The sequence below is a fragment of the Miscanthus floridulus genome, chromosome 9, assembly GCF_019320115.1.
Source record: "Miscanthus floridulus cultivar M001 chromosome 9, ASM1932011v1, whole genome shotgun sequence".
NCBI lineage: Eukaryota > Viridiplantae > Streptophyta > Magnoliopsida > Poales > Poaceae > Miscanthus > Miscanthus floridulus.
Genome location: NC_089588.1, coordinates 123574576 through 123646664, shown reverse-complemented (window position 1 = coordinate 123646664; position 72089 = coordinate 123574576). Strand labels below are relative to the sequence as shown.

At 44.5% G+C, this 72089-nt stretch overlaps 3 protein-coding genes across 3 annotated transcripts; 1 reads left to right on the top strand and 2 right to left on the bottom strand.

Annotated features, from left to right (window-relative positions):
- The first annotated feature begins 282 nt into the window (after positions 1 to 282).
- LOC136484219 (probable LRR receptor-like serine/threonine-protein kinase At3g47570) lies at positions 283 to 3932 on the top strand. Its single transcript, XM_066481442.1, has 2 exons — positions 283 to 3302; positions 3407 to 3932. The coding sequence occupies exons 1-2, from the start codon at positions 323 to 325 to the stop codon at positions 3817 to 3819; spliced, it is 3393 nt and encodes a 1130-aa protein (XP_066337539.1). The 5' UTR covers positions 283 to 322; the 3' UTR covers positions 3820 to 3932.
- A 40231-nt stretch (positions 3933 to 44163) lies between these two features.
- Positions 44164 to 45090, bottom strand: LOC136480820 (uncharacterized). The gene has a single exon (XM_066478266.1). The coding sequence runs from the start codon at positions 45088 to 45090 to the stop codon at positions 44164 to 44166; it is 927 nt and encodes a 308-aa protein (XP_066334363.1).
- Positions 44997 to 66375, bottom strand: LOC136484218 (uncharacterized). Its single transcript, XM_066481440.1, has 5 exons — positions 66150 to 66375; positions 62909 to 64014; positions 59775 to 60359; positions 59047 to 59685; positions 44997 to 46573 (listed from the first exon to the last, which is right to left on the bottom strand). The coding sequence occupies exons 2-5, from the start codon at positions 64001 to 64003 to the stop codon at positions 45143 to 45145; spliced, it is 3750 nt and encodes a 1249-aa protein (XP_066337537.1). The 5' UTR covers positions 64004 to 64014; positions 66150 to 66375; the 3' UTR covers positions 44997 to 45142.
- Positions 66376 to 72089: the final 5714 nt, after the last annotated feature.

Sequence of the window (72089 nt, the reverse complement as noted above, 5' to 3'; positions counted from 1 at the left end):
ACCCAGCAAAACAGTGACAAGCAGACAAGCCTTCCTTCCTCCGTTCCTTCCCATATACGCTGCGTTATCAAGACATCATCATCGCACACAAGCACCATTCTTATTCATTTTCCCCTTATTATCAAACAAGTCTAGACATTATAAACCACACGTACATGTGCCCCTTCAGATCATGACTTTGTGAGCCAGCTAGCTGTGCCATGTGGCCAAGGCAAGGAGACCCAAGTTTACGGTCATTTAGAGAATAGACTGCTGCACTTCGAATAAACTGCCCATAAATAAGCAGTACCACACGCTCACAACAGTTGTATGCCTTACAAAGATGAGACAACTGAACAGACTCGCTCGAATGGCCATTGCATGCAACTGTATCGTGCAAATATTACATCTACTTCCCATCTTGGTGTTAGCCCTACAACCCCCATCAGCTGCTTCTTCTTCTTTTGCCAGTCCAGCTCCATCTCTGACGCTCAACCAAAGTGACACAGACCTTGCAGCACTGCTGGTTTTCAAAAACCAGCTCTCCGATCCTCAAGGGATCCTTGCAAGCAGCTGGACAACCAACATCTCCTTCTGTCGCTGGATCGGCGTCTCATGCAGCCACCGGCGGGAGCGTGTCACGGCGCTTTCGTTGCCGGATGTGGCCCTCCAAGGAGAGCTCAGCCCACAGCTCGGTAACCTCAGTTTCCTGTCCCTGCTCAACCTCACAAACACAGGCCTTGCTGGTGAAATACCAGCCGGTCTTGGTAGGCTACACCGGCTTAGAGATCTCATCCTCACCCAAAACCACCTGTCCGGTCCCATTCCTTCTACCATAGGAAACCTCACAAGTCTTGAGTTTCTTGATCTAAGTAGCAACAGCCTCTCGTACCAGATCCCACCTGATTTACTATTGAACATGCCGAGCCTTCAGAAAATTTATCTGGCACAGAATGAGTTGAGTGGCCACATACCAACATATTTCTTCAATAACACGCCAAGTCTAAGAACCATTTTCTTAGCAAATAATAGTTTATCTGGTCCAATACCACATGGTGTTAGCTCCCTCAACATGCTTCGGTACTTAAACTTGGGAAATAACCAGCTCTCTGGTACAGTACCCCCAACCATCTTCAACATGTCAAAGCTGCAAGTCATGGTACTGATGTATAACAATCTAACTGGACCTCTTCCCAACAACAATCAAACTTTTAGCCTTCCATTGATATGGTATTTTACCCTCTATCAGAATAAATTTGTAGGTAAAATCCCATCTGGGCTAGCAAGGTGCCAATACCTACAATTTATAAATTTGTCTTGCAATCTTTTGGATGATGTTGTGCCAACATGGTTAGCTCAGTTGACACGCCTCACCTTTCTTGGTTTGGGCAAAAATCAGCTTAGTGGTTCTGTCCCTTCCGTTCTTAGCAACCTCACCAGTCTTACCACACTAGACCTCTCTTTTTGCAACCTGACAGGACAGATTCCAAACGAAGTAGGCAGCATTCGAGAACTCTCGAGTTTCTATCTCAGTTCAAATTTGCTAACTGGTCCAGTCCCAACTTCTCTCGGAAATTTATCGAAACTATCCTTCCTGGCATTGACTAACAATTCATTGTCTGGCTCAGTACCAGCCACACTTGGGAGCATCCTAACTCTGAAGAAGCTTTATCTTCAATGGAATAATTTAAATGGAAATCTTTGTTTCATGGCGTCCCTTTCCAACTGTATGCAACTCCAGACCCTTTACCTACATTATAATTCTTTCACTGGACAAATTCCTCATCTTGTGGGAAACTTGTCTGTGCAATTACTTCAGTTCGATGCCAGATACAACAAGCTAACAGGTGGCCTTCCTTCATCACTGTCAAACCTAAGCAGTCTTGAATGGTTTATTGTACGCAACAACCAGCTCACTGGAGAAATCCCAGAATCAATCGCAACGTTACAAAATCTCGGTTACCTGGATGTCTCGTACAATGATATATCAGGCCCTATCCCGAAAGAAATTGGTAGCCTCGGGAAGTTACTACGCATTTACTTGGAAGGAAATAGATTAATTGGTCCTATACCTGATAGCATTGGCAATATTAGCATGCTAGAAGTCATCTGCTTTAAGAATAACCTCTTAAATTCAACTATACCAGCTAGTTTGTTCCACCTTGATAAAATTTTCAGCCTAGACCTTTCTTACAATTCCTTTTCTGGTCCAGTACCAACAGATGTTGGTATGTTAAAACAAGCATATGCATTTGACCTCTCCTCCAACTCTTTTGTTGGCAGCATCCCAGAATCATTCGGCAAACAAAGCATGCTATCTTACTTAAATCTATCACACAACTCATTCGAGGACTCAATTCCAGAGTCATTTCAAGAGCTCACTAGCCTAGAGTGGTTGGATCTCTCCTGCAACAATCTATCCGGTACAATTCCAATGTTCCTAGCCAATTTTACCTACTTGAAATCCTTGAATCTCTCCTTTAACAATATAGAAGGCAGGATACCAGATGGAGGTGTTTTCTCAAACATCTCATTGCAATGTTTGATTGGAAATGCTGGCCTATGTGGTGCACCCCATCTGGGATTTTCACCTTGTCATGAGAAACCTCACTCAAATGAAAAACACCTCCTAAGATTTCTACTCCCCACTATCACCATAGCATTTGGTTGTAGCATTCTTTTTGTTTACCGAACCATCCGAAAGGTACTTATGAAAAAAAAAGATGTTGAAAATTCTGTCATTGATCCTGCCAATGTTATGTGCTATGAGTCCCTGTCATACCATGAGCTTCTTCGCGCCACTGATAACTTCAACGAGAAGAACTTGTTGGGGACTGGGAGCTTTGGAAAAGTTTATAAGGGCCAGCTAAGTACTGGTATGGAGTTGGCAGTAAAAGTTCTAGATATGCAGAACGAGAAGGCCATTAGAAGCTTTGATGCTGAGTGCTGTGCGCTTCGCATGGCTCGGCACCGGAACCTCATAAAGATACTAAACACTTGCTCCAACCTGGACTTCAAGGCACTAGTTCTTCAGTACATGCCCAATGGTAGCTTGGAGATGCTCTTACACACTGATGGAAGAAAACAATTGGGGTTCCTCAAGAGGCTGGAGATCATGTTAGAAGTGTCGATGGGAATGGAGTATCTGCACCATGAGCATCACGAGGTGATCTTGCACTGCGACTTAAAGCCTAGCAATGTGCTATTCGATGACGACATGACGGCTCATGTAGCAGACTTTGGAATTGCAAAGTTGCTATTATGTCATGACGCCTCCATGATCACAGCAAGCATGCTTGGAACACTTGGGTATATGGCCCCAGGTACGACCACACATACCCCGCTGTGACATTGATTTGCATAGTTGTTTATATTAGCAATGCTAACTTCTCTTGCTTGAATTATTTGTGTTGGTTCTCTTGAGCAGAGTATGGATTGCATGGAAGGGCATCGCACAAGAGTGATGTTTTCAGCTATGGAATCATGCTTCTTGAGGTCTTCACTGGAAAAAGACCCACAGATGCTATGTTCGTTGCAGATCTGAGCATTAGGCAGTGGGTTCATCAAGCTTTTCCAACTCAGCTTACCTCGGTTCTGGACGACCAGTTACTGCAAGGTCCTTCCTCTGCCTGCAATCTGAATGACTTGCTTGCATCGATATTTGAGTTGGGTTTGATCTGCTCAAGTGACTCACCTGTCCAAAGGATGCCAATGAGAGACGTCACGGTGGCACTCAAGAAGATCAAAGAGGACTATATGCTAAATCACCGTCAGCAGCCACATGCAGATTGCGGCCCTGTCACTGCCCATAATTATCCTTTTATTGATCATTTCTGTTAATTACTTTATAAGAAGGATAGTATAATCTATCATCATTTTCTCTTGTACTACTTATTTGTTTCGTTAGCCAGTGCCTGAGATGATTTCTGAACATGCACGCCCAATTTGGAAAAGTTTGTGTACAGCATCAATTTAAGGTTCCATGAGTGGAGTTATTGCATAATTTTACTATTATTAATTAGAGGCTCCAATGAAGACTCCATGTTAATTCTCACAGGGGATGTGCTAGGAAAAAATAAAAATATTCAAAATTCTCACAATAATTAGAAACATTTAGCTTTTAATTCGATAGACTATAATCATGATCACCAATAATATACTGGTACACAGAACATTTGTACTGGCAGTTAGTGAAAAATCGCGAACTTCACAGGGCTATTCTAGAGAACCGCCACTAAATCTATTTACACTGGCTGTTTTCTTAAGAAAACTGCCACTATAAATGATTTTAAAAATTTACAAATCGCGCTAAAACAATTAGCAAATTTTTTTTAAATCCATGCATATGCATGACCTAGGGATCAAACTCAGCACCACAAGCCTTGCGTGTTACGTCCCTTACCACTACACCCTAAAGTCACTTATGACTAAACTGCAAAAATATTCACTTAGTATTCACTCCAGCAGATTTTGAAATGTAGATTTAAAGCCCTAAATGGATTCCAATGAAATAACTTTCAGCCAGAAAGTTTTAGATCACGTCATGATCTACAACTTTGCTTTTGACCATTTTCCCATCCGAGGTCATTTGAGAAAATCTAAAACATATGAATTTTAAAATTATTAATCTTAAAACATGATTTCTGCACCCTAAATGATTTCAAATGAAAAAGTTTTCAACTATAAAGTTGTAGATCTTTTCGAATCCTATAACTTTTGTTTAGATTATTTCTCCATCCAAGGTCATTTGAAAAACTAAAAAAAAATTAATTCCAAATTATTTGTAGTGGCGCTAAGTTATGAAAACCGCTAGTATAAATGCATTTTTACTAGTTGTTTTCTTAAGGCTACCGGTAGAAATCATGCATTTCTACTGGCGGTAAACTTAAAAAATAGCGAGTAAAATGAATTTACACTGGTCGTTCATAGCGTGGACCCACAGTTTCATTTCTAGTGGCGCCTACATATTATGAACCGCCAGTAAAAAAAATAGCAACCATCAGTGAAAATCAATTGTGTAGTAGTGATAGCCATTGAGTTTATTTTCCACAACTACTATTATGATGAAACCATTTAAATTTGCACGAAAACAACCCACCTTCCATATTATGAACTAGAATTCCAAACAACCCCTAAATTTATCTAAATTAATAACCTATGTCATTATAAAATATAATTTGAAATAACCCTTTTTTGGATAGATTACCCACCTCTGCTCTTATGAAGATAACACAAAGTTACCCCTAAGAGCATCTCTAGTAGCTCGCCAATACAACTCCTCCAATATGGTGGCGTAATATCATTTTCTATATTATTGGGAGAGATAACTCAGTAAATCACTAATAACCGCCCTAAATATGTGGGATTTGGCTGCCAGACTGTAGTCTTAGTTTTCTCTCCCAGTCACCTTGCACGATCAGATATCAGTTGCCCACTTCCCAGCACCACAGCCCGCCTCCCTGAAGGTCACCAGGAGCCACTGCCCACCCCATGGGGCCCAGTGTGTCGTCCCCTTCCTCTGTTCCTCCGACATGTGCCCTTTGTCCTGGTCCCTAAGGGTGAGACTCAGACGACTACTGGGCTCATGTCCTTCGACATTGAGTATGGGGCACACCAAGGACGCCAGGAACAATGCCACACTCTCCACGACATGCACCTCCTTGGTGCAATGGTGCTGACAGGACCTCCAACATGCCTATCCTTAGCACCCTGGGCACACGCTGGCTCTCTGTGTGGCCGCGCACCCTGGGCACACGCTGGCTCTCTGTGTGGCCGCGCACCCTGGGCCTGTCCTTAGCGTGCACGTTCCTCGCATCCCCTTCTATGTACCCATGGCATGGTCGCGGGCCTCGCCGACGAGGACACACAAGACCTCATCCTCATCAACCTCCTGTAGCCGGCCCACGACGAGGACACACAAGACCTCATCCTCATCAACCTCCTGTAGCCGCTCCTTGATGAAATCCTCCACTACGCCTTCCTCGACCGCCCCTACCTCATCATATGAAACTTCCCGAAGCCTATTCGGTGGTGGATGCAATGCACTACCAGACCAGAGCTTTTTCCCGTGGGTTTTTATTTTTCCTATCGGTTTGGTCAAAACTGTCAGGAACTTCAACATATTCCTGTCGGTTGCTTAAAAACCGACAGGATTGAGATTAAATAGTCCTGTCGGCTCTTGAAAACCCACAGGAAATATCGTCAGGAACATCCCCTAACTCTTGACGTCCTGGCCCAACCGATAGGAGTCCTCCCCGCATACCTCGTACGAACAAACTTGACGCACACGTTTGCTCCCTATGCGCGGCCCAGCGAAAAAATTGAGGACGCGCCCTTTTTTCCACGCCACAGTACATGGGTCCAGCAATAGGACATAAAATAAAACACGCCATTGCCAAACCCTAGCTACATCCGCCCGCCCCCATCTCCTTCACCCACCGCCACCGAGCTGCTATCACTATCAGCCCGTCTCCGCTTCGAGCGTCTCCCCACCGCCGTAGGAGCTCGCCGCCACCAGCACCATCACCGCACCCCGGGGCCTCCTCGACGCCCCGCGTTACCGTCCCCAGGGGCCTCCTCGACGCCAAGCCGCCGCCACCCCGATGGTCCGCACTGCCCGCCCCGCCCCGAGGGGCTCCGCGTCGTCCGCGCCGCCCCCAACCTCATGGAACTGCCGCCGTCGCCGCTCAGGTGTACCCTCTCTCTCTCTCCCAACCTCCCTCTCAGATCTGCTGTCTCTTTCCTTTCCTGATGGGATCTATGTTCACAATTGCATAAAACCGATGAGATCTATGTTTTGGTTCAGATTTAGAACTAGCCACTACCGGATTCAGCTTCTTTGCCGAGTGCCTCAGGCACTCGGCAAAGACTTTGCTGAGTGTTACACTCGGCAAAGGGCGCTCGGTAAACAGTTTATCGGCAAAGACCACTTTGCCGAGTGCACTTTATCGGGCACTCGACAAAGCCTTTGCCGAGTGCTAATCTGACACTCGGCAAAGAAAAGTCGCCATGACGGTGAGTGCCACCATGACGGTGGCTTTGCCTAGTGTCAAGGTCAAGCACTTGGCAAACGTCGCCGTTTTGCCGAGCGCCATTGGCTCAGACACTCGGTAAAGTTGGGCACTGTGCCGAGTGCCACCGGCAAGACACTCGGCAAAGGTAGCCTATTTGCCGAGTGTCCTGTCAAGACACTCGGCAAACAGGCGACCTTTGCTGAGTGCCTGGCCCGTGGCACTCGGCAAATCTGTGATGTTTGTCGAGTGCAATGGCCTTTGCACTTGGCAAAGCATGTTCCCAGGTAGTCACTTTGCCGAGTGTCATGGCCATTGCACTCGGCAAAGTGACTGAAAACAACCTTTTTTATTTGTTTTTTACATCCCATCCAAACGAACAGAAGATATATATAACAAACATCACCAACATCACATATATATCATCAACAGCACATATATATCACCAACACCACATATATATCACAAACGTCACATATATATCACAAACGTCACATGTCTCACAATATATCACAAATAAGTTCACAAGTAATCCAAGTGCTCCATCATCTACAACCACAATTGCAAATAGAAGTACCATTAACAACCACAAGTATCATCAACAAGATGGCCAATGACACTGATTTGGTGAAGGATTCACTGAAGCATGAGGATCGTTCGATGCCGCCGATTGATTCTGCACAAAAGAGAAGAGATTGCACATGTAGAATACGTATATTACTAGCAGCGTAGAATGCGTATTCGAAAATCTATTCGAAAACCAAAACGAATCATCAATTGAAAATAGAAACAAAAAAAAGAAAAAAAAGGAAATCTTTAGTCCTGGTTCGTAATACCAACTGGGACTAAAGGGCCACCCCACGTGGCCAGGCCGGGAGGCCACTTTAGTCCCGGTTGGTCTTACCAACCGGGACCACCTTTAGTCTCAGGCGAGAAGCTGGGACTAAAGGAGGGGCCCTTTAGTCCCGAATTCGTGCTCCTGGTTGGGAAACCGGGACTGAAGGGGTTTCCCAACCGAGAGTAAAGCTCGTTTTTGTACTAGTTACATTCCTAGAATATTCCTGCATTGATATGAGCTGCTAGGGGCAATTAGGGTCTTCTCTTTCGATGCCGTCTCTGCTTCTTGGGCCTTAGTCGCAGGCCCAGGGGGCCCATCTCCAGCCTAGGACCGCGGCGTCGTGCAAATCCTCCTTCGATCGGCGGAGACCACCTGGCTTCTGCCCGAGTCGTCTCTGGCTCCGCCCTTGTCTCTCGAGCCTCCGCCTTGGACCGCGCCTGGGAGCCATTGCTAGCGTTCCGAGGCCTTCACCGCATCCGCGATCAGATGCGAAGACTCCATCCGGCCATCCGGGGCCCCTGCACATTGCCACAAAAGCAAACCATCGCCGTTAGTCGTTGTAGTTTGCTACAAGGCTGGCACCGGCTTCCGGCGACGCCGTTGAAATGCTGCCGGCGCGCGGCAGATGACCATGGGCTTGTTGCTTGAACTGTATATGTATGTTTAGACAGAGGCAAGGTTCCCACCTGCCGGCTGCTATAAATAATTAAATCCCAAAAAAAACCAATAAATAAGCTAGTTATAATTTGCCATCCTGTTTTGGCTCAGTGAGTATATATGTCCATAGTGAGTATGTTATACTACGACCTAGCTTCTACTCTGCTCGTTCTCAACCCTGCCGCCACAGGAGCCTGACGCCGGAGGTCTGGTGGAGGGTGAGGATTGGGGCGGTGGGGATTTTGCCACGCCCAGTGCCCCACGGCCGCTTCCCTCTCGCGTCCTCACCGGGAGAGGATGCCCGCTCGTGGCTTGTGGCCGTGCTCACCCCGCGGCTGCCTGTGTCCGTGCCTCCATCTCTGGTTTTGGTCGCGTTGGTCGCAAGTCTGATGAAGGCTGCGGAGATCGGCGCCGGGTGGCCGTTGGAGCGGATATGCCAGCATCATTGATGGATTTGGCATTGCCCCGCCCGAATCTGGCTCCCGCACGCCGGGAGATTAATGATCTAGCGGTGTGCTACGCGGGGTAATCTAGAGGATGTGCCCGACTGTGGCGCTCGAACACAGGTGCGTTGGCGGCGGCGGCTGGTGTGGCGGTGGACAATGGCGGCTTAAGCGTTGAGGGCCGGTCCTTTGCTGGGAGAAGGTGGATCCAGTGGAGGTGATTCCGTAGGCAGTTGTGTCCTAGGGTGGTGGCGGCCCAAGAGTCCAAAGACCTCATCGGTGGCGCTGGCGACAACCCTCGGCGAGGAGGAGACGGATTAGGTGGAGGTTGATACCGTCGGCAGTGGTGGCCCTAGGGATTGCGGAGGCCTAGGAGTCTGGGTGGAAGAGGATATGCTCGACGGCAGCGACAGAGAACTCTCATAGAGACAACGGCCATGATCTCAGTGACGGCGGCTCTCCTATGGACAACGGAGGTCTTGGCAAGTTGGCACAGAAACGATATGTACCATGGAATCCGGCGAAGCAGTTTCAGCCGTCAAAATAATTAATGGTATCTAATAAACACTGGCATCTCTGCATTCATACTCTTTCTAACCAAAACAGTGGAAAACATGGACGATTGTCAGCACTTGTTTTATATTACGGCCCACTAGAAGAACGAGGCCAATGCAGGGTCCTGTGTTGTTTTATATATATTAGGGCCCACTACAAGAACGAGGCCATGCAGGGTCCTGTTTGGGCTGAAAATACGTGCACAGCAATATGTCAAATCATCACTTTTTATTTTGTTTGCAGCCAAACTTGACCCTCTCAAAAAAGTAGAAGCCGCTGGTAAATGACATTCCAACCGTAAGGGGTTAAGGTATCGATTTACTTGCAAGAGAAGGTTATGATGGTATCTAAGTAAAGGTGAGATCCGGTTCCTCTGATTTACTTTTGTGCGTCCCTATAATTATCTTGGAAGCATGATATTGTTGTGCTGCTGAGAGATTTGGAAGCACCGCCACGACGTGGTATTCCGAGGACTCCAGCCAGACCACGGCAGGCTAGTTGCGGCGTGCACAGAGGCTATGGGCCTGCCGTATTCCGAAGAAGTCGAGCGCTTCACTCAGGAGTTGGCAGAGGATCTTACCCATGTAATCCCTCCCCATCTATTGACGCACACGATTGCTCCCTGCGCGCGGCCCAGCGAAAAATTGAGGACGCGCCCTTTTTCCATGCTACAGTACTATGTGTCCAGCAACGGGACATAAAATAAAACACGCCATTGCCAAACCCGAGCTACATCCGCCCACCCCCATCTCCTTCGCCCGCCGCCACCGAGCTGCTATCAATATCAGCCCGTCTCCGCTTCGAGCGTCTCCCCACCACCGTAGGAGCTCGCCGCCACCGGCACCATCACCGCACCTAGGGGCCTCCTCGACGCCCGCGCCCCCGCCCCCAGGGGCCTCCCCGACGCCAAGCCGCCACCGCCCCGACGGGCTCCCCGTCGTCCGCACTGCCCCCGCCCCGCCCCGAGGGGCTCCCCGTCGTCCGCGCCACCATTTAAATTTGCACAAAAAACAACCCACCTTCCATATTATGAACTAGAATTCCAAACAACCCCTAAATTTATCTAAATTAATAACCGATGTCATTATAAAATATAATTTGAAATAACCCTTTTTTGGATAGATTACCCACCTCTGCTCTTATGAAGATAACACAAAGTTACCCCTAAGAGCATCTGTAGTAGCTCGCCAATACAACTCCTCCAATATGGTGGCGCAATATCATTTTCTATATTATTGGGAGAGATAACTCAGTAAATCACTAATAACCGCCCTAAATATGTGGGATTTGGCTGCCAGACTGTAGTCTTAGTTTTCTCTCCCAGTCACCTTGCACGATCAGATATCGGTTGCCCACTTCCCAGCACCACAGCCCGCCTCCCTGAAGGTCACCAGGAGCCACTGCCCACCTCCATGGGGCCCAGTGTGTCGTCCCCTTCCTCGTGTTCCTCCGACATGTGCCCTTTGCCCTGGTCCCTAAGGGTGAGCCAGACTCAGACGACTACTGGGCTCATGTACTTCGACATTGAGTATGGGGCACACCAAGGACGCCGGGCACAATGCCACGCTCTCCACGACATGCACCTCCTTGGTGCAATGGTGCCGACAGGACCTCCAACATGCCTGTCCTTAGCACCCTGGGCACACGCTGGCTCTCTGTGTGGCCGCGCACCTAGCGTGCGTGTTCCTCGCGTCCCCTTCTATGTACCCGTGGCATGGTCAAAGCGTAACTGTCAGGAAACACCGTTAGGAATTGTTTCCTGACGGCTAACTGTCAGGAAAAATTAACCTTTCCTGTCGAGCTGTTCTTGTCAACCTCCTGACGGCCAGCCGTCAGGAATCATATTCCTGATGGTTTTTCGTCTTTTCCTGACGGTTTTTAGCCGTCCGGAAAAATCTTGGGTCAGGTAGTGATGGAGGAAGGGAGTCGTGAGGGGAAGCAAGTGTTGTGCTTCTAATAGAACTAGAAGTCCTAATAGTGCACCTCTATTAAGGACTATTACAAGTAGGACTTTATCACTTGTATACAATTTTTTCTTGAGTGATCCACCCAAAGGGTCATTCGTTTGTGCCATGTTCCTTCTCTATCAAAGGAATTGTGACCATCTCGTTTTTATTCGTTAAAAAAATACTGATGTCCCGTGCAATCTCCATCAGATCCACCCAAAGGGCCATTTGGTGCTGGTTTTTTATGTGGACAACCTTTTTCTGACTCTCTAAAGAGCACGAGCCAAATCCTTCGATTTAAAGGAGAGTCTCGCCGAGCAAGATCTGGTCCAGTTCTATCAACGTCATTTGGAGTATCCATCTGAGGAACCCACAAATCTGAAGAACTACAGCAGTAGCGAGTCCAGGGCCTGTCAGGTAAACAAATGATGTACTACACCCGTGAGAACCCACAGGCCACAACATCTCGTGGGTGGGAATTCAATCTTTTACATGTGCCTCTCTCGCAAGTACGTCCTGAAATGGACTCACTACAACATGCGCCATCCAATTAAGACGTGGGCTTATATTTCAAAGCAAATTAATGTGGCACATAGGATTTGATATCGACATTCCTTTGGCTAGCTGTGGAGTGCATCATTTGACATTCCACCAATGCAAGTAGAGTCCATCAGTTTTTTGAAGTAGAGTCCTCGGAATGATATTCATTTAAAAAAATGCTCACAATTTATTTTTTTTGCAGCTTTTATTTAGGACAATATATACATTGGCTGCACCTCATGGCACCATTGCAGCAAATTTCTGGAAACAAGAAGCTTATGATTAATGCCTGCCACACCTTGAAGTTATCGACCCTGCTGATCGTGGCCACTCCTGAACAGCGATTTACAAGATGAATTGTACAATAACTAGACACTCTTGCTTACATGTGTTTTTAGCTAGACACATGGGCGTGAATTGCACAGGATTTGGTTGTGGAGGCTATGCAACGCTTGGCATGGGTTGGCAACGTTATATTCTCCTAGGCACATGAGTGGCGTTCTAGTTTTCGGATTAAGTGTCACTAGATTGTGGGTGGCTTGTATTTGTTAAAAGGCTGTGTGCTTCTTTGTTAGGTAGGGTCTGGTGATGATATCGGAGAGGAGGAGACGGATTAGGTGGAGGTTGACACCATCGGCAGCGGTGGCCCTAGGGATTGCGGAGGCCTAGGAGTCTGGGTGGAAGAGGATATGCTCGACGGCAGGGACAGAGAACTCTGATAGAGGCAACGGCCATGATCTCAATGACGGCGGCTCTCCTATTGACAACGGAGGTCTTGGCAAGTTGGCAGTACTACAGAAACAATTTGTACCATGGAATCCGGCGAAGCAGTTTGAGCCGTCAAAACAATTAATGGTAACTAACAAAAACTGGCATCTCTGCATTCATACTCTTTTTGACCAAAACTTGTTGATCTAGCGCTTGCTGAGGCTATGATTGGCCTTGGCTTCTGTTACCCCTTTGAGCATTCCTGCTGCTCCCTTGGTATTGCTTACTCTGATTTTGCTCTTCTAGCCTTCTGCGAAGGTCATTATCGGACCTGCAATATTTCTCAAACTCATTGTATAGTTCCTCTATTATGCTTGGCTTTTCCCGAGATAGATGAGCTGCGAAGGCTCCAATGTGGAGACCTTTGATTGCGGCTTCAACTGCCACATCTTCTGAGACATTTGGTGCCTTCGCTTTCAGCTACACAAATCTCTAAAAAATAGTCTCTTAGGGCTTCGCCTTGATTTTTCTTGCACTAGAACAGGTCCATCGAGGTCATGGATTCAATGGTAAACCCTTTGAAGTTGGCTATGATTTTGTCGCGGAGGTCTTCCCTAGAATATACCGAACTTGGCATCAACATAGAATACCATGCCAATGCATCACCTTCAGTTGCAATAACGAATGACTTGGCCAGGACAGTATCATTTCCGCCTATGAAGGCTACAGCTGCCTTGAAGCTCATGATGAACTGGCGCGGGTCTGACCTTCCATTGAATTTAGGTAGGGTGATGGATTTGTAGGAGAAGGCCAAGGTGATCTTTGGATTCCTTCGGATAACGGAGATTTTGAGTCTATAGCTCAGTGGACTGGTGGTAAGGCGTAATGTGTGCCGAAGGTTGGCTGGGCGGCCATACCTGGCGAAGGGTTGGGTTGGCTTTGATTTGCTGAATGGTGCTAGTTGGGTGTGTTAGAGAGAGGCTGCTGGACTGGATGCTTTGTATCTCCGCCTGAAAGACAACCGACTGTTGCCTAATTTCAGCCGCTTGAAGCGAGGCCTGAACTGCCCTCTGGCTTGTGGCGAAGGTTGCTGCCAACCTGTCTCTTTCTTGCTGTGTACTCTGCAGCTGGGCTTGGAGCTGTTGGAGCACTTGCATTGGGGTTGGGTCTGGAGCTGGCTGCTCTTCTGGCATCACGGGTTGATCCTCTGCTACATCGTCTTCTATGCCTTGCTCTTCCGGAGCAGTAGCATAGGTGCTGCGGGTGCTACGGCTGGGCCTTCCCCTTGCGGTAGGCTTCGCTGGTTCCCTAGCGGAGGCTGCTCTTTTTTCTGGCCATTGTGGGTTTTGCTTGGCCTACAAGCGGTGGGCGCCAATGTTGGGAAATCGGTTCCCAGCAAGGTGGAGGAGCGAAGCTCTTCGCCTAGTCGGAGGTCCCTGATGAAGGTAATCGGACAGGCGGGTCCAGACACAATTAGGGTTTCATAAATGCGCTCACCAACCAACTTTACACAGGGTCCCCTTTTATAGGGCACCCTTTGGTACCATTCTCATTTACATTTTTGCCCTGTGACAGCTAAGGTACATTTCTGGAATATTCCTGCACTGATACGAGCTGCTGGGGCAATTAGGGTTTTCTCTTTCAGCACCGCCTCTGCTTCTTGGGCCTTAGTCGCAGGCCTAGGGGGGCCATCTCTGGCCCAAGACCGCGGCGTCGTGCAAATCCTCCTTCGATCGGCGGAGACCACCTGGCTTCCGCCCGAGTCGTCTCTGCCTCCGCCCTTGTCTCTCGAGCCTCCACCTTGGACCGCGCTCCGAGGCCTTCACCGCATTCGCGATCAGATGCGAAGACTCCATCCGGCCATCTGGGGGCCCTGCACATTGCCACAAAAGCAAACCGTAACTGTTAGTCGTTGTAGTTTGGAGCACGGCTGCTCACATATCCATGCCCCAACACGGAACACGGCTACAAGGTTGTCACTGCCGCTTGCCGCACAGATGTTAAGTGCTGCTGCACCTTTCACAGGCAAAAAGCCGTTGGGCCACTGGCACCGGCTTCCGACGACGCCGTTGAAATGCTGCTGGCGCGCGGCAGATGACCATGGGCTTGTTGCTTGAACTGTATATGTATGTTTAGACAGAGGCAAGGTTCCCACCTGCCGGCTGCTATAAATAATTAAATCCCAAAAAAACCAATAAATAAGCTAGTTATAATTTGCCATCCTGTTTTGGCTCAGTGAGTATATATGTCCATAGTGAGTATGTTATACTACGACCTAGCTTCTACTCTGCTCGTTCTCAATCCTGCCGCCGGAGGTCTGGTGGAGGGTGAGGATTGGGGCGGTGGGGATTTTGCCACGCCCAGTGCCCCACGGCCGCTTCCCTCTCGCGTCCTCACCGGGAGAGGATGCCCGCTCGTGGCTTATGGCCGTGCTCACCCCGCGGCAGCCTGTATCCGTGCCTCCATCGCTGGTTTTGGTCGCGTTGGTCGCAAGTCTGATGAAGGCTGCGGAGATCGGCGCCGGGTGGCCGTTGGAGCGGATATGCCAGCATCATTGATGGATTTGGCATTGCCCCGCCCGAATCTGGCTCCCGCACGCCGGGAGATTAATGATCTAGCGGTGTGCTACGCGGGGTAATCTAGAGGATGTGCCCGACTGTGGCGCTCGAACACAGGTGCGTTGGCGGCGGCGGCTGGTGTGGCGGTGGACAATGGCGGCTTAAGCGTTGAGGGCCGGTCCTTTGCTGGGAGAAGGTGGATCCAGTGGAGGTGATTCCGTAGGCAGTTGTGTCCTAGGGTGGTGGCGGCCCAAGAGTCCAAAGACCTCATCGGTGGCGCTGGCGACAACCCTCGGCGAGGAGGAGACGGATTAGGTGGAGGTTGATACCGTCGGCAGTGGTGGCCCTAGGGATTGCGGAGGCCTAGGAGTCTGGGTGGAAGAGGATATGCTCGACGGCAGCGACAGAGAACTCTCATAGAGACAACGGCCATGATCTCAGTGACGGCGGCTCTCCTATGGACAACGGAGGTCTTGGCAAGTTGGCACAGAAACGATATGTACCATGGAATCCGGCGAAGCAGTTTGAGCCGTCAAAATAATTAATGGTAACTAATAAAAACTGGCATCTCTGCATTCATACTCTTTCTAACCAAAACAGTGGAAAACATGGACGATTGTCAGCACTTGTTTTATATTACGGCCCACTAGAAGAACGAGGCCAATGCAGGGTCCTGTGTTGTTTTATATTTATTACGGCCCACTACAAGAACGAGGCCATGCAGGGTCCTGTTTGGGCTGGAAATACGTGCACAGCAATATGTCAATCATCACTTTTTATTTTGTTTGCAGCCAAACTTGACCCTCTCAAAAAAGCAGAAGCCGCTGGTAAATGACATTCCAACCGTAAGGGGTTAAGGTATCGATTTACTTGCACGAGAAGGTTATGATGGTATCTAAGTAAAGGTGAGATCCGGTTCCTCTGATTTACTTTTGTGCGTCCCTATAATTATCTTGGGCCACTACTACAAGGTGTAATGCACAAGGCATGCAAATCCAAGCAGAAGAATAGAAGGGCTTCTTGGTCACCATGGCACATCATGTCAAGAAGGGCACGGCTCTCCTGCCAATAGAAGCTGTGGTGGTTGCCATGGCCATGTTCTTATCATCCTGTGACGCAGCAGGTAATTATATATTTGTAATTCATGCAGCATGGATGCAAATACTTCATTTTCTGTCCTGATTCTGCATATAGATACGCTACAAATTAATAACAACGTGAAGCATTTATATGTATGTTTGGGTGATCACACAGACTACTGCCACGCGATCGTGCCGTGCTCAGACGAGACATGCTTCTACTACTGCCAGAAGAACAATTACAAGAACTTCCAGACGTACTGCACGCCGGGACAGTACTACCCAAACTGCTGCTGCCGTGTGCCCGATGCATGAACTGATGATGACCGGCCGCCGCCACGGCTTCCAACGTCCATCGCTACAGCGATATGGTTTGGTTTGATTTAACCGCAGGCAGCGGCACGGCATGTAATAACCTGTATGTAACCAGATATAGGTATAGTTACATGGATGTCATGATGCTATCGTATTCTCCATCTTGAATGCGCCATTGGTGAGTTAACTTGAAGCATATGTGTTTCAGTAGAATCAATACCATACCATACTGTCGTATGTGAAGTTTTTTCGTTTCAGCACAGTAACTATGCTGTGTTGAATGTCAAGTGATGCAAATCTATATCCTCAAAATAAAGTACTCGAAAGCAGCTCTTTTTTTCATTTGGAAGTTCAGTATAGATATGGTAATCCATGGAAGCAAACAGGGTATCAAATCTTTAGGGGGCACGAATACCAGGGCCAGGCCCATTGAAAGGCGAGCTTATAGTTTCTCTAGGGAACCACGGCCTGTTATTATAAATGAAGTTTAATTTCGGCCCGTGACAATGATTGATGAAATGAGAAAGCACTGATGAACAAATGATTTCTTAAATATTGCTAGGATTGGACGACAACAGCAATCAATTCATATAAATGTTAAATCACAATATATCATTAAAAATTAATGACTCCATTGTGTATGTACAGGTGCAATTGGAGCTGACGGAAACATTGGACAAATATGATACGCCATATCTTCTTTTTATTTAATTGCTGCCAAAAGTGACTATTTGCAGTCTGGTACACTATAACCGGAATTTTTAGAGGCAGATGTAGATACTATATAGTGGCGGTTCGCATAACCGCCTCTATTTTTTCTGTCTCTACAAATCAGCGACTTATATAGGCAGCTACCGAGCAGCCCCTAGAAATTAGATTTGTAGAGGCAGTTGGCAACAATAATCACATCTACACATCGATTTCTAGACGCGGCTGCATCTAGCCGCCTCTATAAATCGTTTCTCATAAATCATTCTTCTCGTATTATGTTCATCCAAGTTTTGAAATGAGTATTTGAGACTCTAAACAATATATTTATCTAGTTTTCTTGAAATTAGATTTGTAGAGGCGATTGGCAACAATAGTCGCCTCTGTACATCGATTAGGTGGAGGTTGATACCGTCAGCAACGGCGGCCCTAGGGATTGCGGAGGCTTAGGAGTCTGGGTGGAAGAAGATATGCTCGACGGCAGCGACAGAGAACTCTGATAGAGGCAACGGCCATGATCTCAATGACGGCGGCTCTCCTATGGACAACGGAGGTCTTGGCAAGTTGGCAGTACTACAGAAACGATTTGTACCATGGAATCCGGCGGAGCAGTTTGAGCCATCAAAATAATTAATGGTAACTAACAAAAACTGGCATCTCTGCATTCATACTCTTTCTGACCAAAACAGTGGAAAACATGGACGATTGTCAGCACTTGTTTTATGTTACGGCCCACTAGAAGAACGAGGCCAATGCAGGGTCCTGTGTTGTTTTATATATATTACGGCTCACTAGAAGAACGAGGCCATGCAGGGTCCTGTTTGGACTGAAAATACGTGCACAGCAATATGTCAAATCATCACTTTTTATTTTGTTTGCAGCCAAGCTTGACCCTCTCAAAAAAGTAGAAGCCGCTGGTAAATGACATTCCAACCGTAAGGGATTAAGGTATCGATTAACTTGCAAGAGAAGGTTATGATAGTATCTAAGTAAAGGTGAGATCCGGTTCCTCTGATTTACTTTTGTGCGTCCCTATAATTATCTTGGGCCACTACTACAACTACAAGGTGTAATGCACAAGGCATGCAAATCCAAGCAGAAGAATAGAAGGGCATCTTTGTCACCATGGCACATCATGTCAAGAAGGGCACGGCTCTCCTGCCAATAGCAGCTCTGGTGGTTGCCATGGCCATGTTCTTATCATCTTGTGACGCAGCAGGTAAGTATATATTTGTAATTCATGCAGCATGGATGCAAATACTTCATTTTCTGTCCTGATTCTGCATATAGATACGCTACTAATTAATAAGTTTCTTGTTTGAGACTGCGGACCACATCTTCTCTGGCTGCACCTTCGTTCGCACGTTCTGGGAAATCATTGGCTGGCGCCTGACGCAATCATAAAGGTAACGGAGCTCTGGAAAACCTCAACCCCCCCCCCCCCCCCCCCCCCCTCCGATTCTAAAGACCGCCGCCCATACCATGATATTAATTGTTGTGTTGCTGAGAGATTTGGAAGCACCGCCATGACGTGGTATTCCGAGGACTCCAGCCAGACCACGGCAGGCTAGTTGCGGTGTGCACAGAGGCGGCGAGGCTCTGCCGTATTCCGAAGAAGTCGAACGCTTTACTCAGGAGTTGGCAGAGGATCTTACCCATGTAATCCCCTCCCCATCTATAATCATGTAATCTGGCGGCGCTTTAGCCCCCACAAACCGGGCATCCCCCGGTATCAGAGGAATGAAATTCAGGTGAGGATCTCTTTGATCCTCCCCAGTGTTGACCTCAAAAAAAAGAACATGTTTGCACTAGATTTGATAAAACTTCACAACCCACAACTTGGGGTGATCTAGAGAAATTATACCATCTGGTTTCTGTAACCGGACATTCCTTTGCACTAGTTTTTTCCTTGGAGCAATTGCATCTGGTTTAAAAAATTGCCCTTTTTGAAGAATTGGGTGTGCAGGTGCTGGGGTCTTCGGACACCCAGGCCAGCATGGCCCATAAAGCCTCATTACCACGGTGGTCTGATCAAACGTTGGATCGGGTTGGGTTTGGATCGGACTGAAAAAATGATGGCGTAAAAATCTTTGACCCATGTCGGACCCGACGCACCATTCAGTCATTTGGCTCAATAGTCGACTGAAAAAATCATTTGCACTTGACTGTTTTTCAGTTGGCTCAATAGTCGACTGCACAAGAGAACTGGTTCCCCAACAATGCACTAACATTGCAACCGACTTCATCTCCACACAGCTAAAAACAGTGGAGCCGCTGAAATCGAATTTGAGTTCCACTTTGAAGATGAAATTTGGTCTATGGTCTTGGCCGCTTCTGGCCGGCCCAAGTAACCCCTTGCTCCTGTGTGGCAGGCGTTGTGGTGTAGTAGTAACTAGCTAGCGGCAGACCAGGCGTGGCTTGGGGCTGACCAGCATGCTGGATGTGGTGGCACGAAAGATGGAGAAGTCATTTACCTGTGAGCCATCATAAAAGATTCGAATCCCTTCTGTGCCATACTCAAGTTTGTGGGACTTATGTGACACTAACCTAATTTTCTTTCCCTCCATGTCACTACAGCTAGCCTTTAATTAACCAACAGATGAATAAAATAACCAATTTGTCCTCAACTCAGCAAGCCTTTAATTAACCAAGACCATTATTGGGCTTTTGGTCATCATGGCACACGATGAGGCCGCCACAAAGCGCCAGGACCTCGTTGGCGCTAACTTCATTTACACTCACACATGTCTATGAGATGGACCTATTTAATCATGTCGATCACAGACGGAACTAATGTCTAACCTAAACTAAACAATTTACATAAAAAACCTTCATCGCAATGGACGTGGACATTGATCTGTCGCTGGAGAACGGTGGCAGTGTCGCTGGAAGACGACATGAGCCGCTCGCCCTATCCGATACAATACTCCAACCGTAGCTCTTGCCAACACCACACTCCACGCAGCGTCTTCAGTCCTGGCCAGCCAAGGAGCACCTGGAGCATCTTGTCTGCGCTGGTCGCGTGTGCCAGGCTGCAAACACTACGTAAAAAACGATTTTTAGCAACGATTCGATTTTTTTTTTGTACAGACGGCTGGTGATGGAGCCGCCCCTACTAGTGGCGTGCTCGGGTGCCCAGACATCAGCCGTCCCTATAAATAGAACAGCAGGGGCGACTGGTGATATGAGCCGCCCCTACAAATGGGGCCTGATTTGTAGGGGCGGCTCAATCACCAGCCGCCCCTGGAGTTGCTATTTGTAGCGGCGGCTGGTGATTGAGCCGCCCCTACAAATGCCCCGTATATATAGCTCTGATTTGTTGGGGCGGCTCAATCACTAGCCGCCCCTACAAATGACCCACATATAAAATAGCTGCAGCACCTTCTTTCTCCTTCGGGTCACTCACTCCAACTTGTGAAAGAAAGGTGGGGAGGCCTTGGGCACCTCCCAAAAATTACTCTACTAAGAGGAAAGGTTTTGGTCTCAAATTCTTTGGTGGAGAGATTCGTAAAAGGTAAGAAAATGCTATTCCACACTTTTTTTGAGGTTTTAATGGTTGGTTAGTGAGTAATTAGAGTTTTGTTTTTCTCTCTCCTCTATGGTGCTTGAGCTACTTATGAAGCAAATTAGACCCAAGTTTTAAATGTACTAGGATAAATTAGGGAGGGGAACAAGATCATACCCTTATTTAGTCCATGTTTCTTGATTTTAGTGAACAATTAGTAAGTTTTATGGATGTTTCATGTACATATGGATCTAGATCTAGGGTTTGATTTCTTTATTAATTTCATTTTTGTATATTTATGTTTGATGAAATTGGACTAGGGTTTGTATGAAAGATATTGGGTAAAGTATAATTATTGCTAATTGTTGTCTTTGAAATTGTTTATTGTAATCAATAAATATGTATTTTAATTATTTATGGATAAATGGGCCATTAATTAATTTCCCTCTACCATGGTGTATTTGTATGCTTCATGTAATTATATTAGATTTATATTCATATATATCTGAAGTATATACAATTATTCTCAAGTAATTATTAATTTATTTCATTTTTATATATATCTGAATAAGTAGTTATTTAATGTTTGTTTTATTGTTGTTGTAAAAGATGGAGTACAGGAACTCTTGGATGTATGGTTCGTTAAGGTTCAAGGCAGGTTTCCATGAAGAGGTGGATAAATTTATTGAAGCCGCAAAGAAGCATGCAACGATATTGAAAAAGAATAAGGATGCAATTATTTGCCCATATAAAGATTGTAAGAACCGTATGGCATGGACAGATGTGACTATCATCAGATCATATTTGATTATGCGAGGATTTGTTGAGGACTACACAGTGTGGATTAATCATGGTGAAACGGTTATTGTTAACGACGAGAATGAGGACGAATACGATGACGAAACCATAGAATCCATGTCCCAATATTCACCAGAACTTGATGCACGAATGAATTTCGAGTTTGGCAATGAACAAGGTGGTGATGCTGGTGGTTGGGATGGTAACGATGAAGGTGGTGTCAATAATGATGGTGGAGCACGTGTCGGGGATAAAGATGATTTAGAGGACATGATTCGAGCCTTTGGACCAGAGATTTTACTAAATAGCCTGAAAGGTCTAGAAAATTTGGAAAGGGTGACAAAAGCATCGAACGAGACTATGTATGGTGTTGAAAAGGACTGTCCGACACATTGGACATTGCTATGTTTTGTGCTTGAGTTGCTCATCCTAAGGCTAAGTACTGGTTGGTTAGACTATAGTTTCAATGATCTATTGCATCTCCTTCATGGGTGCTGCCACAACCAAACTCACTTCCCGCCAACACATACCAAGCGAAGAAGGTCATAAGTCCATTGACAATGGGGGTTGAAAAAAATCCAAGCATGCCCCAACCACTATATACTTTTTTCGTGGCGAAACGTTCAAGTCACTGGATAAATGTCCCTAGTGTGGGGCCAGCCAATACAAGAACAATGACCTTTACAGTGGGGACGAAGCCTCCACGGGGAAAAAGAGGAATAAGAAGGGTACAAAAAAGGTGGTATAAGAATCTCAGCCCCTAGAGAACACTCCATTAGGCAACAATGCAAAGTAGAGAAGAATTCCTGCCTTGGAAATGTGGTACCTGCCAATGACCGACCGTTTGAGACGTATCTTCCTAAACCCTAAAGAAGCCACACTCATGACATGGTGGGATGATGAGCGCAAGGTGGATGATGATAAGATTACACACTCGGCTGATTGTAGTCAGTGGCAAAGGTTTGATGAGAAGCACAAAGAATTTAGCGATGACCCAAGGAATATACGGTTTGGCTTAAGCACCGATGGAATGAATCCCTTCAATGAGAGGATGAGCGACCATAGCACATGGCCAGTGATCTTGACCATGTACAACATCCCAACATGGTTGTGTCAGAAGAGAGAGTACCTTCTCCTCACTATTCTTATTTCTGGCCCTAAACAACCAGGCATTAATATAGACGTGTTCCTCGAGCCATTGATGCAAGAAATGGAGAGGCTATGGAGGCATGGGGAGCAGATGTACGATGCGTTACAAAAGGAGGACTTCATATGTAGAGCAATAATATTTATTACTACAAATGATTACCCCGCGTTGTTTGCTTTGTCTGAACAGATCAAAGGGAAGACGGGATGCTTGGTTTGCTTGGATGGTACTACATGGGTGTACCTGGATGCATCCAAGAAGATAGTTTACCTAAGGAACCGACGCTTCTTAAAGACAAATCACAAGTACCGTAGCAAATTGTTCTTTAGATTTTATGACAACGCCCCGAAGATTGAACCCCCTCCGGAGAGACGTCATAACGGAGAACACATGTATAGAATGGTGAAAAACATATGCGTCATCTATGAAAAGAAGAATCTGGATGGGACGAACAGAGATAGAAGCACACCTCCTGTCGAAGGCACACCTTTCAAGAAAAAATCGATCTTCTTTCAGTATTTGCCTTATTGGCCAGACTTGGAGGTCCCCCATGCCATTGATGCTATGCATGTGCAGAAAAATGTCTTTGAGAGTCTCATTGCTACCTTGATGGACACAGGCAAGTCAAAGGATGGTCTGAAAGCACGAAAAGACATGGTGTAGCTAAACGTGATGCCACAGCTTCACCCGGTACCTGAGGCTAATTGAAAATACACTCTACCCACGGCGTGCTTCAACCTAACACCAGACAAGAAGAGAGCTATATGCACTTTCCTGAGGGGGATCAAAGTCTCGACTGGGTTTTCAGCAAATGTGAAGAAGCTAGTGTCGATGAAGGACTTGTCAATAACACACTACAAGGCTCATGATTGCCATGTGATGCTGACAGTGTTTCTACCTATTGCAATCAGGGCTATAAAGCCTAGAGTTCTTGAAAATGGCCATCACCCGCATGTGCTACTTCTTTTCGAAGATCTCACAGAAGACGATTGGCAAGCAAGAGCTGAGCGACCTACAAGAATTTGTGGTGGAGACACAAAACCAACTAGAGATGTGTTTCCCTCCTGCTTTATTTGATATAATGCCACATCTCATGATTCACATGGTTCTTCAAATACAGGCGCTAGGCCCTTGCTACTTGCATGAAATGTGGTCCTACGAGTGATTCATGTCGGTTCTAAGTCGATACGTGCATAATCGAGCATGCCCAGAGGGCTCCATGATAGAGGGTTATAGTACTGAAGAAGTCGTCGAGTGCTGTCAAGAGTACCTAAAAGTACAGAAAGGGATTGGTAAACAATTGAGCATGCCCAGAGGGCTCCATGGCTAGGAAGGGCACTAGTGGTAGAAAAGTGTTCATCGACCATGATTACAAAGAGGTGAGTCGGGCGCATTACAGTGTCTTGCAGAGTACACAATTGATGCAACCGTACATTGATGAACACTTGGCTATCATTATGGAGGAGAGAAATGGTCGTTCGGATGATTGGGTCATGAAACAACACAAGCATCGACTAACTACATGGTTGAAGGACCAATACATACCGCCTGAAGAAACCGTGGACTCTATTACCATCAATAGGTTGGCAAGGGGCCATCGAGACAAGTGACATCTTGGAATGCTTATGACATCAATGGTTATACGTACTATATCCACACAAAGGATAGTAAATATGTGAACCAAAACAGCGGTGTTCGAATAGAGGCTCTCGATGGATTAGGGCAAAAGATCCAATACTTTGGCATCATTGAAGAGATATGGGAACTTGACTATGGAAGGGATATAACGATGGCCCTGTTTCGATGCCGCTGGATCAAACAACACCAACTGAACGAGATCGGATTGAGAGTCCTGGACCTCGAGAATCTAGGATACCAAGATGACCCTTGGGTGCTCGCTTCACGTGTCGCACAAGTTTTCTATATGTCTAACCCACAAAGTAACCTCCCCCCAAAGAAGAAGACAAAGCACGTGGTTGCCTCCGGGAAACAGCATATTATTGGAGTTGATGGCGTGGACGATGTTGAAGCTTACAATAACTACGATGAGATGCCACTATTCACAGACTTTCCTAAGAAGATCAGTGTTATGGAAAAGAACCTCCCCAAAGACATAATGCCATGGGAACGAAAAGGTGTCAAGGGGAAAGTCGTTACAGCGGGCTAGCTAGTTGTTGAACGTGGAGTGTTTGTATAAGTGTGTATTTGTAAGACTTCATTTATGCATGCATGTGAGACTATATATTTATGTACGTGTGTAAGACAACATATTTTTGTATGTGTTCGAAACTACATTTTATGCATGTGTGTGAGACTACCCTTTGCAACATCCATATGACTCTATTTGAATATCCACTCTATTACTACTACAACCTTATGAAATCACTTAACACTTTATGAAATGAAAAAATGACCAAAATAAAAGTAGGAGATCTAGATGGGTTATACAACTTTTATATTCATCACATTTACAGCTAAAATTATTTAGTGTTTGAAAATCAGGTTTAAAGCTGTCATTTTCTAAAATTTAAAATTTGAATTGTTCAAAATTACTGACAAAGATAGATGAATAGACTAAAATGATAGAGCATGATTTTAGAAAATTTTAGGGAAAAAACCATCACATTTGGAGTTAGTATGAGGGAGAAAAACTAGTTACAAGTTTCAGCCACAGATTAAAAAGAGAAATCACACTTGTTCATCATTGATCATCATGAACATTTGTGATTTTTCTTTTTAATCTCTGGGTAAAATTTGTAACTAGTCTTTTTCCCTCATACTAACTCCAAATGTTATGATTTTTTCCCTAAAATTTTCAAAAAAACTTGCCCTATCAAGTTAGTGCGTTGATTTGGTCATTCTTTTCATTTGACAAAGTTTGAGCACTTTTATTTTGATCATTTCTTCATCTGACAAACTGATAGTAAACGTTGTTCACAAATCAACATGTTTCTCGTATAGTTCATGAAACATGGCAGTGATGAATACCAAAGTTGTATAACTCACTGAAGCTTAGCCTTGGCTTGGGAAACAAGGAGCACATAGGCCGCACCAGGGGGCTAGGGAAAAGGATGACCTGGAAGCAAGGATTCGAAGAGGACAGGCACATGTACAAGAAACATGGCAGAGATCGGGAGACTAGTCTTAAGCTCCAAGTGAAGGCACTAGTTGTGAAGGCGTTGGAGGAGCAAGGACTGTCTATGGAGCCACGGATATTAGTGACGCCGCCGGGAGAACTGGCATTAGTTGGTAGCCCTCCAAAAGTTCCTAGCAACTAAGGTTCCACTACAGCCACAACCCCCGTCGATTGCATACGGGAACCAACTAGTTGCACTTTGGTGTTTCTTAGCGGCTGGCAGAACACTGTGATGGAGGTGGCAACGGGTGTAGCACATCCTCCTGGTGGCTTACACCACAATAATAAGATACCACCGGACTACACTAGGGTCGAGGTGCATACAGTGAAGCCCGAGTTCATGTAGTGGCGAATAGACTACGCAACTCCCGAGGGGCTGGTGTTACTCAGAGACGTTATGTGGCAGTTCATCCTCTGGCACAAACGGGACATTATATTGACTACTTCTTCGCCACCCCCTCTCCCAAATTTGGAGCGAGTTGTTGAGGTCGGGGAGATATTTTCACCGTCTCATGACCCCCACATTCCTGAGATGCCACATTCTTCCCCGCCTCCTAGCGAGCATGTGCCTGATGAGATGCCACAACCTTCTCCAGCTCATACCGAGCAAGTGCATCATGAGATACCACAGTCTTCTCAACAAGCACAGCCGATACATGAACAACGAGTGCCTCCTGAAGAAAGTGATGCACAAGAAGATGAGGATGTGCCTGAATGGGAACTTCGAAAGAAGCATCCAATAACCATAAGGCCAGTTTATGTTCCGATCAAAGACATCTCATCGGTGTCCAAGTGGTTTTTCCATGACCAGTTCAAGCCTGAGAACCAAGTTAAAAAAGTCCCATCACGGAGTTCTGAGGAGGCCGTCACAAGCAAACTCCACCAAATTGCAAAGCAGTATCCATATCTTGATGCCATCAAATGGTCAAAGGATTGCCCGAAAACATATGAAAAAGGCAAGCCCTTCCTACCAAACCAGGACATCCAGCGCCTACCACTTGGAATGAGAAGGTTCCATGATTGGTACTTGCGTGTTCTCCCAACGAGCATAGATCTCATACAAGCATGCTTCCCCACTGGCACATTTGGAAGCCCAGCCGAAAAATTGTCTTTGACTTCAATGACATGCAAACATGCTTTCACCTGGGAGAAATGAAGATGAATCTAATTCGCACGTGGTTCCTGTAAGTCCTTGTTCCTCCCGATATGACATAAATGTAATCTTTGAATTTTGTTGTAACTAACCCACACCGTGATTTGTAGAATACAAGTGCACATTGTCAAACAAATGCCAAGTGTGAAAGTCGCGTATGTAGACCCTCAAGCTATAGCCGAAACAAATTCTAATTACCCTAAACGATGGACACTAGATGCCAAAGAGCTAGTTGCTGCAAAGACTCTTCGTGGGAAAGAGCGCATCCGTACTGCGAAACTAAGGGAAGAGTCCCTTAAGGTTGCAGCATACATTGCCCTGGCTTTCAAAAATCTCCAACAACACTCTACTATATGGCTACCAAATACTTACGAGTAAGTTCAACTCTATACTTAAAGGTTTGTTCGATATATTTTATTTGATGCAAAAGAGCTTATCTAGTTCTATGATTAAATCCATACAGCAACCACTGAATTTGTATAGCCGTCGATGTCGGGAGGAGCATGGCATGGGTCTTTGATTCATTAGATAGGGACACGGTGACATACAAAGACTTCATATCGATTCTCAAGACGTATACATATCGACAATCCTCATTAGCTTATATGTTTGTATACATACTTGTAACAGTTCACTTTTGAATACTAACAAGTTGTATTTGCTAAAATAATTCAAACAGGGCATTTATGTTCTATGTCACTAATCATCATGGAAGGCATGATCCAGCAAGGAAGGAAAAGCTGGCTATAAAAACTACTATGTGCGGTAAGTGTAACTTACTTCTTTAGTACTCCGTTACATGGCTGTCAAAAGCATTACTTAACTATTTTCATATGCAAAACACATTGTGCCCCTAAGTAGAAGCCTAGGAGTGTACATTGTGGATACTATATATGTTCTATGATGAGTAACATCGGTGCCTACTAGGAGACATCCCCTTAAGGGTAAGTTTGAACCTCTTCACCCATAGTATAAAAACTTCGTACATGGTATGAAATACTAAACCGAAACTTATTCTCTTGTAGTGGAGAGAAGAGAAAGGAATGAAAAGAGACCCATACAAGGATGACCAACTCTTAGAGCTCGTCGGCGACCTTTGCAACTTCATATTAGATCAGATTGTACACGTCAGAGGCGCCTACCATGACCGAGAGTCTGAGTTAGGTAGAAATCCTTAGTACCAACACCTTCGTGAGACTAAAAGGCTAGCTCTAGGATGTTGATAACAATGTGTATGGAATTTGTATATTTAATGATGGATTGTATATATTCTTGTGAATTGGACTTGTAATTGTAGTTTATAGAATACTCTTGTGCTTGTAGTCGCGGTCGTGGGGCGTTTGGCAACGCGAACGCGGTTCGGAACATTGGTCGTGGATCGTTTGGCAACGCAAACGCTGGTCGCGGGGCGTTCAGCAATGCGAACGTTGTTCGGAACGTTGGTCGCGGGGCGTTCGGCAATGCGAACGCGGTTCGGAACGTTGGTCGTGGGACGTTCGGCAATGAGATTTTGAATTGTAAATTTGAATTTTTTTTGCGGGAAAACGTACTGTAGGGGCGACTGGTACTACAGTCGCCCCTACAGATCGATTTGTAGGGGCGGCTATTACTACAGCCGCCCCTACAGATCGATTTGTAGGGGCGGCTGGTAATACGAGCCGCCCCTACAAATCGATTTGTAGGGGCGGCCTGGGAACCGCCACTACAAATGCATGATTTGTAGAGACGGTTCGGTAGGGGCGGCTGGCCAAACCGCCCCTAGATATGGTTACGAGCCGCCCCTAAAAATTGATTCTGTAGTAGTGAAAACAGCAAGCTACCACTGTACCACGGCTCATCGCGTACATCACTGGCACAAACCACTCTTCCAGACAGCCATGTGGCACGGAAACAACAGCATGTGCCGCAGCATGCCGAGGAGTCATGGCGTGCACAATGCGCGGCGCCGCTCCGTGCTCTCCCGTGTGGCCTCCTGCACCACGCCCATCGCCGTAGTCATCACAACATTGTCGGCCGAGTCCGTCACCATGGCCACCACATCATCGTCCACTGGGTCAACTAGCGCAGTCGGTTACGCCTCCACCTCCTTGACACTCGTCCATCACAACACTTCCTCCTTGACCTCGACCTCGGCAGCAGTGATCTGCGTGGCTGACCCGTAAAACGACATGGACTTGAGATGAGTAAGACAAGTTTGATGTGCCCGCCACAATCGCCACCACATGCTTGGTGGTGGTCCCTCACAGACTTGGCGTCCGAGCAGCGGTCACATACAACCTAGATGAGGGCGAGCATGGTGCCCTACTAACGAAGGTTGCGGCACCAATGGTGCGGTGGAACGGTAGTTTCCAGCGCTGTCGATGTGGCGCACCCATGACCATGTTGTCCTCAGCTCATCACTATTCGCCCAGATCTATCGCGCATGCTCTTGTCGATGTTGCGCCGCACATTATCTCCATGCCGCTTCTTGACGAGAAGAGGATGTGGGGAGAGAGACAAAACGCGCTGAAGAGATAGAGCTGTCAGTTGTCACCAGGCGCAGATCCACTAGTTCATGCCCCTTATCCCGAGACCCTTACCCCAACGACGATGATGAGGTGCGCGCCAAAGGTGGTCAAGGGCGGTTAGGAGGTGGAGAGGAAATGGATGATATGGTCATTTGCAATCCTTTATGTACGTGGCAACCCTGCAAACTTTGGGATGACATGTAGATGAGGTCAAGCCGCTACAAGTTTGGTATTAACTATATGAATATTCAAGATGGATTAGAAATTTTGAATTTTGAATTTCAAAATCTTTGAACATAAAACACATATATATTTGGGACTCTTAATGACATCGAATCAAAAACTTTTCACATACAAAGTTGTAGATTTTATTGAGGACTACAACTTTCGTATAGTCCATGACAACATCCGAGGTTATTTGAAAATTTTAAATTTCAAAATCTATGAAATTAAAACAATTTTTGGGACTAAATGGTTTCAAATCAAAATGTTCTCAGCTATAAAGTTGTAGATGATGGTGAGATCTCCAAATTTGATATAAAGTTTGTCTTCATCCGGCTCATATGTGAAAGTTATAAATTATTTCTAGATGCAATTACTTATAGTGACGGGCATCCGCCTCTACAAATCAATTTTTGGAGATAAATGCTTAGAATGGCCGCCTTTGTTAATATCAATTCTACGGGATGGCCGCCTTTGTTAATATCAATTTTGCGGGCACGTTGATATGGCCCGCCTAAATTAACCATTAATTTCCAGAGGTGGTCTTAGGACGTCTTCCTCTGTAACTGATTTTTGATGCGGGCATTTCCCTAGAGGCAGCGTGACCATTTACCGAGGCAGTCTCGAGATTTGTCTCCTAAAATTGCTTTTGTGGTAGTGAGAATGGCTAATACTGTTAGTACTACCTTCATCCCAAAATATACTCCCTCCATCCCGAAGTACTTGATGTTTTTGGATTTTTGAAAGAAATTTATGCTCAATGAAAATTATCCATTTATCCTTTTTTATTGAAATTGATCCATCCTAATTAATGAATAATTAATCCATTTAGTAAAAGAAATGCATGGACACACGCATGCTGCAACCTCAAGCTGATATGGGCCCAACCTTTGGTCGAAGAGCAAAAACATCAAGTTTTCAAGGATTGAGACATCAAACATCATTTTACATTGTAATCAATATAGGCGTAGAACATAGATAGATAGATAGATAGATAGATAGATAGATAGATAGATAGATAGATAGATAGATAGATAGATAGAAAGATAGATAGATAGATAAACCTCAAGCTGATATGGGCCCAACCTATGGTCCAAGAGCGAAAACATCAAGTTTTCAGGGATAGAGACATCAAACATCATTTTCAGTGTAATCAATATAGGCATAGAACATAGATAGATAGATAGATAGATAGATAGATAGATAGATAGATAGATAGATAGATAGATTGATAGATAGGTAGGTAGGTAGGTAGGTAGGTAGATAGATAGGTAGTTAGACAGGCAGGCAGATAGATAGATAGATAGATAGATAGATAGATAGTAGATGATGTTGCAGTATACAAAGTGGATATTTTTATAATTATGATTTGATTTAGCACAGGATATAGATCGAGACAGCAAAACAAAGCAGCAATAATATAATATGCAGGATATCTAAACTTGGCACTGAGATATCAACACATCAATAATAAGAATGCATCAGATGTAATGAACTGCACTGACGATTTGGTCCTAGCTGCACCTACGTAGCTATATATATAAGCACCAGCCCGCATGCATATCGGGCAGCACTCAGTCCTACTACTAGCTACTATAGCTATGGCATTCAGGAACACAAGAAGCAGCAGGGCGCACTGGATGGCTGTTGTGGTGTTGGTTGCTCTCCTGGTCGTGCCCACTCTTCTCACGTCCACCTATGCAGGTACGAGCACTCGTGCAAATATCTCTGCTGCAGTGCTGGTGCCTGCAACAATAGAATCTTGAGATTAATTGTTAATTGACTAGTTATAATAAAAAGAGACGGAGTTGTGATTTGCATTGCATGTGTGTATGCAGAGATTGGTAAAACGGAGTGCACGCACGTGGATTATTTGTGCTTCTTCCACACGGATGTCTGCGAAGCAGTCATGCAAAGCCAAGGCCAGCGCTGAGGGCTAGTGATAATTTCAGGGCAACATGCGACGGTCCCGGCCCCGATCCGCGGCGGCAGTGCTGCTGCACCATAGAGCCACCGGGACCTCCACCGCCGTTTTGGCCTCCAAACTACTAGCTAGACGCATGTGTGCATTTGTGTACGTAATTAATGGATCAACGTATGACTATATATATAGCCATCGATGTATCCAACAATAATAATCTATGTTGATATACAAATATTTTTTATAGACGTCTCTTTCAGGAGCTGTTGCTTACAAACCAACCTAGAAATATATTTGTAGAGATGGTTCTGTTAAATAAACCGCTCCTTCTAGCCATTCCTGTGAAGACTGTAGCTTACAAACCAACCTAGGAATACATTTGTAGAGATGGTTCTGTTAAATAAACTGCTCCTTGAAATGAAGGCATTTTCAGACCCGGTTGATTTAAGACAACCGTCTTTGAACAATGATTTCTAGGGGCTGTTTCTTCTGCCAACCGCCATTAAAAATGGTTGATTTTTCAGGACGGTTGTTGCAGTCAGCCATCTCTAGAAATTAATTTTTAAATGCAATAACTTTGTAAATCCGTAACTGCTAAGTCAATCGTCCTTAAAAATGACTGCAGAATAAAACAATTCATAACTTTTCAAATAAAGTCGAATGATGATAAAATTTATATGAATCTTGTAGAGAAGGATGAGGTCAAAAACTTTGTAGTTGAATCTTTTTCATTTAAGAATGTTTAAGATCTCATATACATAAATTTAGTTCTGAAATTTTGAAATCCAATGCCATGGCCACTACCAGCTCAGGATCTATGCCCACCAGCAGAGAGATGCCCAGCGATGGCATTGACAAGGGCATTAAGGATGATAGATAGATGGATAGATAGATAGATAGATAGATAGATAGAGGTGTAGTAGATGATGCGTCGACGGTGTACAAACCTGACATTGTCATATTTAGTATTTTATTGAACAATATCGGATATAGATTGAGATATTAACACCTACAGAGTAATGTTGGAAATGTGTGACGAATTAAAAAATGGACAGTTTTTTAGGCCGTGCTTCTATATATAAGCTATAAGCAAAACGGGAGGGGCACTAACTACAACATCAGTCAGACTAGTAGTTGCTACAAGCTATAGCACTCAGCAACACAAGCAGCAGCGTGCACTCGATGGCTGCTCTTGTGTTCGTGCCCGTACGAAAAATCAGCATGGCTGTAAGCTCTAGCTCTACCGCTGCCCTGCAACAATATAATCTTCAGATAAATTAATTGATTATCTAGTTATTACCAAGATGCTATATATAGGACTGCAATGCATGCGGCGTGTCAAAATTCCGGTGTACTGCTCATCTATTGAAGGTGATCAATGCTAATTAAGAAACAAGATGCTAATTACAACAAATACATTGTAGCCTGCTGGGCACAATCTAAAACTAATATTAAAAAAAATCCTAGAATATTAAAAAAATTTGTGTTGGAAGATGATCTCGGCTAATTCAAGATTAATCACGAGATTAACTTAAAGCACAAATTTTGAACCATGTGTCCGGTATCTACTCAACCAAATAAGCTTTGCCATGATTCGCAGCAATCCTAAGTAATCTAGAGTGTGGTCCTCTAGCCCACAGTGCTATAAATATATGAGGGGTGGCTCCTCAGGCATCACCATCACATAAAACACAACACTAAACCAGTTTAAAGAGCACTCGAGGGTTTTCGAAGGTTCACACCAATGTCTTGGGAAAATCAGGCCAGGTGGTGTCTAGAAGGCCGCCGCTATCCAGTGTCATTTCCAGTTCACCAATAGAGGGCATCTAAGCCCTTAGCCGGTGAACCTGCTGTCATCTGCACAGACTTCAACATCTACAGAGGCTCTAATGGCATCGTCCAACTCTGGTCCCCAATTAGATTAAGATTTTCGCATTTACGTACGTATAAGCTAATTTGTGATCATATGTTAGTCTATGGATAAGATCCTGCTTTATGGATGAGATGCATCTGTCCTATGCCTAAGATGCACTACAACATTTTGAGATGGGGGAAGTAGACAGATAGATATATGTAGGTAGCTAGATAGATAGATATATGTTTGATAGATAGAGACGTAGTAGATGATGCGGCAGTGTATGAACTGATATTGTCGAATCTATTATTTGTATATATATAGGCAGGATACCAAACCTTGGCACTGAGATATCAACACCTTAATATAACAATGCAAGAGATGTAATGAACTGCACCGATGATGAAGCTGTATATATAATAAGCACCAGCGATATATATAGCTAGCTAGCTTGCATCGGGCAATACTCAGTCAGAGTACTACTATCTATAGCTATGCTACTCAGCAACACAGGAAGCAGCGCGCACTACGGGATGGCTGCTGCTGTGTTGGTTATTGGTCCCCTGGTCGTGTCCTCTGTTCTCACGTCCACCACCTACGCAGGTACTACGAGCAACCATAATGCATGTATATAGGGCCTTGCAACCACTAGTAGAGAAACGACTTTTGATCCACTTTGAAATTTGATTTTAGTCCCAGTATTTTTTGCGCCCGGGACTAGAGAAACCTTTAGTCCCGGTTGGTAGATCAAACCGGGATTAAAGGTCCCTGCGACTTAAGGGAGACATGGACACTATGCGAGGTTACGGCAGAGACAAGTACCGAGGGGTGGGGGGGACTTTGACCAGGCACGTGGGACCAATCTGTGCTCTGTTTGCCACGAACCGGGTCACAAGGCTAGCACAGAAGACAAGGGCAGCAGGTGTATATGTCGCCCATATTTTATTAATGTTAATGTTACATTTAATTTTGCTTAGCTTTTATGTATGTACGCAGGTTGCATCATTTTCTATTAATGTTCATGTTTGCTATGCTTAATAATGTTACTTTCTAATTACCTATGACCTTATGCACTCATGTTCCATCATATTATATTAATTTTAATGTTTTTACTAACTTTTTCATTTCCAATTTCAAACAGGATGGATCAACATCCGGAGTACCCCTTCTTGAGCAGCACTACGACTAAGGACCACCAAGCTCACTGGTTGTCGGACCTCAAGCCTCCGGTGCCCTTGGTTCCTCTGAGGCCACGCACGCACCACGGGCACCGCTGGGATGAGCGATATGCAGTCTTACATAAGGCGTGCTGGCTTCCTTTAGCTGGTACGGGTTGTCAACTCCGGGCTGCCGGTCCTTGACCCCTCACTTCCCACTGCAGCTGTCGATAGGTGGGACTTTATTTATCTTTGTGACCCTATCTTAATTTTTTTTTGTTACGACTAACACTTCTGTTTTTGAAATATAACCTGACTAGGTGGAGGCCGGAGGCCACACCTTCCACCTTCCTTGCGGCGAGATGACAATCACGCTGTAGGACGTGCAGCTTATTTTGTGTCTTCGGTTGGTGGGGCTTCCAATGACTGGGATCGTTGACCCCGATCACTGGATGGACATGGTCGAGCAGTTCTGTGGCATTAGGCCACCTAACAACGAGGAATCTAAAAGATCTAAGTAAGGAAATCATCCATATTTATTGCTTTCATTGTTTTTTGACATTGAATCTGTCTCATTGTTTATTGAAAATTTCAGGAAAACTTCTGGTGTCACCTCGTGGTGGATCACACACAACTTCGGGGCACCGTTGCTCCTAGCCGCGCCAGAGGTGGAGATCGAGAGGTATGCCAGAGTCTGGCTGTGGCACTTCCTCGGCGTGTTCCTATTCCCCGACACATCGGGTAACACCATTAGCTGGTCATTTCTGAGCATACTTAGCCAGCCATGGGAGAACATAGCAGCGTACAGCTGGGGCAGCGTGGTCCTAGCATGGACGTATCGTCAGCTCTGCGTTGCCTGCCATCGTACGACGACTGAACGCCAGTCTAGGTGATTGCTCGCACCTACTACAGGTTTGGTGTTGGGAGCGATGGCCAGTTGGGAGGCCCGTTCTTCGTGGTTTACCTGTAAGTACATTGATTTTTTTGTAGTTCAAACAACTTAAATACAATGGTCAGCATTAAATACAACGTGTTCAATGCAGGAATGGAATCACGAGGATGTAGGCCCCACTGCTCTGTACATATGGAAAGAAGCAGAGCTAGTGAGTGGCAACCCGCAGCGGTGGTACTGGAGCTACACGGACCTACTGGATGTCCTGAGACAGCACAAGGTTAGTACCACTTTTCTTATACACGTCTGTTGTATTGTTGGTTTTACAAGAAATCAAAAGCTAACTGAGTCACTAAAATTTCAGGTGACTTGGTGTCCTTGGGCTCGAGGGGAGCTGGAGGGCTACCTGAGTCCTCGCACTAAGGAAGAGTTGGACGGGTAGCGTTCAGACGTCCCACCCATTTTCTTCCACGTCGTCCAGATGCACTACCCTTATAGGGTGTGCAGGCAGTTCGGAAGAAGGCAGCCATACCCACTGCCGCTGTACTCGATGAACAAGGCTTTGCACAAGTGGGAGCACAAAGCACTTGAATCATTCAGAACGTAAAATACTCTTGTGTGTATCAAACCACTAACTTTCATGTCAATTGCAGGTTCGATCGGAGGAACATGTACAAGGAGAAGGATTGGCGCATGACGCACTATAGCTACATCCAGCTCTGGGAGAATAGGCAGAGGCTGCGGGTGACCGATGGAGAACCACACGACCAGCACACCTTCGCCCATTACCTCGAGTGGTTGCACAGGTCCACGAGGACACATATCAAGCCCCCTACACTGACGCCACAATCGAGGACGAGTTGGACGACGAGGACATCTGCGATGTGTATGACGTTGTGACTAGGAGGGAGACACAGCCAGAGAGAGCACCGCTACAGAGATACGCGGTAAGATATTTAAATGTTCGCACCAGGTTAGTCGCTCATGCATTCAAATACGTACACTAATTGGGAGGTACCTGAATTGTGTGCGCAGGCCACACAGTTGTCAAGTCTCTCCAACGAAGCAGTCCTTCGACTTCATGAGACTAGAGGGGAGCAGCGGGGCATTCTACACGCCTTTGTCAATGTACAATCTATATGCAATGCCAATATAAAAACTTCGGTCTACTTTATTTTATTAATGTCTGATTATTCCATATCACATAATTTTGCTAAAAGTGAGGAGGACTACTAGGAAGCTGGCTCAGAAGCTCAGCTGCATGGATACAACGTGGGAGGCACCATACGACCCGGCACTATCTAGTCCCTTCCCTTCGAGCTCTTTGCAGACAACAGCTGATTCGTCTGACACGATGCCTGCTACTCGTACTCCGCTCTGTCACAGCAAGGGCCCTGCAGAAGGAGCGTCGGCATCAATGCATGCTGCCGCCGCCGCCGAAGACGATGACTATGAAGAGATCGGCATGTCTCAGCTAGGTGGTGCACCGCTTCCTACTCAGGGAGATGAATAGGTACTCCCTATACCTTTTCGCCAAACTTTTGAAGTAAGGTACCTATGGATTCTAACTAATGACGCCTACCTTATACTTGCAGGGTACCAGTCACGTGCACCAGTTTTGCCAGGAGCCCCGGCATCACGACTGCACCGACGTTGGGTTCACTCCTAACGTGCTACCTTCACATCCAAAGCGACAGAGGCGTCTGCAGGACCCGTACACTCCTAGAACATAGGGTCTAGAGTTTGACTAATGTAGGATGACATGGAGAACTCGATTTATGTGGTTGTTGAATGTGTGTTTGAAGACTTATGTTGATGATTAACTTGTATTTGTGAACTAATGTACTTCGTGAACTTATGTACTATGGAACTCTTCTTATTTGCTATGATGACGAACGTGCTTTAACTTCATCGATAAACTTAGCTCTTTCCTAAATTTTTTCGTCTCCAGAACCGATGTGCCTTGTCATCTCCAGAACCGCAGTGGCAAAGCTGACTGCTAAGAATTTCTTTCTGTTTTCCCGTCTCCATGACTGCCGCACCGTGCAGGTGGCACGTTGGCCTTGCCGCGCCATGTACTGTGGCGCGGCAAACCTGCCTGCTCTGGTCGTCTAGCTGACCTACCGATTACGTGTTCTCGCATTTTTAACTTTGTTTTCGTTTCATGTTTTATCGTATACTTTGCTTCAACAGACGATTGTCGCTGGAGTAAACAGAGGGAGTCAGATAAGAAGCAGAGAGCAGTACACCTATAGCATCTAGCCTATTTAGTGATTTATCATGTCACCATCGTGTAGCTCTTTTCAGGCTTCATCTGGTCATGTCACCGACGTCGTACACTGCATGCTTCATAGCCTTTTCAGTGAGCATTAACATCGACCAACGTAGCCCACGTCCATGCCCCTTCCTTTAAATCGACGTCTCCAACTTCTTCCTGTACACCAAGGGCAGAACTGAAGACACCACCAAAGAGAAGAAGTGCATACCAATGTCGGGTGCATCAGGGAAGGGAAAGGGGAGTGTTCCAATAGTTTGGCCGGGATTTTATGGTCCAAATTGGTACCCAGATCCACTAGAGAACTTCCCACTAAAGGGTAAGAAGGATTTTCGTCCACCAAGTAAGTTACGACCATATGATAACATGAAAGAAGAGTGGCCAAAATGTTGCCACGGTGAGAACTGCGTAGTGCAAGTGTATGACTGGTGGCCTTCATGGAGGGCGTCGGTTCTTCAGATGCCTTCGAGGATGGGTAAGTCATATCACGCATCTTATCATACAAGTCATCTTCTGCATACTAACAACATTACAGTACTGTGTAGAGCTTCAATGACGAGGACAACTGTAGTTTCACTAGATGGGTTGATCCACCATCCATTTACCCGTATGAAGAACACATCCAGTACCTACAAAACTGCATATTTGACCTCAAAAGGGAGGTTGAAACCATGTCCGCACCAAAAGAAGAAAACACTCAAGAAGAAGAAGGACAAGATGTTCCGATGGAAGACAAGGTAGTGTGCAATGATCCATATTGCAAGTGCACCTGCCATGGAAACATGTCACCTCCTCTAGCCCCTCCACCATGTCCTCCTACATACGGTGAGAATTGGTACTATGGACAAGGCTCTTCACAGTGGTCCTCGCAACAATCTGTGTTCTCTAGATGCGAGAGTGATTAGGACCTAAGTTGTGTTGGGTGAAGTTTGAACAACTGTATCGCATGTCTTTGAATCCTTATTCTATAGTTTGTGTGTTTGTTGTTTGGTTTAATTACCTAAGGCATGATTAGGTTTAGCTCAGGACCTCTTTACCAAGCTTTTGTATAGGTCCTCACATGCCATTTCATGTGTTGTTTGTGTTTAATTATGTACTGCACTACTTCCTTAGCTTTTAATTCCAGTACATGAACTCGTTTGATTAACTGCAAAATATTAGAATACAAAATATGACCAACATGAATGAAACAACAACACCTCAAAACAGTGCAGTACATGGGAACAACACACTGATAAAGTGCAGTACATTGGAACAACACACTAGATCAGTCTGAAAGATGCAATAAATGACAACACACTAAAAAGTCCACTACATGACAACAATGTTCATTACTAAACATGAAACTACCAAATCTAATAGACTACTGAGTGCAACATGGCCAATTTCCCTTCCTCGAAAGCATCGGGATTATCCTCCATTACTGCTTTCGCACGGTGAACATGCTCAAGCTTCTTCTCCTCCTCCCTACGCTGAGCAGCATGCCTCATTTCAGCCTCTTCTGCGCGCTCCTTTTCTGCTGCCTCCTCTTGGCGTCTCTTCTCCACCAACTCCTTCCTGCTCTGCCTCCCACTCCTTCAATTTCCCCACATATGACTTGTCTTTCTCCTTGATCTCGGTATCGATCCATTACTCAAAATCACAAAGAGGTGGAGGGGTCTGCAAAACATGCAACTGTTACACATACAACCTAATAAACCATACATGATTTCATATGACACATAAAAAATATTGCACAATATCAATTTCTCACCATCAACCCAATGCGGATCTGACGAGGTGTAGGGTCAAACACGTAATTATCACACATCCAGTACCTCTGCTTGTATGTTTCCTCCTCATAAGAAATCGCTACCTTGCAAGGATCACCGTAATAGCACATCGGCACTGGAACACCACTAGGAAGTGGCAAACGGGTGAATGCAGTTCCCATCAATGTCCTATTCTAAATTTTGGACAAATCAATCCTAGGGTTTCATTTTGTTCTAGGAACCGAGAACAATAAACTTTACAAATCAATCGTAGGGTTCACCTTGGTTTGGAAGATTTACCACGTCTTGGCATCTCAGGAGGCCGATATGGACGGAGGACGGAGGGAGGGGGTGGTGGAGGAGGGAGATCTGGAGGGGAGGAGGGCGAGATCTAGAGGAGGAAGAAAGGAACTGAGGGAGAGAGGGAGGGAGCCAGCGCGTGGTCGTATATCTGGCACTGTCGAGCCATGCTGGGTGGCGTGGTAGGCCCACATCAGCGAGTCAGCGCTCCACTGACCAGCGTCGCCACGCCACCATGCATGGCGCGGCTGAGTGATTTTGCTGCGCCATGCGACTAGGTGCGGCCAAAAATATTATTTTTTTAAAAAAAATCAGTGTTAGATTTAAAAATAGTTTAAAAAAGTGTTAAAAATAAAAAAAATTCACGCCGGATGGTTGAAACCGAAGCAGCATGCCAATATATATGGTTGAAAATAATAGTAATCCCATTCATGTAACCAACCAGCATGCTCTTGCCTGGAACAATGTATGCACCTGCTATCTGATGCAATTCTAGTTTATAGAGATGCATGCATGCATGTCTTCGTTATATCGATCATCATGTGCCTCGCGCGCAGTGTCTGTGATTTCTACACTTCTAAAGCTCCATACGAACGGCGTATGCATGGGCAAAGGTTCTCATTTGATCTCCGGAAAATTATAAGAATAAGATGGAAAAATGAGAATAACATCCAACAAACCGTTGGATTCTAGTGGTAGGTTATTATAATCCTATTGACGCCGAATCGGATCACACACCAGCAAAAGGCTACCACGTCCGATGTCACACATGGCCTATCATGCAGCGAGTAAACTCCAAAATCAGCAAGACCAACAAGCAAGCCAGTAGAACCGATTTAAAGCAACTCCAAAATCAGCAAGACCAGCAAGCAAGCCAGTAGAACCGATTTAAAGCCCATTCTTCGCTAGAGAAAGCTCAAGAAAACCTCCCTGTGCAGAACTTTGATTCAAAAAAGGTTAGATGAAGAGAAACATTGTATGAAAGTTGTAGAACTCGACGAGACCTATAACTTTGTAGTTCACAACCATTTTATTCAGGATTGTTTAGGCGCCAAACTTTCGTTACAAGCTCTTAGATTGTATTTAAAAAGTGTGTTATTGATTTATCTTTATTTTTTGTTTGTTTAATGGATTTATATAAACGGGTTATTCCATTGTTCTGAAGTCAACTACTAATGATTCAGCCAACGGCAAGCTCAGTGCGACAAACAGGAATGCAAATTTCTTTCACTTTGATCTCAACGAAGGACAACGACTCCACTTTACCCTGTACTTAAAGTTGTTTCAGTGACTTTGGATGGTGGTGCCACATGGCGAAATAAGAAAAAAATTTGATGGTACATTAGTTATGAGAACTTTCCTAAGGCCAATCTAGCATTTCGGTATCATTCGGTGGCACATAGGGAATTGTCTCTTTAAATAGTAATCATTTTTCCAAACCAAAATCCAAGTTTACAATTACCAAGGGAGAAATTTGGAGCGTGCAGTAGTGTATGGATGCATGAGCATGCCTTCCATGTAGCAGATGGGTAAGCTGCAATTGCCCTAGTCACAAAATTAGAAACCCGACCAATGACTGAACTCTGTGAACCATTTTTAGACTGCGATGGAAGCAGTTTCCCTCCCTCTAACAGTAACTGGCCGGCTCCCTCTCTCTAAGGCCAGTCTCAGTGGGGATTTCATGGCTCTGTTACCAATGCATCCATATTTTGGAAATAGTGCAGAAGAGTTTCATCCCCATGAAACTCTCTCTACTCCCATAAAACTTTTATCTTCTCTCTCTTCATCAAGACAGTGTCATGTCAGCATATTTAATGCCCATAAAACTCTATGAAATCCCCATTAAGACTGGCCTAAATCTCTCCCTCATAAAGTCAAACAGCAATGCGGTGCCGCTTCGGCATCTGGACTCGGCTGTTGAAGATTCTGGAGTAACGTTATTTGATAGCAATTGGTGGTTTGTTACTATTGTGCTCCAGCTTATGACTGAAAGGAATTGTTAAAACATATAAATTTTTGTTTCCTTTTAGAGAGTGATACATTGTTTGAGTCTTTGGCCAACGGAAAAGGCGTGAGGCGTCAACGGGCGGCTGCTGCTTTAGTGTGTGTGTGGGGGTGGGGTGGGGGGGGGAGAAAACAAGGCCAGTCACTGCATAGAAAATGTTCTGTAGGGGCGGTTTTGCCAACCGCCCCTATGAAGAGGTGTCCCTACAAATCAATTTGTAGAGCCGGCTGAATATTGAGCCGCCCCTACAAATCATTTTCCAGAAATCACGAAAAAAGGGGCAAAAAAATAGCAAAATTTTTTAATCCAAGGAGGTCCCTACCGACAGCCACACACACCCTCACTCTACCGTTGCAGCATTTTTTTTATGATTTTTGCACACTTTGCGTTGGCCGGGTTTCGAACCCGTGACCTCTCGCTCGTAAACTCCTCTACTACTGCACCTCACGATCATTTGTGTCTACATTTTATTTTGGTTCCCCACATATTATACAAAACTGAGCATAAATTGACTATTTGATGCCCTAAACTAATTCAAATGAAAAAGTTGTCAACTACAAATTTTATAACTTTTCGAGATCTATAACTTTTATTTTGGTAGTTTCTCCATCCGAGGTCACTTATAAAATTTGAATTTCAAATTTAAGAAATTCGAACGTAGTTTTCTAGGACAAGATGATTTCAAATGAGAAAGTTATCAACTATAAAGTTTCATAACTTTTCAAGATCTACAACTTTCATTTTTACTGTTTGTCCAACCGAGGTCGTTTAAAAAATTCAAATTTTAAATTTTTAGAAATTCAAACGTAGTTTTCCTTGACAAGATGATTTCAAATCAAAAAGTTGTCAACTACAAAGTTTCATAACTTTTCGAGATCTACAACTTTCATTTTGGTTGTTTCTCCATCCAAGGTCGTTTACAAAATTTGAATTTTAGTGCTGAATTTTTAGTACTCGGCGTCTATTTGTAGAGGCACTTCAATATTGAGTTGCCCCTACAAATTCGATTTGTAAGGGCGGCTGGATATAGAGCCGCCCCTACAAATCGGGCCATTTGTAGGGACGGCTGATAACACCGGCCGCCCCTACAAATCCATTTGTAAGGGCGGCTCATTTGGCAACCATTTGTAGGGGCGGCTCAATATAGAGCCGCCCCTACGAAGAAAAGAAGGCGTTGCTACAAATCGTTTTTGTAGTAGTGAGTGCACATCCAATGGCATATATTCTGTTTATGACGAAACAGAGCTGACAACAGTGATGCGACTGGCTTTTGCTCGGCTCAGTGTGACATTTTTCGGCCCTGCCACTCCTGCACTCTGTTCTGTCAAGTGCAGACGCACACACTGGGCCCGCAGCTGATCCTTGCTGAGACACACAATCTGGATTTTTCAAGAACTCGACTCATAAAGCTTCAATTTGATCCTCCAGAAAACTAATTTCACAAATGCCAGTATGTGTTCAGAAACCAAACGAGTCACGGGACAAGGACAGAAATAAGTAAAGGAAAAATAAACAAAGAAAGGAGATGCTCTTCTTCTACTGAAGAAATGGACAGGAAAGATGAATACAAGGGTAATTCTATTTGTGGACTCCGCACTAACTAGGGCTCAACACCGTCATCACGAACAGTCTCTTGTTAAGTGGACAGCGGGATCTGAACCCATGTACCAGGATGCTTGTTCATACCATACATAGTTATGCAAGGCATTGTTTTTATCAAGGTACACGTAGATACTCCCTCCGTCCCAGAATATCTGTCGCTTTCGCTTCCCGAGAAATAATTTTAATAAAATATATATTAAAAAATATTAATATTTATGATACATAACTAGTATCATCGGAAAGATCTTTGAATCTAGTTTTTTAATAAATTTATTTGGAGATATAAATGTTGCTAGTATTTTCTACAAATCGAGTCAAACTTGTGGCACGAAAACCGGAAACGACAAATAAATTGGGACATAGGGAGTACACACTAAGAGTTTAACTTCTCCAACTGCTAACAGACAGAGTAGATAGATTATTAAAACTCAAGCAGAGCAACAAACGGACCAATCTAAGGATATCTGTAGAAAGAAACCCACAAATTAAAGCATGAAGCCAACATTTTTTTGTTCGAATACATTGAGTGGCCTCCTGATTGGGGACATTGATATCCTATCAGGACGAGCGTGGCTGAAGGACCTTGAGGACAGGTTTGTCTCTACGCTGGGCAAGTTGCTGCTGCAAGTCTTGTTTGAGTTTCGTGGCTGCAGGAGCCCTTAAGCCACACTTCCTTGAGGGAACGAATCCCTTTCAGGCAAGAAAGTTGCAAAGAGGACCCGCTAGAGCACTCAACCCTCAGCACTTTAACAGCTTCTATATTTCCAATAGTTGCCCGTAAGTTGGTGGTGCAAACAATTTCGAGGACACCAAGCCTTAACCCAACGAACTCATTGATGCCTATACGCAGCTCATCATCATGAATCGGCTTGATACATAGACGTTCCATGTAACTTATACGATCATTCAATTGGTCGACGATGACCTGCATGTCCTGTTGTTCTTGTAAGGTTACGTCAAGGTTCAAGGCTTCGATGTTGGCAAACTCCTTGATCCAGCTGTCTGGTAGTATGCGTACATGCCCATGCAGCTTAAGGCATACGTCCAGGGACTTGGCTGGCCGGGCGATAGTGCTATCCAGTGAAGCAAACAGACCATCCATGTTCTTATCCAGTCGCACTGACAATTGCTTCAGATGGTTGAGACCCGAGATGGCAGAAAAGAACTCACGGATATTGTCCAGGTTGATGCCGCACACCCCAAGCCTGCGCAATTGGGTAAGCTTATGGAGTTCCTTTAGAATGACCGCGTTGTTTCCAGGTCCAACATTAACAATCCCAAAAGTATGCAAGGCCATCAGCACCCCAATCCCTGCTGGAACCTCAACACCGTGATGAATATTATCATGTCTGCTCCGACGACAACACAGCTTGGACAGCCAGCTAGGTAACAAAGCACGAGGCATGCTGCTTGGTGCTGCTGCAGCATCAGAAGAGTCGTCTGCTTGTTCCGGTGAAATTGTTATAGCATTTTGTACTGGTGCCAATGGAGAGGTTTCAACTGTTGTTCTGTCCTCTGCTGGTGCCATTGGAGCTGCTGCAACTGTTGTAGCATCTTCTGCTGGTGTCAATGGAGCTGTTTCAACTATTGTAGTGTCTTCTACTGCAGCCAGGGCCATTGATTTTGTGTCTTCCGCTGGTGGTGTAGATAGAACTGCTGCAACTACTGTAGTATCTTCTGCCTAGTGCCGTTGAATCTGCCACAACAATTGCAGGGTCTTCTTCTAGTGCTGATGGAGCTGTTGTACCCGTCCTAGCGTCTTCTTCTGGTGCCGATGGAGCTACTGCAACCGTTGTACGGTCTTCTGTTTGTGCCCATAGAGCTGCTGCAACTGCTGTAGTCACTTCTTGTGGTGACAATGGAGCTGTAGCAATTGTTGTAGCGTCTTTTGATGCTGATGACGATGGAGTTGCTGCAACTGTTGTTGCATCTTCTTCTGGTGCGGATGGAGTTGCAGCAGCATCTTCTGGTGGTACCAAGGTACTAATAATTTCTTCTGGTCTTTTTGTTTGGTATGGGACCATGATACCACCCTCATCCCACGGTGCACTATGAATGGTGCCAGCACGTACATTCTGCAGCTTCTGCAGCTTCAAGATAGCATTTGGAAGCGTGGCTACGGAGGTGTGCCTGACATCTAGAGTCTGAAGCTGCCTCAGGCGGCCCAGGGACTTTGGCAGACGGCTAATCTTTGTGCACCCTCGTAGGGAGAGGAACTTGAGCCGAGGAAACACCTCCACAATGTGCTTAAGGTCATCATTTGTCACACCTGATGCATCCTCCAGATCCAGCACACGAACATATCTCATCTTTATCTTCTTGGGGTCAAACATGAATGGCCTGCACTTACCAAAAACAGTTAATGACCGTAGCCGTGAGAAATCAATGCTCTGAAACACATTCATGTCCCTGTCCCAATTGTCCCTGACGGTGAGGTGTTGTCCCCCCGCACGTTGCGACTGCATGCTGCAGGGCCCATCCAGTGCAAAAACAAGGTTATCTTCCATCGGTCGTGAGTTGATGTATTCATGTACGAAACCGTTTACTTGGCACTTGACCGGCTTGCTTGATTCCTGCAACTGGAACATGCTGGATTCCCAAAGCTCAGATAACAGCATTTCTATATTCTTATCTGTAGTATGACTGGATGTGTCCCTGATGTAACCCTCTGCTACCCACCGCCACACCAAACGCCTCGATCTAATGCTATGGCCTATAGGGAATACTGGTAGATAGAATATACATGGCTTCAGGTCATCCTTGCATGTTTCCATGTATGACTGCATCCAAGAAAACAATCCCCTTAAACTATGGAATCCTTCCAGAATGTGCATAAAGTTATCATTTATATCCTTCAACTTTAAATAGGGCTCCTTATAGGACATGTTGTAGTGGTTGGCTACAACGTCTATTACTTTGGGAAGCCCACCACACTTGGCCATGATACTTTTTGAAAGTTCTGAGACATGCTTCATGTCAGAAGGCTCCAGGTCTATATTATTGTTGTGAATCTACAATCCAGAAATAAATGAGACATGTAAGTTAAGTATCAATTTGAAAAGAATGCTACTAACTTCACATTTATAGTTTCTTATATAATTTTAGTTCCATTTGTGACAAAATTCAAATTAATCCGTATTTTTCAAGTTACAAAAATTAGGCTCCAAGAAATGAATAACCAGTGCAACGAATGGAAGTCAAAACTCAAATACAGAACCGAATGAAATAGAACCCAAATCCATCAAAGATAATGACAGGGTTTTCATCTGAATAGCAAGTAGTAAAATTAAATTTCCATCATGTACACAAACAATTTTACTTTGGAGATAATGCATCAGTACTATTTTATTTGGGATAGGCAATATATACCATCACATTTGAATCATTGTTTCCATTAATGACTTAGTTATAAGTTTTTCTATTCTTTTAGAAATCCATACAGACGCGGTACAAGAGAACTTTAGCTCTCAGTGAATGTACAATATTGTAGTTATGATACATTTTTTTATGAATTTAACTTCATGTGCAAATCTTATCTGGCTCAACTCTTTTAGTCATGCCATACTTAATAGAGTAACTAGCACCAACTGATAATGATGAAGGCATATTCAATGACTGCATACTTAAAAGAACTATTAATGTGTTGTATTATGATTTTGGCTAGCTTTTTGTTGATCTACATATCAGTCACTCCATGTTCGATGCACATGGTAAAAAGTATAATTAGACAGCTAAAACATTAGATCTAACGGCCACAATACACAGATGGTGATATATATGCAACGTTTAATTAACAAAGTATATGGTAGAGTTCTCATAGGGTCCAAACCATTATCATAAGTAGAATCGAAAGTAGGAGACTCGCATTTTTGGTCTGGACTTATGAAGGCTAAGCGTGATTTCCTACGTTTTAGTGCCTTCATATCGAAGGATAGGTCACAAATTCGTTTTTGGGAAGATAAGTGGTTTGGTGTTACACAACTGCGAGAACAGTATCTTTGCCTCTACAACATTGCTAGACCCAAACAGATTACCCTTTCTGCGGCTCTTACCACTTCTCCACCTAATCTGCCATGGTGTAGAGATCATGTAGGATCCAAATTACAGCATGGAACAAACTATTACCACGTATTGCTAATATTAATTTGGGACATGAGCCTGATGTGTTTCACTAGAGTTTGACTCAAACTACAGTTGGACTCGAAATGGATATTTTTTTTTTGTGAAATCACACTATCAAGCTTTAATTCATATAGACATACCCAACAGAAACTAACATATTTGGAAACTTATAGCACCTTTGAAGATTAAAATTTTCTTATGGTACCTACGCTGAGGTGCCATTCTTACAAAAGATAATTCAGCTAAGAGAAACTTGCAAGGTAGCAAAACATGTTGTTTATGTCACAAAGAGGAGACAATTAGACACCTTTTTTATTGTTAGTTTGCTAGGGCTATTTGATTAATGATACAAGTGGCTTCATGCTTATCTATTTCTCATAGTGTGTCATACTTGTTTGGCACATGGTTAGGAGGGATTAGCACGGTGTTGAAGCCCATTGTCCTGTTAGGCGCTGACGCTATGTACTACTTGGTCTATTTGGCTATGCATGAATGATTCAGTTTTTGAAAAGAAAAGAAAAAAATTCTCATTATACACCAGCTCCAAACATGGGCTATCCTTCAGAAGCTGGCTGCACAGGATTTGGTTGTGGAGGCTACGCAACACTTGGCACGGGTGGCCAAGGTTATATTCTCCCAAGCACATGGGTGGCATTCTAATCTTCAGATTGAGTGTCACTAGATTGTGGGTGGTGGCATTCTAATCTTCGGATTGAGTGTCACTAGATTGTGGGTGGCTTCTTTTCGTTAAAAGGTTGTGTGCTTCTTTGTTATTAGGCAATGGCTGGAAGAATATTTTCAAAACTTTTTATCACCTTGATGTAATGCTTTTGAAAATTAATAAAACCTTCCTTCATCAAAAAAATGTTCTCAAACAGTTATTGTTTCTGTCTTCATAGTAAATTCTTACCCCAAAAAAGCGAGGCCTATCTCTATCTTGCATGTTGTTAGGTCATCAGACTATGGGTAGATCGACATAGTCTTCACCCTATATATAGCTATTAGAGTCGTCCCGTCATCTAACGTGGGCACAAGTAAGCATAGGGATTAGACGATCGATTTATATATGATGAGGTGTGCTCCATAATAATAAATAATCGAGCATTGGTCAACAGGAAAGAGCAGTTTAGGAGTGCAGGTAGGATACAACGTACACCGGGGAACAGTACCAAAAGACTCCATGGACATCGAGGTGAATGTTGACACGCATTATTACACCATTTTAGTATCAAAAGTATATATCTTAATATATTTGATAATTCATAACAATATTTGACTATTCTATTACTTTACTTGACATCTTGAAGTGTCACGGAAGAAAGAATTGAGAAGAAGCTATGTACTTGGAAGAGTAAATATCTTTCGGTGGGTGGAAGACGTGCTAATCAATTCAATTCTATCTAGTTTACCTAGAGACGGCAATAGGCCCCGTTCCCCGATTCCCTGCAGAGAATTCCCCTATTAGGGGATGGGGATGGGATCAATTTAGCCACACATGGTAATTTTGTACATTTTAATCCTTTTTTATTTAATATTTTAATAATAATTGCATCTAAAAAAATTTCAGATCTAACCCTTTTGGTCGCACAAGTCCCGCTGGCGTGACCAAATAACGTTGGCGCGGTAAGATCTGCCACATTGGACGGCGTTTCCGACGTGAAAAACCTAGTCACGCCACTCCCTTTAGGCGTGACAGTATTGTTTTGTCGCGCCACCGGGATTGACGTGACAAGACAGAACTTTAAAAAATTCATAACTCTACGATACGACGTCAGATGAAGATGATTTTTATATAAAAATTGTAGATCTCGACGAGATCTACAACTTTCTAGTTTCGAGTTTTTTCATTTGAGGAAACTAAGATGCTCAAAAAAATTATATAATATTTCAGCAGTTGTAGTGGCGCTTGTCGCATTACAAAATAATATCTTTTTTATAAGGTGTCAAATGAAGATAATTTTTATATCAAAGTTGTAGTTCTCAATGCAATCTACAACTTTATAATTTTGAGCTTTTACATTTGAAGTTGTTAAGATGCTCGAGAAAATAATATAAAGTTTCAGCAGCATATTAATCGTGCACCGGAGCTTGTCGCCTCACGAAAATTATATTTTTCTTGAAAGGTGTCAAATGGAGATACTTTTTATATCTAAGTTGTAGTTATCGATGAGATCTACAAACGTTTTGTTTTGAACTTTTTCATTTGAGGTCATTAATATGCTCAACAAAACAATACAAAATTTAAGGGGCATATCGTTAAGATGCTCAACAAAATAATACAAAGAGTAAAATGCATGGTGGGTCCTCAAATTTTTAGGGTATTCCCATCTGGGTCCTCAAACTAAAAAAAAAAGACCATATAGGTCCTTAATCTATTGTCGTTGCACCCCAACCGTCCAAAACCCGCCACGTCAGCACCACATCTGACGTGGCCTTGCCACATAGGCACCTGTCCGCTCCTTTCCTTGCTTCGACATCTCCTAGCTCAAGCGCCACGTCCTTGCCGGTCGTCACCTCGCTTGGGCGGCGTTCTGCCGCGAGAGCATGTGCCGGTCGGCGCCACATATCTGCCATGGCCGCGCTGGATGCCAGCCTCCCTACCGAGGCCTCCCACCGTGATGTGCATCCAGGACGCACTGGCCAACACGCAGGCGGACGGCACAAGCGCGCTGCTGGGCCTGGGTGCCGCCACGCTGCTCAACTCAATGACCTACGCCGGCTTCCCCTACACGACGGAGTAGGTCCGAGACGCTTTCGCGGCATTCGCGTTCGTATGGCTTCCTGATGAACCACTCCAGGTCAGCCTTGGATAGATGGAACGCAGCGGCGAGGGCCCCGGGCGACGGCTTCTGCGCTCCGCACCGACATCTTCCTAAGCCGGATCTCGTAGTAGCACGGCAATGCTGAGCACCGGCCTCCGCCGCGTAGGCGCTCGTCGCCGCCGTCCATTGCCCGGACCGCGTCCAGCCCCCAACTGCCTATGTGGTGTGGCCACGTCAGATGCTGGCGCTCACCTTGGCAGGTTTTGGACCATTGGTGTGCCACAACAATAAATTAGGGACATAGATGGTAGCTTTTTTAGTTCGAGGATCTAGATGAGAATGCCCCAAAAGTTTGAGAACTCACTGTGCAATTTACTCTAATACAAAATTGCATCTTAATGACCTAAAATGAAAAACAAGAAAATAAAAAACTTGTAGATCTAATCGATAGGTACAACTTTGATATAAAATGTATCTCCATTTGACACCTTTCAAGAAAAATATAATTTTCTTGAGGCTGACAAACTCCGGTACATGATTAATATGCTGCTGAAACTTTATATTATTTTCTCAAGCACCTTAGCAACTTCAAATATAAAAACTCAAAACTATAAAGTTGTAAATCGCATTGTGACCTACAACTTTGATATAAAAAGTATCTTCATTTGACACACTATAAAAAATATTATTTTTCTAATACGACAAACGCTAGTACGTGATTATTATACGGCTGAAATTTTATATAATTTTTTTGAGCACCTTAACGTCCTCAAATGAAAAAACTCAATACTAGAAAGTTGTAGATCTCATCGAGATCTACAATTTTCATATAAAAATCATCTTCATCCAACGTCGTATTGAAGAGTTATCAATTTTTTAAAGTTGAGTCTGGTCACGCCACTCCTGGTGGCGCGACAAAACAATACGCCACTCCACGTGACAAGGTTTTCCACGTCGGAAATGCCGTCCAATGTGGCAGATCTTGTCATCCAATGCATGTGGCGCGACAGCGTTATTTGGTCACGCCAGCGGAATGGCGCGACCAAAAGGGTTAGATCTGTAAATTTGTTTTAGACGTGGTTATTATTAAAATAATGATTAAAAAGGATTAAAATATACAAAATCTCCGTGATTTAATTGGGATATCTAGAGGGGGTTCTTAAGATAATAGAGTATTTTAGATCTAGTTTTTTCTTGCAAAATTAACAACACAAAAAGAAATATAGATTAGTGAAGTGGGGAATTGCTTGCCAACCTAAGGAACAAGGGTCTTGGAATACAAAAGCTGGATATTCAAAATAAATGTCTCTTAAGTAAATGGTTGTTCAAATTGTGGGAGTATGGCAAGATCTTCTTGGAAATAAATATTTTAAAAAACAAGACTTTAACCCAAGTTTGTCAAAAAGCTGGGGATTCACATTTTTGGATGGGTTTAATATTAGTAAAGGGCCAGTTCATGAGGCTAGTAAAAATTTGAATTCGGGGATGGTTCTCAAATCAGATTCTGACAAGATATCAAGGAAATCTTCCTTTAAAGCATCAAATATCCTAATATAAGTATATAAGTGTTTTCTGCATGAGTATTGTATTGGTTCTCATCAGATAATATATCTGTCTGTATCTGTTTAAATTGTGAAAACAGAATTCAAATAAAATGGCGGGAAATGAATATTTTGAATATAGAAAATAGTTAACGGAGACGGGTGACAAATACATGGTCACCTCCATTAATCAATTAACGGAGGTGGGCGTCATAGCGCGGCCACCTCTATTAATCGACTGAAGGTGACCGCCTCCGTTAATAGGAGTAATACAGTCGGCCTCCTTAAGGTGACTGCCGTGGGCACCCTCCGTAAAAGCTATTAACATAGGCGTTTGAACGGAGCCGGATGCCCTGTCCGCCTCCATTAACTGTTTTTGGCGGCCTCCAAAAATGTGTATAGTAGTAGTGTATACTTCTGGTCCGTCATCTTCTTCGCGCCGCCATGTCCTCCTTTGTCTTGTAGCTGACGGTCCGAGAAAATCGCAACCACTCCTACTCCCCCAATTGTACAACCTTTTTAAAGTCACGTAAACTGTCGGCAATGATGTTGTATGGCTACAGGTTAACTGTCGGCAATGATGTTGTATGGCTACAGGTTAACTGTCGGCATTTCTCTTAGGACAATGAAACTGTCGGCAAATGTTTTTAGACAGAATAAGTGTCGGCGTTTCCTAAACAAGCCAACTGTCTAAGTGTCGGCGAAAGGATATACGGTCTTGGCCAGATTGTGCACGCGCGGAGTCATAGCATTTTGGAACAGGGTTTGTAGACCACGCAAAGGAAACCCAATCCAACCTGCTCTCTCTCTGCTGCCCCTCGCTGTGCCGCCGCCTCCCACGCCAGTGTCCGCCGCCGCCTCCCCTGCCAGCGTCCTCCGTCGCCTCCCACACCAGCGCCAGCACTCGTGGCCGCCGCCTCCCATGCTAGTGCACGCCGCCTCTGCCTCCCACGCCAGCTCCCGCCGTCGCCGCCCTGCACAGCACCGCCACCCGCCGGAACCCTAACCACGCCAGCCCCTACCGGCTGCCCCCACGCCAACCTCTTCTGCACTAGTGAAGAAAGCTGCATTCGTGGCTGCCCACCGAGGAGGGCGCATGGATCCGCCGACTACAGCTGCATCTCTAGGGACGGGCGCATAGATCCGGCCTCCCGGTCCTCGACGACTTTCGCATTTGAACGCGGTCGACCACCTCCCCAACACTCTTTCCTCTCGGTCGATTCGGTCAGCTTCTCTTCCACTTATCTCGATCTCCATTTTCCATCCCTCGATCTACTGTCTTCTTAATCGCGATTTGTTTTTTAGACGTGTGTAGTGTGGTGCTTGAGGGGCGATGATTAGGAGGGTGGGGCTCACTGCGGCGGCGGTTGTTCACAGCAAGAACACACAGATTCCATTCAAAGAAAATTGAGAAAGAAGGTTAAATTCCTTTCTTTTTAATTTCTGTTTACATTTGTGTCTAATTATTAACTGATTTCTACTTGAATTTGTATCTAAGATTTTATATGTATAAACTACTAAAAAGTCTGGGTACAAAACCAGAATTAGAAAAATCTTTGATCTTTGAAGGTTATGAGGAACATCTATACTCAATTCATATGCACAGCTGTACTAATGTTCAACATACTCATTTTCTAGAAGTTACTAATTATGTTTAAATTCAATTTTGTGATGAGCAGAAACTATTCATATTTGTTTTGACTGTCAAGAAACTATTCATGTTTAAATGTGGTGAATTTGAGTCTTCTGTGTATACGTCTGGGCAGTAGAGAATTGGTGATTAATTATTATCTATTTATGAACATTCACAGTATTTTGGGGGCTAGCCTTACTCAACCATCTGGAATGAATCATTTCTACTGGATGGATCAATTGGCTTGCTGATTCTGTGAGTTCTCGGGCGGCGCCTGTCAGTTTGGATTGTTATGTCTTTCCTACGAGATTTGACAAGCTCTGATGTGCGCATTGTTCGGAAATGGAGGGATTCTACCTTTGGGTCTCCAACGTTAGCGCTTAGATTGGCAAATCTAAGTGTTGCCTGCTAGTTTGATACGTTTGGTGGTCTTCTGTCCATGGGAAATGCTAGTTCTTCTTCGGAGTCTGAGGTTGTTTGTGCCTTTGGCTGACGAACTCCTGCGTGTAGCTTGGATAGGAGTGTCTGATCATGCACATTGCTTTGTCATGGAAAGACTTTCTCAGCAATTAGGACGTCCTAGTATCAAACCCCTCACTTCATTTCCTTGTGCAAGTATTATATTTCTCAGCACTTCTACATTTGTTTAGCTCATCATTCTAGGCCTTTCAATGCATCTCGGGGTTCCTTGCAAGACTGCTTTCCAATTAGCAAGTTGAGGTAGGCAAGCAACAACATTCAGTTAATAGTTCTATCAATCCTAATCAAGTTGTTGCGAGGTGTTCAAGTTTCGATTTACAGTCATCTCTATACCTGGTTACCTTGTTTATTCCTGTATTCATGAATAACACTATTATGCTTATTAGCGTTCATCATGGATTCTATTCTTGGTTCGTTTAGTCCCTTTATCACGAATAATAATGACTTAGTTGTGATATTTATTTTCAGTAAATATATTTCCTTATTTGAGATTGATTGTTTATAGGACAAGTCACATAATTCCTACAAAAAACAATGGCATCTTACCTTATTTAATAAAAAAGTCCCAGTCGTTAAAATCCATGCCATGCTAATTTCTTTTGGCTAGCTGGTCTAGATTTATCCCTCCCTAAATGATGCACTCCTTCACTTGCCATTCTACTTGAAGTCATTGCCATCCGTCTGACCTCTCTAATGGATATTCACCCTTTTCTGAACTAGGATCAAAACATTGATCCTTTTCAAGAGTAACCCATGTTCTTTCCATGCTATTCCTTCCTAATTCCGTCTTCAAACTGATATTTTGTCTGGTCTGAGTGTCTGACCCTTCTCTAATGAATGTTTACCCTTTCCTAAATTAGTTTCAATCCTTTGACTCTTTTGCAGGGAGAAGGGATCTGTGTTCTGTTCCTGGCAAACTGTCTTTACACTGATAGATTGTCTGGTTTCTGTTACATGATAATTTTTTGCTTAATGTAATGCAGTTACTGTGAGTGTTTTGCCGCTGGAGTCTATTGTTCTGAGCCTTGTTTGTGTATCGGCTGTCTGAACAACCAGAGTCATACGGAAACAGTTCTATCTACACGGCAACAGATTGAATCTCGCAATCCATTAGCATTTTCTCCAAAAGTAATTCATACATCTGACCCTGGTCTGGAATTAGGGGTAAGAGACACTAACTTATTGTACTTGAGCACTTCCTTTAGTCTTGTCTGTTGCTAATATCATTATCTTCAATATTGTAGGACTTCTCCAATAAAACTCCTGCTTCAGCTCGTCACAAAAGAGGATGCAATTGCAAGAAGTCGTCGTGTCTAAAAAAATACTGTGAATGTTTTCAGGTTTCAACTCCTACATTGATTTAGTGCTCTCTTTTTTTCTTCCTAATCCCTTTGTATGCATCTTATCTTTACTCTTCATCAAGGGTGGCGTGGGATGCTCCATAAGTTTGCAGGTTTCAACTCCTACATTTCAGTTTTGGTTACCTTAAAGCACATCTGTTTATTGATAACAGTTATACTAGCCTTACTCTATTTTATTTGCTGTTGGACTTGGAATGTTCTCCCATGCATGCCTTTCATCATTAGTTTTTTTTTGGTAAAATATGTTTGCAGAAAGATATATCCTCATGCAAAGATAGGTAGCTAAACATTTAGACAACCAGATATTGGACAGGTCAGTAGAGAATTTGTATGTCTTCTCAGAGAATGCTCGTGTGATGGTCTTGGCTGCAACATAGCCATTCAAATTTCAAGCATGTGATTTCAGGAACACCTATGCACTCATTCACTGCAACATATAAATAGTAGTGGCACATTCAAATATTGGTGGTACAGGAAGGCCATCATAGCTGCAAGGTATTGTTGAAACTTACTTGGAGAGTTCGACTTATATGTGATATAACAGTGTGAATTGCATGGCACAAATTTAAAGCATAGAGCATATTGCATTGATAGTTCAACTTTTTTCCATGTTAGGTACTTCAGCTATGAGGTGTTGCAAGTATTTTGGGTTGGCAAACCTTTTGTGGAACAAGCAAGCAACTGCTCCAAGTGTTTTGGAGTGGCAGCCCTTCCAGCCATAACCATTTAGCTCAAAGACCGATAGCTAATGCATCAGTCCATAGCATAGTGTTGCTCAACACTTCTGCTTTTGATTTGAATAATTACACTACAGCTTGTAATAATTTAGTATAAGTCTATGCTTACGAATAACTCATCTATATTTTGGACATGTATTTGGCTATATGCCTGTGACCAGTATGTATAGAAGATTTAATATACTAGTATGGAAGATCTAATATATTAGTTATACAAAAATCAAGTGAATTTGTTCAATGTGATGCCTTCTATATGAGCAAAAGTGGATTTGTCAAATTATTTTAATTGTAATTATATCTATGCAGTTTTGTCGACAGTTTTTTTTGGCAGGGTATGGTTTGCAAAATACCTTGGAAATGGTTTGGCCAACATATAAACTGTCGGGAAAGGTCTTAACTGTCGGCGTAGGTCTTAACTGTCGGCAAAGGTTTCAACTGTCGGCGTAGGTAGACCATTTGCCTACACATAAAGTGTCGGGGATTCTGTTAACAGTCGGCAAAAGTTTTGCCGACGGCTTCTAGCGTGACTATTTCTAAATTGTCGGCAAAACTTTTCGCGGGAGGTTATCTGTCGGCAAAGGTGCCCTTTGCCTACAATAGAAAGTGTCGCTAAAAGTATGTTGTGTTAAAGTGGTTCTTGACATGACGCCAGTGAAAATTTTCATTTTTATTGGCCTTTGCCGGTGGCGGTTGGTATTCCCGCCAGTAAAAACTACAAAACCACCGCGAGTATAGAGGATTGCTGTACTAGTGATGCTAGGCTCCTCCCCCAGCCCTGAGGGGCTGCCAAGCGAGCCCAGAGCCCCCGCTACACTGGCTTGGGGATGTTACTTGTCCTGATATGTCACGCCCTGGAGATGACCCTGCCAAGGATGTGGCCGACAACGCCTCGTGGCTGTAGAAAGGGATGGTGCATTGGCGCCTTTTGCTACTTTGTGCCTATCAAGCCCTCACTGCCTGACAGATTCTGGGACTGGTTTTCGGTGTTACTCGGGGCTAACGCATCGCTCGAGCCAAGATTGGGCCGACCGCGGGGGCGCTTGCTAAGTTGGGGCACCCCTAGTCAGAGATCCCTCCATGCCTTGGCCAAGCCCCCGAGCGAGGGTAGCCTAAATCGAGGACTTGGCCCCTCTTAGCTAGGGTCAGTCCCACAACCACCGACACTTTCTCTAGGTCGGGCCTTCGGAGGCCCTGTAGGCCACTTTGACTATGGCCCAGAGCATACGCGCAAGTACACGATGGGTGTAGCCCATGTGCCTCCGACTGATTTTGAGGATTAGTTAGAGAGTTTACTAAGCTATCTCATCCTTGATCTGAGGGTTTAAGGGCCTGTTTGGCAGCGCTCCAGCTCTTAAAACACAGCCCTAGAGTAGGTGCTCCACCATGGAGTAGCTCTACGGTAGAGCTGAGCTCCCACCAAACCGTTTGATAGAGTTCCAACTCTGAGATGTACTCATTTGTAATTTCTGAAACATAAATAGGGACTAAAATAAAAAAACACATCTCCTTGTTCCTCCAGCATATGGCAGACTAAGGGAGGGGCCGTGCTCGAGGCCACTAGGGCCCGTGCGAGGGCGGTGTGGCCTGGGGAGGGGCTCACCGCGACCATGCGCGAGGCAAGCATGGCTGACGCGAGGGCGGCGCAGCCGTGCCTGAGGCCGGCGCTAGCTCGACGCTCGAGCGTGAGGTGGGGTGGGCCACGGTCGGGGCATCCGGCACGAGGCGAGGCGGGCCTAGGGTCACCACGGCCAGCGGTGTGGCCAGCGCGGCCGGCGACTGCCGTGTCCGTCTAGGCGGGCACGCGCTGAGGGCGCAGGGATGGGGCGAGCGAGGCGTCAGAGAAAAAAAAAGAAAGAAGCACGAACCGTTCATTTTCCACTAATCAGTGGCAGTGGTGGGTAATTTCCACCAACTCCATGAAATTAGAGTTTTCAGTGCACCCCTTAAGGTGCTCCATGTATTTGGTGGATCTAGGAGTCAGATCCATGTTTTTGGCAGATTTAGAGTTCGCGGGGCTGGGTGTTTTGCTGGAAGAATTGGGAGCTAGGTTGTTTTTAGGATCTGGAGCTGCGTGGAGCTCTGCCAAACATCCCCTAACATACCCCTACATTAGACTCGCGTCACTATGCCTCGTTTACATAGGCGGCCCTTTTAATCGGCCCATAGTTGTATTTTACTGATTCTGTGGGTTGAATGGCTACAAAATGCTAGCTTTAGTTACAAATTTTATGGTACTGATTCTGTGGGGACCATGATGTTGGGTAGCAGAGAGGATTGTGGATTAATTCAGAACATAGGCCTTGTTTTTCTCGAGAAGAAACCTTAGGCTCCCATTCAAATCCACTGGACGTACGTAGTTTCCTGTCCGTCGGGACTTTTCCTATAAACTGGGTCAATTATCTTTTTCTACAAAAATTCAACATTACCTTTTGCCATCCTTTTAGAAAAGGATACAATGAGCAAGGGGTCAATTGGATATGCAGTTTCTATACGATGGTTCATAGATCACGGGCTTTGTCTGGTATGTGGGTGGATGTGTTACAAAATGAAAGTAGCTCTATTTAGATTATTTTATTTATAGTATATTTGTATGGAAGTTAATTTGGTTTGCCAAGCTAGGGTTTACGCTTTACGGTCTGCTTATTCTGTGATTAGTTGTAGGGGTGATAAACACATGTTTTCTTCCTGTAATCTATAAAACCACAGTTCCTTATACGTTAGTTGATTCCAAGAGATAATATAGCTAGAAAATGGAATATGGGGAGCAAAATATATATGTTCTATTTCATTATTAGCTAAAAGAAGTTCTGGGGCAATTAATGGCTGAGCAATAATACAGACACCGTACCTTTTCGTTGAAGAGATTAAGAGCTTCGTCGGCTTCTAGAGCTTGGACGCTGACCACTCGTTTGTCTTCTTTGTTTACGCAATGCATCGCTACACTTTTTTTATTTGTAATGACAATGGTCTTGCTCTCAAGATCAGTAGGCTGTGACAAGCAGAAGGCGTCATTTATGGTGTCCCATTCATCCGTGGACCGCAGGCCATCAAGAACAAGCAACCATTTATTTTGATGAAGCGCCAAGCGACACTCTTGAATTGGGTCTCGGTCGCCTTGAAGGATAGAAATCATAGCCTGTTCCTTGCGCCAAGGATCTTTCAAAGGAAATTCATGAAGTAGGCCCAGACACAGCTCCGCCAGGTGGAAGGGATGGGGCACATCCACCCAGCAGTAGTGATTGAACTCGGGGTACTCCGCGTATAGCAAACTGTCGGTGAAAGACCAACCGGCCAGTGCTGATTTTCCACTTCCAGCGATCCCCCACACTGACGCCACGGCAGGGCTACGTGGTGTCCCACCCATCACACATTTATTGGTTATTTGCAAGTTGTAATCCTTGCATCTTTTAGCAAGACTAGGATGAGATTTGCTTTCTATCCGATCAAATAACTTTAGGCGTCTACAACCAAAATTGGGTCCTGGCGGCTGCAAGCAATAATAAAATGAGAGTGAGTACGTAGACCTGCTTACAGCATGCATGTTTCTGTGTGTGCATGGGAGAGAGAGGGTGATACCATTTCCTCCTGGACTTCGCTGACATGGACCAATAGATCTTTATTACCACCTACACAGTGTCCCGCAACGGTTTGGTCATCTGTGACGACGACCACACAGCATTTATTAGCCTCATCCGGTAAGATGGCAGATTTTACAAGGTCGTCCCAGCCTTTTTTAGACCGCAGACCATCGATGACGACAAGGCAGTTTTTGTATTCCTGCAGAAACTTACGGCTCCTTTCAATCAACTCTTCTTCTTCCTTCACCTCGCATAACCGATCATAAAATGATATATGACCAACGAAAGCATCGAACAATTCCTCCAAATCACAATGGTGGAACCCAGACAGAGCCAGCAGCAAGCGCGGAGAGAATTCCACCAGCCTGGACGGAACACCATTGCGGGCCAAAGGGACCCATATCAAGCTATTGAATCTCATGCTGTCCAATTCTCCACGATTCTGATCCACCATGATGCTAAGGTACGAGTTTTTTACAACACGTGATTTCCTCGGACCGTGACCGTACACTGAGATCACACCACCACGCTTTATTTTCCCAATAAGTATGTCCATATAACTGTCACTCTGCCCTGTGGTTATCTGCATCAGGTAAGAAACATACTATGTAGTTAACTTGTCAAATTGAAATGCCTGCGGGTAAGTTTTTTCTGTAGGGACTACAGTAGATTACTTCCTTGAGTTGGTTATTTAAAAGCTTAAAGATTTAGACAAGTTTTTAAACCTGAAGTGCATATGCATGGACTGTTATTTAAAAGCTTAAAGATTTAGACAAGTTTTAAAACTGGAAGTGCATATGCATGGACTTATCGTGAAATCTACTTTAAGCTATAATATGTTCTATCTTACTATTACTAATTGGAAGCCCCAGTAGAATCTCCCATATTAATTATTACCAGACGCGCTATAAAAAAAGACTAATTCTTGAAATTCTAATAATAATCAGAAATATCTGCCCTTTAATTTGGCATACTCAAATTATCATTGTCAATAATAGCCATGGGGATCTATTCTGCTTCATTTATAAAAAAAAATACCTGCCACACCGCTGCTATTATGTAAAATATTCAAAATAACCAAAATAACCCTCTAAATTTATATATATATATATATATATATATATATATATATATATATATATATATATATATATGCCTTAATGAAAGATAACAAGATATCTCCTAACTTTGTGTCTAAATTAGCCACATCTGTCGTTATAAAAATAATTTTAAAATAACACCCTAATATTTCTTACAAATTAACCATTTCTACTCTTATGAAACATAATAAAAAGTAATACCAAGTTTGCATTCAAGTTAACCATATAAACCATTATGAAACAAAATATAAAGCAACAACTTTTATTTTGTATCAAAATAATCCACCACAACCTTTATAAAAATAAACAAAAATAACTCTCAAATAAACATGAAAATACTAATATAAGCTACCACGAAGAAAAATGAAAACCCATAAAGTAGTTTTTTTTCTTCTAAATCACGCAATTCTACAGCTGTTATGTTAAAAGTAAACATACTGCTATGTTCCACTATATAGACCAAGTAGACATGTATACATGAGGATAAATATTTATCCAATAGCTTACCAACCATGGAAAAGTATCCCCTAACAAACCAGATAGCTAGCATTACTACCCCCATCATAGATATCACTTCAAGCTCTACCATATTGATCTTAAGCGACATGGTGTAGGTATTAAATGGTTGTTTATACCATTGTAGTACTTAAAAGTGCATTCTATGACATAAAATCCTTATTTTCAAAACGAACAAAAGAAGAGTTAATAAAAGATACAATAAGTACGAGAGTTTCAACTTAAATTGAAAATAAAAAAATTTGTAGCAATCAATGAGATTAAAATTGAAAAAATGTAGTGTCATGGCATCATAAGATATAGGCTACAACAAGGGTCACCACAGTTTAAGTTAAAATTCAACTAAAAGCATATGGAAGATACACAGATGTGACATGCAAAGAAAAAAGACTATGGATGTGGATGCAAAAAATATATAATAATTGATAATTTTATCATAATTGGATAGAGACTACAAAGTATCTATTATGTATATTGTGTTAGAAAACAAACTAAAAGAAATTCTACAATTCAATATAAGTAATTTTTTATTAGTCAGCGGTGTTAAACAGTAACTAATATTTAGGTCTCCTAAGATTTAAAAGCCTTATTTTTAAATATTAAAAAGAGGGTTAGTAAAAGGTAAAATAAACCCAAGAGTTTCAACTTAATTTTAGGAGAAAAAATATGTAGCAATCAATAAGTATGACTAAAATTTAAAAATCAAAATTTGTATTCATGACGGAATAAATATGGGAAACCAAGGAGCCACCCTAGTTTAAGCTAAAGTTGCAAGTAAATGCATATTGAAGACACCCAAAGGTGCCATATAGAGGATAAAACTGTGAATATGGATGAAAAAACATATAGATCAGTAATGCTAAGTTTATCACAATTCACAACTGGATAGAGACTACAAAGTATCCATTATGCGTACTGTGTTATAAAAACGATCGAAGAGAAAAAATGTGCATTTAGCATAGGTAATTTTTTCATTAGTTAGAGGTATTAATCAATGCTCCCTCTGTCCCTAAATATTAGTCACCACGATTTGTGTGCCGATAAGTTTGACTAGATTTGTAGAAAATATTAGCAACATTTGTATCTAATGATGTTAATTATATACCATAAATATTAATATTTTTTATATTTATTTAGTTAAAGTTACTTCTCGGGAAGCGAAAACCACGGTAAAAAAGGGACGGAGGCAGTAAGTAATAATGTTTATGCTTTTTAAGATTCTAGCACATGCGAGAGCATGGTTGATGGACTAGTACATCTAATAAATGTGGGTAGTAGGGTCATTTTTTCTTTATAATAATGTGTCTAAAAAATTCTAGGACACGTAATTAGTATATATAGTATAACTAATAGTAATAGTAGATAGTAGTAATAGTTAAGCACATTTTGATGGACATCTTTATATGGAAAAGGTCAGACGTAACTATACTACGGAAGGAACGTACTTGTACCGAGCAACAAATAAGCCATGCAAGTAATGTAGTTATCGTTTATTTTGTTCCGACTGGAGACTTACCACCTTTCTATAAAATGCACAAATAGATGGGCATCCGTCAGAGAACCGTCCGACCTCTGACACTAGGTACGGCTCCCTCATGCACAAGATCGCATGCCGCAAGTTTTGCGTTGACACGACTATCCGGCTTCCCTTCTTATTGTCTGGCAGGTACATTCTGATGGTGTTCCACTCTACCAAATCGGATAGATCTTCCAGAACAACCAGGTACCTTTGCTCCATGGTCACTTGTTGTTTGAACTCAGTGCTGGTGAGACTATTAGTTGCTTCATGAGAGGAGCCTACGAACAGGAGTTGAGTTACCAACGTGTTGAGGAACACTTGAAGGTTAAAAGGACGGGTAATCTTGACCCAGGCACGGCGCTCGAACGATCGCCAGATTTCTGAGTCGTGGTAAGCCATGTGGATATGGTCGGATGCATAACGATCATCAGCTCCCCATAGCCAGATCACTTCAAGGTCATCGCCTTCTACTTGGGAGGAGGTGATCAAATTTGTGAGGCTATCCACTTGGCGTAATCTGTGAGTCTCATGCCTCCACACTTGGCGTAGGACCTCGAATGCTGTTATTGATAATATGTTGGCGATGGTCGACGGCGTCGTGACGGCCACCTTGCTGGAATCCAAGCCGGAGCTCGAACCGGAGTCGTCGCTGTTGAAGAGGTTGTAGCGTGCATTGCGTTGGCTGACATCATGGACCCTAGCCTTCAGCAGCTTCATCTCGGCGGCAGCCTCGTCAAGGTGCCGTGGCGGCGCCAAGCGCCGCGGCACTGCCCAGGATGGCACCAGGCGCCACAAGCATGAACACAGCGACTTGTCCTTGTCGAGGTGGGCGACGAACTCGACCCAGTCTTCTACGTCAAAGGCCAGGTCACGGAGCTGCCGCACCCAGGCCCTTACCACCTCATTCTTCTTGGCGCGCTCCTTGTTGACGACCTTGAGGAAGGACTGCATCATCTGGAACTCGCCGGTGATGAACTCTAGGTCCTGCTGCACTCCTTCCTTGAGCTTCTCCTCTTCCTCTATCGCCCACTGGATCTGACTCAGTGCCCCCTCCACCACCGTCTTGGTCAGCCCAAGTGCCAATTCGGCCATGATGGACTTGTCTACACCAGAGCAAAAATAAGCAGTCGTTCATTCTTGAGGTCATGAATGGATCCAAGAAATTTATTTATATTCCAATTGTAGTGCAAGTAATCCATTATATATTTGTTGTTATGTGGTTGAGATAGCCATATGAACAAGAATTTGCACTAACAATATTTACGAGCATTCTATATTATGAATTTTCCCCTGACCTAACTTACATTGATATTTACAAGAACTGTGTACTATGAATACAAGTATTTATGAGAATTTTGGACTATGGTTGACGATTAACAATAATAAGAATTATCAAAATTACCATAACATCAGTATAAAGTTACATCATATTTACGAGAATTCTCTTTACGCCAATACTAACAATATTTACAAGAATTTTCACTAATAATATTTACGAGAATTCTATATTGTGAATTTTCCTCAAACATAATTTACATTGGTATTTTTGAGAAATGGGTACTATGAATATAAGTATTTACGATAATTTTGGACTATGGTTGGCAATAAAAACTAATAAGAATTATCAAAATTACCATAATGAAGATAGGGAGCTACCACATTTTAGGATAATGGTATTCTAATGCTACTCAAATGAAGAGCCCAATAGGTTGGTAACTAATTACAATAATTTGAATGGCTCAAATCAATAATTTAGTTAGGGCGTAACCAAAATTTCTCCTCAAATGACTTATTACAATATATGTCCTTTATATATGAATTACTATAATCCATTCTGACTAAGCCGCCTTTGTGAAACCAAGAACATTGAAAAACCAAGAACATTGAGATACAAGAATTTTTTTTAATGAACTACTATGTGTTCTTAATGTTTGGTTTCCCATGAATTTGCATTTATTAATTTTTAAAGGGAGAAATCCATTTTGTATCCATTCAACAATGGTCCAACTATGGGTTTGGCCTCTCCGCGCCATGTGTCTTCGCAGACGTGGACCCTGCACCGTGATCCCGCACCCTACCGGTGCGGAATTAAATTGCATTGACCCGAGGCAGTTGCGGACCTAGGATTTGAACCTAGGGTATGCCTGGCAAAAATATCTTACAATCGATATTGTGTATAATCTAAGATATAGGCCCCGTTCATTTGGCTGATAAGTCATGGTTGATTTGTCTCTAGAGAAAAACATTGTTCCGGCTAAAAAAACAAGCTGAAAAGTACGGATTATAAGACAAGCGAACATGACCTAGTCTGGGGACTAAAATACTTAAGAATGTTAGACTTTTATTTTGGACTTTCTAAATCTAACTAGTAATAAAAATTTTGGTTAAAATCTAGGGCAGTCCTCAGACTACCTGAAATTTGGCCAGGTCTGCCCATGCACGGGGTCCAAATCTCTCACATGGACTCCTACCCTTGATGAATGACACGTGTCCCTAAAGTTAATCACATGGTTGATCTGCTGATCTAAATAAGGTAACGCTTTGTGGGACCATATTTGTGCATGTAATTGATTGATTTGTTGACCACATGATTTGGTTAAGATGTCACGTGTCGTTCATCAAGGGTAGGGGTCCATGTTAGAGATTTGGACCCCGAGTCGTTGCCCTGCCGTCTCCGTCGCTTGCTGTTGCTTCAGGTGTGGTGGACGAGAGTAGGATTTTTTTCTTCGATCGTGAAAGGAAACAACGAAATTAGAGGGTGAAATTAGGGGCGATGGGATCATGGAATTAGCCGACATCTCATAGATTTCAAGCCGAGCTGAGAAGCATGCAAGCCGCGTGGCAGGGATAGCCAGGCTGCTCTAGATTGGGACCGGCCACAGAATAATTTATTTTGTAGCCAGCTATAGATAAATAGTTCCATATATAGAGAGACCGTAGAATAACTTGTTCTATGATCACCTTGATTTACAATAATGTTTATACTGATTTACGATAATGTGAATATATTCTCACTAAATATTAGAGTGAATAAATTTACACACCTATGGACCTTAATCTCACTTTTATAGGCTATGGTATGTACTATGTAGTACCTTGATCTGGTGGTAAAGAAACAAATTAAATATAAAATGAAAAGGAATGTATAGATCCTAATAATATCATAGCTCGAGCAAGAGATTCGATCAAAAGTGCTCCTGAAAGGTGACAAGCAGGCAGGGAATGAGCACTAGCTTACCTTCAAATACAGTGGCTAGCAGCAGGATTCAAAGGTGCGCCTGAAAGGGCCGGCCGGCGAAGGAAGCACGAAGGGCGAGTTGAGTTGGATCATATCTGCAGCTGCTGCTTGCCGGGAGCCCTTTCTAATAGTCGAGAAAACAAGGATGTGCTCGTAGCATTACTTCAGAGAAGGCATATATGGCACCTCCGCGCTGATAGCTACAACAGTACAAGACGCGCTGCGCCTGCGAGCGAGTATGAACGGCAAGGACGGGCGATGAATGGCATGAGGGGGCCCGTGAAATTAAAGGGGTGGGAGAAGCTGGCAGTGAAGTGAGCGACACAAGCTGACGACCACCACCGTACGTACCACTGCAAGCAAAGCAAGCAGCCATCCACGATCGGACACGAGCCTACGGCGGGCCGGGAGCTGTCCTGTACGTACGTACAGGGACAGGGTGCTGGTGCGCGATCCCCATCTAGACTGGGTGTCGTATTTGGTATTTGAAAAAAGTCAGGATTAGATGTCGTATTTGTGTCTAATCGTTTCGTTCCGTTGAACGCTGCCTTGTTTGTTCTGCGCCATTAAGTCTGCATGCAGCTACATAGATAATAAAGACTTGAACCTAAAATTTGTTCTAAGCTAAGCAAGTAAGCAAGATGTTTCTGTTTGAACTCACCAAGTTTTAGAGCCGACCATGGAGGCAGTGGCCAGCGATCCAGAGGAGTTGCGTTGTTGGGTAGCTGAGATCCAGAGTGCACACGCCGGCTAAAACAAAAAGAGCAGTCCCTTGTTCCTATATCCAAGCATCCTCTATCTATTCCTCAACTTATTGGCATCCACTAATTGGACAAGACAGGACACTCATTGGAATCTTCCGGTACATGTGAGAGCAAGTGCAATAATTGGTTTATTGCTTTGTAAATATTGATATGGAGGAGAAAATAGAAGATCGAGAAGATGTTGGCTCTCATGCAAGTAACAAGCAGGACACGAAAGCCTATACAGTGATGGGGCCAAATATCAAGTGAATATATGAGGAGGGTTAGAAAATAGAATGTGGAGCATGAATAAAAGTAATAATAAAAAAGTATTTATAGACAAATACTTGGGGCCCTTGCAACTTCACTTATAGTTAGACACATGGCTATATTAGTGGATTTGCTTTGCATGATTGATGAAGAGGCAGGCGTCTCTTCTCGGGCATTTCACTGGGTGAGGAAGCAAATGTGCGGTCCCAGTGACTGGTGAGTGGGGGCCAACGACTTGACTCAGATGCCGCGCGGGTCAAGGTCTCCTCGGACCACTGCAGGCGCAGCGGACGTTCTTGGTGGGTTCCATGGATGCCTCCATTATTGTCCTCTACTGCAGGCGCAATATGCAGCCTGTGATGGCTTGGGGACAGGCAGCAATGGCGAAACTCAGTGACTGATCGAAGTGGGGACGGGGTCACGGGTTACGTGCAGCTAAGGCTGTTGGTACCTATGGTAGTCATCTTGTTGATAGATTAGAGGCACCAGTATTGTTGTATTGTTCGTTTTGTTTATGGTAGTCATCTTCAGCGATCAGCAGAGTTAGAACTTTTTCTCGCTTTTGCCAGACTCTTGCGTTGTATACTCCTTTTTTCTATTGTTGGGGGCAGGGTCGAACCCCGGTACGGCCCTTTGCCGGGTTCTCGCGCCCCAGGGCGCTCGGCGTGTATGGTCATTTCGCCGTTGCGAAACGACGTTACCATTTGTGCTATGGCGAATTAGGGCCAGGCTGGCGGCAGGAGAAGCAGGCCCTTTCATTTGGCCTGGGCGAAAGGACACTGTCGCTTGTGATGTTATTGGCAGAAAGCAGTGGCGTGAACCAGGCGTCATCATTTCTTTTCTTTTCTTTTTTACCTGCACTCCTAGTATATAAGTTGTAGTATCTATACTCTACAGAACACACTCACACCACCACACACACTTGTAGAAGCTACAACATATACACCTCAAACGTCCTTCTAAAAATCATCGAAGCCACACAAGCCTCGTAGACAACGGGCACATCGTAGTCCCATTATAGCACCACGCAAGTATCCAGAACCTACGATTATTTTTTTTGGGAATAATTCCCCACGGTGAAAAATCACTCAGCCGAGCCGGGCTCAAACTCAGGACCGGCGGCATCCACACCGTCAGAGCTCACCATCCGAGCTGCGGCTCGGTCCCCCAGGCGTCATCATTTCGGCGAAATGATGGGCTCACGGAAGCAATCAGGAGACGGCCGCACAAAGGCCCTGTTTAGATACTCTAGCACAGTTAGAGGTTGGAGAGGTTAGAGTTAGTTTCTATCTCAGGACTAGCCCTGAACTAACTCTAGCCTAAGAGATGTTTGGATATAAGGGTTAAAATGATAATAAATGTGCTTTCCAAATCATTAGTGCGGGTAAAAGTAGAGAGAAAACAGTGGACCCCACCTCAAATAGCCCAAACTAACCCAAATAATCACCTCTTTGGGGGGATAGTTTTTTAGGGTGGGCTAGTTACAAATAATCCACTCTAGCCCTCCTGTTTAGCTACTTTAGGACTAGTTGAGCTCCAACTAGCCCAAACTAGCTCTAACCCATGGATCCCAACAGGGCCAAAGCCGCTGGCATTTCGCAACAGCCAAATGGAGGGGCGTGGCCGAACAGGAAGAGTCTGTTCTAACCTTTGTTGCCTCAGGTAGTCTTGTGTGCAGATTCCACCACAGCGAAGGGTCACCACGCCCGTTGACGATGGTTGCTCTTCGCCCAGGCCCCCAGGTGCTGAAGGGAGTGGGGACCAGGCGGGGCTAGCTGGGCGGTGGCCACTCAGGGAGGCGTTATCCGACATTGACGCCGATACCCACGCGGGGCTGGAATTTGTAGTTGTTGTAAGGGCATGTTAGTCCATGAAAAACTCACGGGCGTGTATAAATAGTGCTCCCTCTAGGGGATTGTAACGAGAGGATAATTGGAATGAAACCCTAGATCCTCTGGTTATTGTCGTTGAACGTTTCGTTTACGTCTTTCGCCTTCATTATTTCTTACACTTTGGATCACTCGAGCAGCTTTCTGGTGTTCCAAGGCTAAGGCCTAGAACAACATCTACCAAATTAAAGGACCAGCGTACATCACAGAAACAGTCAAGGAGGGACTGGAATATGGGCCCCTGAACGAACTTGGTCAGGAAGTCTAAGCGACATGTCTATCTCAAAGAGGCTAGAGCTAGACCTACCGACGGAATACAGTATCGAACCTACAGAAGTATTCAGTTAAACTTATCTGTTACATAACGGGCCTAAAGAGCACCATGGTCACATCATCCCTATGAGCTCCAATGCCATGTAGAAAATGAGGATGCTAATGATTCTTCCTCGTCCTCATTAGACTTGACACAGAGACCTGATGTCGAGGGAAATAACAAGAAAAAAATTACATAATTCGAATAATAATGGAGACAAATGTGAAAGAAATAAAAAGAAAATGTGAGACAAAAGCGGTAAAGAATGCAGGAATTCATTTCCTCCTACTAGGAGAGCTTTTGGAGGCCCCCCGCGTCGCTCTCCCTCCAGGGCGACCGGGCGGCACCACTCCGCCGCCGCTACAGGGCCCTCCCCCCGCGCCTCGTCGGCCCGGCCACCACCGGAGCTAGACACCGGAGGTCCGGCAAACGACAAGGACGGCGGCGGCTTGGCTCTCTGCCTCCCTCCCCCTCTCCCGTGAAGCCTCTGCACACGGTGGATCCGGTGCCATTCCAGGGGTGCCAGCCGGCAGCGCTTCCAACGCCGGTGTGGGCGGATCCGGCTCCCCCATGCCCGGATCTATCGTCCCCATCCTGTGCAGGCAACCCCTCCCCCTCCCTCTCCTCCTCTACCTTTTCCTGCTCTTCTCCACCGGCTCCGGCGACTTTGGGGCGGCGGGCGGGCGGGTCAGGCCCGGATCTGCAGTCTTCGCTCCGTCCTGCGCGTCCCCTGCCTCTTCTTCCTCTTCCCTACCGACTCCAGCGACCTCGGGCAGCAGTGACGTCAGCAGGGGGCGGGCGTTTGCGCGTCCCCGCTTGCGGGATGGCCTGTCTCACCTATCCGCCTGGGCGTCGCTGCCATCAGTTGTGCGCAGCGGCTGCGGCACGGGGAGGCGCCCCCCTACTCAGAGGCGTCCACAGCCTATTCCTCAGAGGGCTTCAGCGTAGTGTCGACGGTGTGCGCCAATCCGAGCGATGAACCGGCGTTCCACGACGAGATGAGGCGTGCGGCGGGGGTGTCACTGCTGATGCGGCACTAGCTGGTTGTGGCGGTGGCCGGACCTGCCATCCTCATGTGGCGGCAGCCGGCTCTTCTACCTCGGTCATGGTCCGCCGTCCCCGTGTGGCGTTGGCCGGCATAACTACACCAGCGTCACGTCACCTGAGACCTCCCTGCTCCGACACTTGCCGGTGCGCGCCTACCACCATCGCGGGCGAGTCCGACAATGGCTCCGTACGGTGTGGTGGCGACCGGCACCCACCATGCTTGCCGGTGCGCGCCTCCCACCGTTGCGGGCGAATCCGGAAACGGCTCCACGAGGTGTGGAGGCGACCGGCACCCTCCTCCGTCAGGCACGGGCACCTGCCGGTGCGCGCCTCCCACCGTCGCGGACGAGTCCGACAACGGCTCCGTACGGTGTGGCGGCAGCCGGCACCACCTCCCGTCCAGGCACGGACGCTTGCCGGTGCGAGCTGTCCTGTACGTACGTACAGGGACAAGGTGCAGGTGCGCGATCCCCATCTCGACTTCAATTTCTCTCACCATGTGCTCTGTCTGCACCTGCGCGTGGATGGCGGATCCATGGCCAATTGGAAGCAGTTGGTATCTATAAAAGATTAAAAGCTCTAGCTCTAGCAGGGGCACCACATCCACCGAGGCCTAGTTTAGTTGCCAAAAATTTTGGCAAAACAACACTCTAGTATTTTCGTTGTTATTTAGTAATTAGTGTTCAATCATAGTCTAATTAGGCTTAAAAGATTCATCTCGTGGATTTCGTCTAAACTGTGTAATTAGTTTTATTTTTTATTTATATTTAATGCTTCATGTATGCGTCCAAAGATTCGATGTGACGAGAAATCTTGAAAATTTTGGTGTTTTAGAGGGGAACTAAACAGGCCCCCAAGTGTTTTAGAGGGGAACTAAACAGGCCCCATGTATACGTCCAAAGATTCGATGGTTCATGAATCCATAATTGATGGGGGTGCATTCAGTGGAATAGTAGATCTAACCAACCTAGTAATAACTAATACAATAATGGCGCCAGGCAAGAATGACTCGGAAATTAACCCATGTGCACATGGTAACAACCGTCATTTTACTAAACCGGTGTAGTCCATTATTCGGAATTGGTTTGATTAAATATCACAAGCTCCACAGCATCTCTGAAGACATACGGGCTGTATTTGCAAATACTGGAAAAAGTGCGGAATGAGATTTCAAAATTACTATATGAGCTTTGTTACGGTGCTTGATTCCTCCCGTCAAAATTATTTACCGCAGGTCTTAATAATTAAGAAAATTAATTAATTATAATTAAGGACAGTTTAGTACTTTTCCTACTGAACAGAATCTACCTCCCTAACCCAATTCCACGAATGCTGCTCGCAGCGTCGCGAGATCCAGCTCGCCGCCCACCTCGCCGCCTTGCCGCCAATCATGTCGGTGCCGCCCTCACCACCACAATCCATCATCTAAAGCACATGTCTGTGGCCAGCTTATCTCATGGAGCTACGGTGCCACTGTGTATGTGTAGGGTAAGGGTTCGGGGGTTTTCTCGATCTGCATGAGAAAATCTTCTTCTTAAGTCGAATATCGGGGCTGTATAGCCAGCGCGGATAGATTTTTTTTTGTAAGGAACAATTGAATCGAGAACATAGCATGTTGTGTTTGTGTTGGTCTATAACCGCTGTGTTCAGGCCTTGTTTAGATTAGGGTTAGGAATCA

Coding starts and splice junctions, on each gene's coding strand:
- LOC136484219 (XM_066481442.1), top strand. CDS start 323: ATGAGACAACTGAACAGACTCGCTCGAATGGCCATTGCATGCAACTGT. Junction 3,303..3,406: donor ACTTGGGTATATGGCCCCAG/GTACGACCACAC, acceptor TCTCTTGAGCAG/AGTATGGATTGCATGGAAGG.
- LOC136480820 (XM_066478266.1), bottom strand. CDS start 45,090: ATGGCACCAGCAGAGGACAGAACAACAGTTGAAACCTCTCCATTGGCA.
- LOC136484218 (XM_066481440.1), bottom strand. CDS start 64,003: ATGGCCGAATTGGCACTTGGGCTGACCAAGACGGTGGTGGAGGGGGCA. Junction 60,360..62,908: donor GTGCATTTTATAGAAAGGTG/GTAAGTCTCCAG, acceptor TACCTGATGCAG/ATAACCACAGGGCAGAGTGA. Junction 59,686..59,774: donor GCGAAGTCCAGGAGGAAATG/GTATCACCCTCT, acceptor TATTGCTTGCAG/CCGCCAGGACCCAATTTTGG.